General features: G+C 33.9%; 2 protein-coding genes across 4 annotated transcripts in view; both read left to right on the forward strand.

Moving 5' to 3' along the window:
• LOC143251133 (uncharacterized) overlaps positions 1 to 1,478 on the forward strand; it is a 7,629-nt gene extending 6,151 nt beyond the window's left edge. The window contains exon 2 of the mRNA XM_076502514.1: positions 35 to 1,478. Coding sequence (XP_076358629.1) covers positions 511 to 1,038 — 528 coding nt within the window. The 5' untranslated portion in view covers positions 35 to 510 and the 3' untranslated portion in view covers positions 1,039 to 1,478. The remainder of the gene's footprint in view (positions 1 to 34) is intronic.
• A 17,321-nt stretch (positions 1,479 to 18,799) lies between these two features.
• LOC143251134 (uncharacterized) lies at positions 18,800 to 23,364 on the forward strand. 3 transcript variants are annotated; one of them, XM_076502516.1, is made up of 3 exons: positions 18,827 to 18,955; positions 20,657 to 20,707; positions 22,288 to 23,364. In XM_076502516.1, exon 3 carries the CDS (start codon positions 22,646 to 22,648, stop codon positions 23,138 to 23,140), a length of 495 nt encoding a protein of 164 aa, XP_076358631.1. In that variant the 5' UTR covers positions 18,827 to 18,955; positions 20,657 to 20,707; positions 22,288 to 22,645; the 3' UTR covers positions 23,141 to 23,364. The 3 variants fall into 3 exon arrangements, with proteins under 3 accessions (XP_076358630.1, XP_076358631.1, XP_076358632.1); XM_076502515.1 differs by lacking the exon at positions 20,657 to 20,707 and having other exon boundaries at positions 18,800 to 18,955; XM_076502517.1 differs by lacking the exons at positions 18,827 to 18,955; positions 20,657 to 20,707 and adding an exon at positions 19,393 to 19,532.
• Positions 23,365 to 72,089: the final 48,725 nt, after the last annotated feature.

A 72,089-nucleotide genomic window follows, 5' to 3' on the forward strand; every position in this document is an offset into this window, starting at 1 on the left:
TAAAGTAACAATCGTTTAATCTGACTTTTTACAGGAACATTTCAAAAATGAAAACCTCCAAGAAAGCTGTTCTGATTGTCAAAACATACTTAAAGATATGAAAACATTTCACGATCAGCTGAGGAAGCACATCGTGGAAGATGAAACAGCGCGTGCGCAACTCATCGAAAATTTTTCAGTTTTGATTTCGTCACGAGAAGAATCTTTTAAGTCTCTCAAAAAGTTAGATATTAAGATTAATGTGAAAATCTCAAAAACTGCTGCTTCTCTTAGTAAGATTCGTAAAATACGTAGACATGTGTCTAATGTCGGAGGGAACACAGCCCCTGTTACTAATGACGTCTCCTTAGATTTAACTGAAGGTGACGATGACTCTATATTAAAAGTTGCTGGCGAACCCATTGCTCTAGGATCAAACACTGCAGGATCAGGCATCGATAAAACAAAATGTAAAGAAGTCAAAAGGATTCTGGAAAAGACAAACAACAAACAGACCAGCTTTTAAAAAACATGGAAACCTACGAACGATGTGACGAAAACCGTGAGAAACTGGTGAAAGAAGCAGAAGAGTTTATAGATATTGTTGAGAATGGTTTAAATGGTGATAACTCACTTGTAGGACCGTTAGGGAAAGCAGTGGAATTTTTACAAAACTTAGCCAGTCTTGAAGAAGTAACGTTTGAGAGTGCTGACGAAGTTTTAAGAAAGGCTTTTATGAGTTCACCAACGAAAGCAGCTTGTGACCAGGTTGACCTTAAGTCACCTTCAAGTCCGATCTCCCCAAATTTGGATGAAGGTAGAGAGGTTTCTAAGCTACGATCCTCAGGCCCTAATATTACAACTAGCTCTTTACCTCCTGTTTGTATCAAGCTTGAAACTGTGGCCACAGCTCTTGATGTGGCGAACAAGATCTTTGCATCTCAGGATATTGAAGAAGACAGTAAAAGTGAATTACAAGATCGCATAACTGAATTGATCAAAGAAATTACTCGTGAGAAAGAAGAGATTGAAAAAGCTTACGAACATATTAAAGCTTAAGGGTTACGTCAGAGTCCAGTTGTTGTCTCAGTAAAAAAATAATTACAGTAAAAGTGAAATAGAAAGATCTTCTAAAATAATTTGTCTTTAAAACATGATTTTTCTTTTGAGTTAAGACTTTATCAAACATATAAGGAAAAACATAACTTGATCTTAGGACGGGCTGCTATTGAAAACAATGTTTTCCAAAAAGGAATGATTTCTTCCCTTCACGACCACGTGATCATCGTCTTATATATAAAAAGCTCTATGAACTTGTTTATGTATTGTGATTTTAATTAAAGTTTGGTACATTAAAGTATATTTGAATTATGTATGGCATTATTATATTGTAAGGAAAACGTAGTTAGAAGGTAAAATTATGCTTACATTGTATTTTCGGTCAGAAAATCCACGTAGGCTAATTATTGTTTAAATAAAGTTCCGTTAACAATGGTTTATTGTTATTGTACTTGATTTGCTGTATCGTTTCCTGATTTAACTCTCTCATTTGCCATGTCTGACAACAGTGACTTGGATTGTACTAAAACTAATGCATTAAGCTGTAATTTAGAGAAAACGTACACATAGTGAAATGTAAAAAAAAGGACTAACACTGAGATTAACCTGTTGACTGCCAAGTATTTCAGCTGCTACGGCAGTGCCTATGCCGGGTTTTTCATTTTGTAACTTTTTTGTGACGCCATTTTGGATCGAAAGTGAAACAATTTTAAGTAGGTCAAATGCATGTAAGGTGCTGACATCTAGCGTTGAAGTTAGGTATTATTGAGAACGAATTAACTCGTCCGTGGCACTATGTTACCGATCGGCTTGGTCGAGTTATCTCGTCTACGGCATTGAACAGGTTAACTAACTCAGCCTTTAATTGGTCCTTAATCTATGGGTCTGTATAAAAAAAAATGTGTTAAATATGTCAATCTGTTGTACAAATCGAAGTAGTCTGAATAACGCACATTAAGAACCAAGCTTATGATGGAAAAATTCCAGAAATATGTGAACACATGACAACTGATATTTAACTAATTGGTAACACTTATTGAGATTGTTTTCAGTTTCATAATTTAGAGATCACAAGAAAAACAAGTCCAAGTCCTCACGGTTCTCAGGCCGAACTGATGACCTCACTAGTCTTTGTTACTTTTATGTTATATCTGAACTTTTTGTAGTTTATGGAACTTTTTTATACACACATTTTTTCGAATATGACCTAAATCGAACATTCTCAAATATAGTAATCCCTCTGGTGAGCTAAGAATTAGTGAAAAAAGTGTTTCGATTTGAAACTTGAAAGTTTGTTTAATAATAATTTATTTAATATTTGAAGGACTGTTTTGTTTTTAATTTTGCGCAAAGCTTCTCAAGGCATATCTGTGTTAGCCGTCCCTAATTTAGCAGTGTAAGACTAGAGAGAAGGCAGCTAGTCATCACCACCCACCGCCAACTGTTGGGCTACTCTTTTACCAACGAATAGGGGAACTGACTAGTATTTAAGAGATTTCTTTAAAATACAGTTTTCTAAACCTCAATGGGAAAATAATATTTTCAATATTTTGTGCTTAAGTATAATAATCGTGAGAGTTTCAAATACTTATTTTTTTTTCTTAAGACTTCACGCAGTTAAAAATAACAGGAGAATAAAATGAGCGTATATATTTTCTTGGTTAATTACATATCTAGGTTTAAACATATATAATTTAAAACTTGCGTGCTGTACACACAAAAGACGTGATTTTATGTTTGTTTTGTGTTTTAAATAACTTTTCCTTTGCAGAAGTTTCTTATTTAGAAATATCACAGAAATTAATAATTTAGAGTTCATAGCTACGTTCGGCTTAGTTGTTTCTAAGACAGAAAAAGGTTTGAGAAATTTTGCTGTGAATTACTTCAAAAGTTTTATTTTACCACAATAAATATTTTGTATCAATTTTATGTTGAATTGAGACATTGAAAATGTTATAGTGTAAAGCCTTAACATGAAAACTTAGAAGCGAGGAATTTATTGTCCTTACTGATATGAATATTTTAAACATTTAAGCCGGAGGGCGCCATCAACAGAAGAGCTATCAAAAACTAATAATTATAAATTTAGATTAGACAATGTTATGTTAAAACTTTTATCGTATTATTCACAATTACATACATAGTCGTGAATTATCATTTGTTTATATTTTATTATGGTTTATCGTTGGCACCACATTACCAACTTTAAGACAGTTATTTAGCCAACCTAACTGAAAGAATAACAAATAACATATGAGACACATATAAAGTTTAACGAAGATGAAATACATCGATCTAAATTATGCAAAAATATTCTAAAACGTCGATAATCATTAATGATTATACATTACGAAAAACAATAAACAGTTAAACTTATAAATAATAAAACTTTATTTGGAAACACAAAACATTCGTCGAGTTATTTAGAGTTCTTTGAAAGTTCTTCCAAGTTGTTTTTAAAATATCTATGTTAAAATAACATTTTTGTTCATTGTCACAAATCAAAACAAAAACAAAAGAAAGACATGTTTTATAATAAACTATGGATATTTATTTCGTAGCAAGATACGAATATTTTGTAATTCACATCTGTATAACCAGATTAAAGTTTATAGCTTAGTTCGTTTTTTAACATTAACTTACTACTTGTACTTCTGGATATTACTGTCTTCTTTGTCCCAACTCTGAACCATCCCAGTTAATCCTTGTTGTTGATGGTTTAAATCAACCTTTTTTTACTGTTACCAAGGTCTGATTATAGGTTTAACAAAATTATTCCACTGGATTTTCAGTAAGTGATTGTGTTGTTGTGTTTGTCAATAGCTTACTGTGAACATTTTCATAAACTTCCTATTTTCTGTGTCTGGATCTGAGGTTAAGACTTCTTTACAAACAGAAGAAAGCTGTCAGTTGACTCACTGCTCCCTGTATTCTGTGGTTTCACTCATTGTGTTAATAGGAAAATGAAAGTTGAACAATATCACATTTCATGTGACTCCTTTGTTGTGAGCCTCACGTTATTAATGGCTAGTGTTTTGGTTTCTACAGAAGGTGTGAGGAACATTACAAAGTTAGCTGATGACGAGTAGTCCACTGTCCGCACATTAATTAAATTGACAAAATATGAAGTATGTGTTATTATGAGATAACACATTATATGGAGAATTATATCATGATATTCTCCAGAAAATAAGAACAGATAACTTCCTTTAAGATCTCTGTTGCTCGTGATATAACGGCACAGGTATACGCGTGTTAACTAAAAAAAAAGAAAACGACAGAGAGCCTATTGTTGATAACTACAATTTTTTTATTAATTTTCATGATACACAGCTGCCCACTTTTATTCTGATCGGTTTATTGGTGATGTTATTTGTCAATAAATAACTTCAGTAAATTCGTTGTTACTGATTTGGTTTCATTAACGTGGCAGACAGTGCTGTTTTTGGTGTTGGGACTCACATGGATCTCCCAAGTGACAGTGGTGTTCCTGGTGTTGGTACTTACATAAATCTCCCAAGTGACAATGGTGTTCCTGGTGTTGGAACTCACATCAATTTCCCAAGTGACAGTGGTACTCCTGGTGTTGAGACTCACATGAATCTCCCAAGTGACAGTGGTATTCCTGGTGTTGAGACTCACATGAATCTCCCAAGTCACAGTGGTGTTCCTAGTGTTGGGACTCACATGAATCTCCCAAGTCACAGTGGTGTTCCTGGTGTTGGGACTTACATGGATCTACCAAGTGACAGTGGTGTTTCTAGTGTTAGGACTCACATGAATCTCCCAAGTGACAGTGGTGTTCCTGGTGTTGGAACTCACATCAATTTCCCAAGTGACAGTGGTATTCCTGGTGTTGAGACTCACATGAATCTCCCAAGTGATAGTGGTGTTCCTGGTGTTGGGACTCACAGGAATCTCCCAAGTGACAGTGGTGTTCCTGGTGTTGGAACTCACATCAATTTCCCAAGTGACAGTGGTATTCTTGGTGTTGAGACTCACATGAATCTCCCAAGTGACAGTGGTGTTCCTGGTGTTGGGACTCACAGGAATCTCCCAAGTGACAGTGATGTTCCTGGTGTCGGAACTCACAGGAATCTCCCAAGTGACAGTGGTGTTCCTGGTGTCGGAACATTATTTTCTAAGTCACTCTATTCACCAGCTTCATCGTGTCTGGTTCAAACTTCAATCTGTTATTATTTTCTAAGTCACTCTATTCACCAGCTTCATTGTGTCTGGTTCAAACTTCAATCTGTTATTATTTTCTAAGTCACTCTATTCACCAGCTTCACCGTGTCTGGTTCAAACTTCAATCTGTTATTATTTTCTAAGTCACTCTATTCACCAACTTCATCGTGTCTGGTTCAAACTTCAATCTGTTATTATTTTCTAAGTCACTCTATTCACCAGCTTCATCGTGTCTGGTTCAAACTTCAATCTGTTATTATTTTCTAAGCACCAGCTTCATTGTGTCTGGTTCAAACTTCAATCTGTTATTATTTTCTAAGTCACTCTATTCACCAGCTTCATCGTGTCTGGTTCAAACTTCAATCTGTTATTATTTTCTAAGTCACTCTATTCACCAACTTCATCGTGTCTGGTTCAAACTTCAATCTGTTATTATTTTCTAAGTCACTCTATTCACGAACTTCATCATGTCTTATTCAAACTTCAATCTGTTATTATTTTCTAAGTCACTCTATTCACCAACTTCATCATGTCTGGTTCAAACTTCAATCTGTTATTATTTTCTAAGTCACTCTATTCACCAGCTTCATCATGTCTGGTTCAAACTTCAATCTGTTATTATTTTCTAAGTCACTCTATTCACCAGCTTCATCATGTCTGGTTCAAACTTCAATCTGTTATTATTTTCTAAGTCACTCTATTCACGAACTTGCTCGTGTCTGTTCTGATTATTGTGAATTTTATTTTTTATTCCAAATTGTATTAACTACATCTTTATTGAAACTTCACCGGCTGATCCATTATAATGTTTATCAGTTGAAATTCTTATTAATTTCCTCATACTTGCCATTGTCTTACAAGTCCATTATTTATCTATAACTTAGCTGAAAGTGTTCTTGGTTTGTTTCTTATATGAAACATTTGTGTTATTTTTATCAACTCTAGTCACACTTACAACTGCTGGTGAAATCCTTAGGATATTATCGTTGTGGGACTTTCATTTCCTTCTTAGTTCTCAACTTCTGTTATCTCGAATACAAGAAGTTCAGAACATGTTTATAAAGAGGTTACTCAATCTTTCTTATCTTCATCTTGCCGCAAATCCTTTCACCATAAACATTTTTTTGTGAGATTCCGAATTAACTTTTAAATGCTTTAAGACACAGGGTACATCAGTTGTCACTTTTCAAATGAAGAATTTTATTGTTATTAACGTACGAAAGCCACAACTAAGAAATATACTGGACAAGATAAGAAGGGTTGTTGAAAACAGTTTTGTTTATATTAAAAACTCGTATGTATCGTTTGTTTTTGAGAAATTTCGATACTTCCATAACTACCTTACTTCCTTACTAGCTACAAATATGAAGAACCTATACTTGTCACACGTTGTTAAAGAAATCAACGCTTTTGTTATCTATGTCACTTCCCGTAGCTTATCCTTATTGGCTGTCTACCATTTTACTTTACTCACTGAATATAATACCAAACATGCTCGCTCTTTCAGCCGTGGGAGCGTTATAATGTAATCTTTAATCCAACTAGTCGTTGATAATAAACTAGTCCTTGACTTGACGGTGGGTGGGTAGCCTTTTCTCTATTCTTACACTACTAAACAGGGACTGCTAGCGCAGATACATCTCGTGCAGTTTTACGCAATATTTAAAACAAACAAACACTAAATATAAATATTCAAGGACCTCCGTAAGGTTGTCAAAAACAGTCAAAATTTCAACTTAAAAATTCTATTCCAGAATCTCATGAAATAACATATCCTCTGTTGGTTAAGGCTGATTTTTATTTCTAGGATAAACGGTTTTTGATAGATATTAATAAAGACTTGATTCTTGGCAAGTGTTCAATACCTAGAAACATGTTATTGTCGCATATATTCTTAAATTGATAAATCCAACTTCATTACTTATGTTATAACGACATATGTCTTTGTCCTCTCGTGTTGCAAAGGTTCTGCAGTATATGATCACCACTAGATTCATTGGACTTTTGATCATCATAAAGTTGTCTCTTAGTTTCTCTTTGCAAACGATGGAATATTTCAAGTTGTTTGGTTCAGTTGTAGGAGTTGCTAATACTAACCATGTGGTTCATTTTCCGTGAGATCCTGTCAAGTTTTAAATGTATTAAAACTATGTAATTCTTTGAAAATTGTATACCTTCGGATATAGGAAACGTCTCCTAAAATAGTAACAATAGTTGTGCATTTACAAAAGAAGTAAAAAAATGTTGGGTCAAAGAAATTATTTTTCAGTAAATATTAAGTCAAACATAATATTCCTCAGTAAAATGTTGGGTCGATGATACTGTTCCTCAGTTCTTGGACACCTCGGTGGTTAAGTCTCATTTCTTCCTCTTAAAATGTTATGCTTAGTTAGTTTATGAAAATGTTACAAAGGTAAATATTGGACGATATATGGTCATGATATTACAGCTTGGATACAGGGTCTTAGTCTATCTCTTATTCGCTCTTGGTGACTCACTTTGTGATCTAAATATATGATAATTAATCATGAAAAACATACTGTTTTACAGTTTCATATTATAGATTTCTCTGTTTGATTATAAACCACATATTTCTTGCTTATATTCTACATGTCAGAAGTTGACCAAGTTTCTAAGAGTGATGTACAGCACTTTATAGTACGTTTTGTTTTTACTTTACCATTTATTAATACTTTAAAGTTAGATCATGGTTACTTACCTTATAACACTGTCACTTACCTATGTCCTCGACACTCATCAATATTCTACGTCACATATCTACGTCATACATTGTACTTATTTTCGAATTTACAAAATAAATTTCTTAAAAATTCCTAACAGCTATTTTAGGGATATCTCTGCTAATATTCCATGATTTTGTATTGACGACCTAACAAAAGAGCAGCTACGAAACGCCACCCATCGGCATCTTGGGGTACTGTTTATCCACAAATAATAGTATTGGACAACACATTATGATGTTCCTGCCACGTTTGACTTCGAGTTTTAATCCCGCCACCTGCAGTTTGGATATGTGAAATTCACTTTAAAATTGACAGAAGTTGTTATCTTTCATCACCAGGAGGTCTCTTTTCGAACTCAAACATGAAGAGACAAACCGTGTGTAAACTTCTGACTCTACCTGACCGGTTCCATCCACATATTTATTTTCCCTTACATGAGTAGTTTTAGAAGAATGGAGGTGAGACATGATCAAAGTGTTTAAAGTTTGAAATTCAAACTTTTTACGTATATTTTTTCTTAACCAATAAGGTGCTGTGTAGAACAAAAATGGAATTTTATGTCATCGGGTGCATTCCAAATCAAATTATAAGGAAAAAGAATACAATTAAAGTAATTTTTACACAAAACTGAGATACGAATATATTTTAAACACTTCCCAACAGTTTTATAACGCTAAAATATGAGTTTTGATACCAGTGGTAGCCTAGCGCAGATAGCTCATTGTGTAGCATAGTGGTTAAATAGAAATAATCGGACAACATTCTCAAAGATTATTTTTCTGTCCACTTGATAATAAAATCTCAGTAAATTAATAATGAATATTCTTATTACTGGAACTTGATATTGGCTATGACCTATTTCTATATCCTGAGTCACGTTAGGGATTATTGTCTGCTGTCATAAACAAGATTTAGACTACTATAAACGTTCAAGCTATGATAAAGACTTTTTTATTTGTGTTTCAATTCTCGTAACATAACTTGATCCACTTCTTTACTGTATTAAAGCACTAATGTTGTTTAAACTAAGCCTACAGGTGTTTGATCAGGAAAGACAACTGAACTGTAAGTTATCTTGTGTTTCTGTTGCTTCTTGTAATAATTATTTTTCTATCTTCCCTTCCTCTCATCAACAACGATATATCCTTTTGTTATACAGTATAAACTATTATATTATATTCCTGCCATGCTTGTTGTGAAACAAATAATGTAATTATACTGTTCTACTATAAACCACAACCCGAACGTAGTTGTTCATGTTACCACAACATGAACATGTGTCATTAAACACTGTCATCTCTTCTGTTTCCTGCTCTCCAGTGACACAGCGGCATGTCTGCGGCCTTACGACTCAGAAACTTTTTTAATATCGGTGGTGGCCAGAGCACAGATAGTCCATTAAGTAAATATGTGCTTTAGTACAACCAACTAACTCTTCTGTTTCTATCATTAAATATACTCATATCTTCTGTTTCCACATCTGACTCAATCTCTAAAACAATGCAAGGTTCTAGTCCAGTAAGAAAACTAATTTGTTCTTGAAAGAAAAAAAAAACGAAGTCTGTCCATGAACACAGATCCATATATCTAGTGATAGTTATTTTACAGAAGCAAAATGTGTGTAATTGTTTTAGTAAATATTTACATAACTATATCTATCGTTCTGACCTTGTGGACGTTTGTCTACAAAGTTTAAGGTTGTTTGTATATGCTGTTGTCCCTTACATGTGCCACATTATACATTTATTTAATGATAAGGGACTGTTGTTATGGTAACCACTCATCTAGAAATAAGATATGATTTTCTATAGGATCACTGACGTGTGTGACTAAAATTTGTTTTTTGCCAATATGATCTATCTACAGTTAGTTTATATAGCTTGTATAAACAATGTTTTAGTTATAATCCTAAGAATTTGTGAGCAGAAACAAAGTATAACATATTATAATACATCAAATATATCCAATACTAGCGGGCTTTTTTATCCAATACTAATCTTTGTACCAGTATTTGTGTATTTTAAGCTAGACGGACCTATTAACTGTTAAAAAAAAATAAGTGTGTTTTATTAATAAAATATATTTGAAAAGTAAATATTTTAAATATTAAGACAGTAAAACCTGGTAAGCTACAAACTGTGTCTTAATTATATTTAAAACTAGAAAAATACATGCGTTTAAGTTGATCTAGTTGATACGAACTTATGTCGTTCGTGACATTTGTCACAATTTATGTTTACATAATGATAATGGATTGTTGTTATGGTAACCACTTACCTCGAGATAGAATGTGACGTTTTACCTGAATAATCTTGTCATTTAATATAAGTTAACTGTTAACTTTTTTTTTTATTCTGTACAGAGGATAGTTGTAAGAATTTATTTTGTAAACCTGCTACATAACGACACTGAACCCTGAACAGAGGATAGTTGTAAGAATTTATTTTATAAACCTGCTACATAACGACACTGGGCCCTGTACAGAGGATAGTTGTAAGAATTTATTTTATAAACCTACTACATAACGACACTGGGCCCTGTACAGAGGATAGTTGTAAGAATTTATTTTGTAAACCTGCTACATAACGACACTGGGCCCTGTACAGAGGATAGTTGTAAGAATTTATTTTATAAACCTGCTACATAACGACACTGGGCCCTGAACAGAGGATAGTTGTAAGAATTTATTTTATAAACCTGCTACATAACGACACTGGGCCCTGAACAGAGGATAGTTGTAAGAATTTATTTTATAAACCTGCTACATAACGACACTGGGCCCTGTACAGAGGATAGTTGTAAGAATTTATTTTATAAACCTGCTACATTACGACCCTGGGCCCTGTACAGAGGATAGTTGTAAGAATTTATTTTATAAACCTGCTACATAACGACACTGGGCCCTGTACAGAGGATAGTTGTAAGAATTTATTTTATAAACCTGCTACATAACGACACTGGGCCCTGTACAGAGGATAGTTGTAAGAATTTAATTTTATAAACCTGCTACATTACGACACTGGGCCCTGAACAGAGGATAGTTGTAAGAATTTATTTTATAAACCTGCTACATAACGACACTGGGCCCTGTACAGAGGATAGTTGTAAGAATTTAATTTTATAAACCTGCTACATTACGACACTGGGCCCTGAACAGAGGATAGTTGTAAGAATTTATTTTATAAACCTGCTACATAACGACACTGGGCTCTGTACAGAGGATAGTTGTAAGATTGTTTGTTTGTTTGTTTGTTTTGTAATTTCGCACAAAGCTACTCGAGGGCTATCTGTGCTAGCCGTCCCTAATTTAGCAGTGTAAGACTAGAGGGAAGGCAGCTAGTCATCACCACCCACCGCCAACTCTTGGGCTACTCTTTACCAACGAATAGTGGGATTGACCGTCACATTATACACCCCCACGGCTGGGAGGGCGAGCATGTTTAGCGCGACGCGGGCGCGAACCCGCGACCCTCGGATTACGAGTCGCACGCCTTACGCGCTAGGCCATGCCGGGCCAAAGAAGGGACTAGTTGTAAGAATTTAATTTTATAAACCTGCTACATTACGACACTGGGCCCTGAACAGAGGATAGTTGTAAGAATTTATTTTATAAACCTGCTACATTACGACACTGGGCCCTGAACAGAGGATAGTTGTAAGAATTTAATTGGCAAACTTGCTTCAGTTTGGCCTATCCACAAAATAATGTGGCGTCTCTCGTTAAGGATAGGAGAAAAGGTTTAGTTGATACGTATAGCAGCAAGACTTTATATCCTTTACTTTAAAACCATATGTTTTATGGTAAGGTTAAATTATTTACACACTAAACAAATAGAATTTATTTGATGACGTATTTGCTGTGACTGTCGCATCGCCTTGAATTATTATAAACGTGCACTTTAAAAGATAAAACTTTCCAGTAAGAAATAATAAATAGTCTTATTTTTAAACCAAAACCTGCCTTTAAATGTTATTTAGTTTATTTCTTATATAACAATGTGAGTAGATGTAAATATACTAATAAAACATTTTATTAATTATATTTTGTAAAGGGTAAAGTTACACAAAGTTTGTATCTCCCCAGGGTATCAATTTTTATTGTTGTTAGTACTTAGCTTTACTACAGGGGCACCAAATTTCTAATAAATGAATATAATTAACTAATACTATTTCATGTTAATATGATCTCTAGTATTCAAACGTCACTGAAGGAACTTTCAATAATACAGGACACAATAGCTCCAAGTTTTAAACGTCACTGATGGAACTTTCAATAATACAGGACGCAATAGCTCCAAGTTTCAAACGTCACTGATGGAACTTTCAACAACACAAGACACAACAGCTCCAAGTTTCAAACGTCACTGATGGAACTTTCAACAACACAAGCCACAACAGCTCCAAGTCTCAAACGTCACTGATGGAACTTTCAATAATACAGGACACAATAGCTCCAAGTTTTAAACGTCACTTATGGAACTTTCAATAATACAGGACGCAATAGCTCCAAGTTTCAAACGTCACTGATGGAACTTTCAACAACACAAGACACAACAGCTCCAAGTTTTAAACGTCACTGATGGAACTTTCAATAATACAGGACACAATAGCTCCAAGTTTTAAACGTCACTGATGGAACTTTCAATTATACAGGACACAATAGCTCCAAGTTTCAAACGTCACTGATGGAACTAAAGAGAGGTATTATTCGCTGACTCACTAGCTTTTTAGATAATGAAAGTGCTAGAATTAACGTGGAAGATATTAACTAGAAATATCTCACTTCTGAGCAAGTACCCCGGGGGGAGGGGGGTTAGCCATGTAAGCAACATGCCACTTTCGGAATGTCGTTTTTATTAATATTCTCTTGTCACCCCTCCGGAGGGACAGTGGAAAATTCACACATCATATGAGTCTCACTTGATCTAATCATATTGATAGCATTAAAACAAATTTAGAAATTTAGGAAAAGATTAAACCACATCAGATTGGTTTGGGTTTGCAGTATTTAAACATAGAAATATACAACAGCGTATCTCCGCTATGTCTACATTTGGTAATAAAACCAAAATCTTCGCGTGATAAGTCTGCAGGTTTACCTCTGAATCAATGAAAGGTAACAACAAAAGCACGTTTGGTAAGCTTGCGGATTTCCATATGAGTCAATGAGAGGTAACAATATAAGAAAGTTTGGTAAGCCTGCGGATTTCCCTATGAGTCAAAGAGAGGTAACAATGTAAAAAAGTTTGGTAAGTCTGCGGATTTCCCTATGAGTCAAAGAGAGGTAACAATGTAAGAAAGTTTGGTAAGCCTGAGGATTTCCCTATGAGTCAAAGAGAGATAACAATGTAAGAAAGTTTGGTAAGTCTGCGGATTTCCCTATGAGTCAATGAGGGGTAACAACGTAAGAACGTTTGATAAGCCTGCGGATTTCCCTATGAGTCAAAGAGAGGTAACAATGTAAGAACGTTTGATAAGCCTGCGGATTTCCCTATGAGTCAAAGAGAGGTAACAATGTAAGAACGTTTGATAAGCCTGCGGATTTCCCTATGAGTCAAAGAGAGGTAACAACGTAAGAACGTTTGATAAGCCTGCGGATTTCCCTATGAGTCAAAGAGAGGTAACAACGTAAGAACGTTTGATAAGCCTGCGGATTTCCCTATGAGTCAAAGAGAGGTAACAACGTAAGAACGTTTGATAAGCCTGCGAATTTTCCTATGAGTCAAAGAGAGGTAACAATGTAAGAAAGTTTGGTAAGCCTGCGGATTTCCCTATGAGTCAATGAGAGGTAACAACGTAAGAAAGTTTGGTAAGTCTGCGGATTTCCCTATGAGTCAAAGAGAGGTAACAATGTAAGAAAGTTTGGTAAGCCTGAGGATTTCCCTATGAGTCAAAGAGAGGTAACAATGTAAGAAAGTTTGGTAAGCCTGCGGATTTCCCTATGAGTCAAAGAGAGGTAACAATGTAAGAACGTTTGATAAGCCTGCGGATTTCCCTATGAGTCAATGAGAGGTAACAATGAGAGGTAACAATGTAAGAAAGTTTGGTAAGTCTGTGGATTTCCCTATGAGTGAAAGAGAGGTAACAACGTAAGAAAGTTTGGTAAGTCTGCGGATTTCCCTATGAGTCAATGAGAGGTAACAACGTAAGAAAGTTTGGTAAGCCTGCGGATTTCCCTATGAGTCAATGAGGGGTAACAACGTAAGAACGTTTGATAAGCCTGCGGATTTCCCTATGAGTCAAAGAGAGGTAACAATGTAAGAACGTTTGATAAGCCTGCGGATTTCCCTATGAGTCAAAGAGAGGTAACAACGTAAGAACGTTTGATAAGCCTGCGGATTTCCCTATGAGTCAAGAGAGGTAACAACGTAAGAACGTTTGATAAGCCTGCGGATTTCCTATGAGTCAAAGAGAGGTAACAATGTAAGAAAGTTTGGTAAGTCTGCGGGTTTCCCTATGAGTCATAGAGAGGTAACAACGTAAGAAAGTTTGTTATCAATTGCATAGATAGGTATTCTAAAAATAATTAAAACTCATATATCAGACCTATTTTTGAATACGCATGCGCATATCTGCTTAACGTCGCCAAATTCTTCAGGTCTAGACTACAAATAATACATTACAGAATTATACATTATCTACAAGTCATAAAGTACTCATAACGACATTTATAATATTTTTACCTAATAATACGAATCTTACTAAAATGTCGGATATATTTCTTCAGCGTTTATTAAAGTATTTGATAAAATATTAAGGCCCGACATGGCTGGGCGGGTTAAGGCGTTCGACTCGTAATCCGAGGGTCTCAGGTTCGACCCAAACATGCTCGCTATTTCAGCCGTAGAGGCTTTATAATGTGACGTCAATCCCACTATTTGTGGGTAAAAGAGTAGCCCAAGAGTTGGCGGTAGGTGGTTATGACTAGCTACCTTCCCTCTAGTCTTACACTGCTAAATTAGGGACGGTTAGCGCAGATAGCCCTCGAGTAGCTTTGCGCGAAATTCAAAAAACAAACAAACAAACAATAAAACATCAAAATAAAAATGATCCATAGATTTGAGTAAAATAAGAATGATCCATAAATCTGAGTTCCTCTCACCAGTTAACTCTTCTATCAAAGTTTTCATTCTCAGGTTCCCGAACGGATCAGCGCTGATTTTGCGGGCGCACAACGCTTACATTTGTGGTACGATTTCTCTCTATAGCTAAGGTGTAGGTTTTAATTAAGTAGACAACAACATCCATTCTAAGACCACCTACTGCTAGATAACACCTAAGCGCAGCCTATTATAATAAAGAAATATTAGCATGATATTTATCAAGACTATATTTGTGTTGTGGTGATCAAAGACATCAGTGACAAGCGCTTTCATGGAGTCGATTACTTCTGGATACTTTTGTTTTGTATTTCGCGACTCATAAATGTCTGCATAGATCCACTAAACATTAAGCCTTATTCACAACCTGTATCATAGTGTGGAGAATGTGTGTGTTTTTCTTATAGCAAAGCCAGAAAGGGCTATCTGCTCAGCCCTCCGAGGGGAATCGAGCCCCTGATTTTAGCGTTGTAAATCCGGAGACATACCGCTGTACTAGCGGGGGGCACAGTGGAGAGAAGCAGCTACATTCAGTATAGCCTCTTCTGGTCACTCCAAGTGACCCAAACCACAGTACAGAACGACCAAACAGTTCAATGTACGAAAAGATCCAACATGGCTAAACGCATTTCCTGTAGTCAGTTCTTCATGTAGAGACAGTTAAATGCAAACTTTCAATTTACTCTTTCCAGCGTCAACTATGACCCTTGCATGAACAGGTGGTCAGAGCGCTTTACTCGCAATCTGTGTGTCACACGTTCAAATTCCCGTCCCATCAAACATGCTTGCCGTTTCAGTCGTGAGGGTATTATAATGTGACGGTCAATCCAACTATTCGTTGTTAACAGAGTATTCCAAGACTTGGCGGTGAATGGTGATGACTAACTGCTTTCCATCTCGCTTTTCAGTGCTAATTTATGACCGATAGTAGCGGCTCGGCATTGCCAGGTGGATTAAGGCTTGCGATTCGTAATCTGAGGGTCGCGGGTTCGCATCCCCGTCGCACCAAACGTTCTCGCCTTTTCAGCCGTGAGGGCGTTATAATGTGACGGTCAATCCTACTATTCGTTGGTAAAAGAGTAGCCCAACAGTTGGCGGTAAGTAGTGATGAGTAGCTGCCTTCCCTCTAGTCTTACACTGCTAAATTAGGGACGACTAGCGCAGATAGCCCTCGATTAGCTTTGCGCGAAATTCTAAAACAAACAGACAATGACCAATAGTCTCCGTGTAGCTTTGCGCGAAATTCCAAGCAAATTAAAGCAACTTCAATTCTTATTTAACTTTGGTAATTATTTCTATAGTGTGAGTAATTACTTATAACAACTGTTTCAACCATTCTGTAAGTAAATGTTTTTAAATGATTTAATTATTTCTATGATAATCATTACAGTTAGTCTAAAATGTTGTTGTAGATAAATCAAAATTACAATCTTGTATATCGACAGGAACGAAAACTGATGGTTTATAAGATTTAATTTTTATTTCGACAACTGTACTTCTATACGGTTAGTACTCTAACACTTAATTTCTCTGGTACTGTAGTTGCTAGGGATTTGTAACTCACTATCTCAAAATCTACATTTACTACACTAACATAACTTGTTAGAATACTTACTATACGACTATAGCCCTATATCTGTTAGGCCTAACATAGCCTTGTGATTAAGGTGCTCTAGATGGAACTTGCAGGTTCAGTTACCGAACATTCTCACCTTTTCAGCCATCGGGGCGTTATAATGTGATGATCAAATTCACCATTTGTTTGATTAAGAGTAGCCCAGGAATTGGGTGGTGGTAACACCTGTCTTCACTCCAAAGTTAGGGACGACTTGAAAGTTCTTGAACAGCTTTGTATAAAATTTAAGAAAAGGAGCTAATGAGTTAAGTATGTGAGATTTGTGTTTGCTTTTCAACTCTGAACTACAATCTGATAATTCGTTTTTACTTTTCAGTTCTCAGCTGTTATAGCAGAATACGTGATTAAATATAAAACAAAGAACTCTACTACCTAGGTATCAGCTGTCAAACAGCTCATTACGTGTAAAAAATGTTGAAAGTTGTAAAACGAAAGTGATGATTAGCGAAAAAAACAACACATTGCAGTTTCGTTCATAGCTCCACCTACTGGACGGATATATTTTATACTAAGATGAAGTAAATGACGTTGTAAAAAACCAAAAATGATATCAATAGCTTGAACTAATGTTTAAATTATTTGTTCACATACAAATACCCAAAATTTATTTATGAAAATAACGATGTAACGGGAATATTACAGTAACCTAGCGACCAAAATGAAAACTACATACTTTTATTTCTGATGCAGAATGACATCTGAAATTGTAATATGTGAAAGTAAGAAATGAAGCGCGATATTAGTGCATCCAAAGTTTTCAGTTTATACACACTAATATCTGACGTACAACAAGCTCATATTTATTAAACGTAACTCGACGAATGAACAGTATATTTTATAAAGACAAAAATATGCTTATTTGATATGTTTTTAACGTAAAAGGCATGACGTGGCCAGATGGTCACGGGCTTAATTCCATCTTCCACCAAACACGCTCGCCCTTTTAGCAGTGGCGGCGTTATGATGTGATGGTCAGTTTTACTATTCGTTGGTAAAAGAGCAGCCCACGAGTTGGCAGTGAGTGGTGGTGACTAGCTGCCTTCCCTCTAGTCTTTCTCTGCTAAATTAGGGCGACTAGATCATATAGCCCTCGTATATTGTGAGGGAATGGCAGACACCTCGAATGTCCACAGCAGTGTTTATAACGCTGTGTTTCCACATTTCATTTTATATTTCAGATAAAGTTCAAGATAGCAGGTTAGTTTCCTTTAAATCTCTACAATTCAAAGTTTATTTTAAAATAAATGTTAACAGTACTTATAGTGTACTTTGAAAAATGAAGGATAGAATTTGTACAGTTGGTGCAGATAAAACATTCAAGATTTGATCATAGCAAACTTAAGAACTATTTATAAACTATTTATTTGAATAAATGCTTTGCATAGAATGGTTAATATCGTTATTTTCTAAAAATAATATTGCTGGACACACACACGCACACACGCACACACACACACACATATATATGAAAGATGTTTTTTATTTTTCACTGAAGGTGAAATTGAAAACGTAATCTCTGACGTAGAGGTTTTAACGTATTATTTGTTTGGCCTGCAGTTTCACCTATACAAAACTCGTCAGCACAACTTGGGTCAATAAACAGCTAAGCCTATTATAATGGTGAAGTATTTCTATAATCTGAGGATTTTTTTAGTACTTTTTTATTCACCATACCATAACCTGAATTGATTTAGATATATTAACTCTGTCGTGACATTATGCCTAATTCATTATTAGATATTATTTAGCGGGTCAATTATATAGTGATTTTATATATATATTATAGGTTTATATTTTCACCAATGGGATGATTGAAAATATACCCTGTGAGTTAGAGATATAAGTCATTTCTAAATTAATTTAAGTTACTGAATGATAGACTAAAAATAACTCAAAAACCCCAGGTTTGGTACAGCTGTTAGGATAAAACAACGCACTTGTTATAAGAAGCATAACAAACGTTACTACTATCTTAACAATAGGTATTACAAAGTGTCTTCGTGTGTGATTCGCTTGTTTCCGTACCTGACGTTTTCTGAAACCAATCATCGCTAGAGACGATATCTTTAATGTAAGAAACTTCCTCGTTGGTTAAGCACACTTAACACTGAACTACAGGTTGGTACAGCCAGTCACTCTTTCCAAGTACTGGTTACATAGGAAAGAAGAAAACTTGTCTCAACATGGCCGATCTTACGCCTCGAATGATAACATTTTCAGTGACGTCTTCCACTCGCGACGATCATCAGGTATTTAGTTTTATATCAGTGTTAATAAAAGTTAAGAAAAGGCCTAATTTGCAGGTTCACTACGTGTCAGTTTGATTTATAAATCATTTCATAAAAAGATATGATTAATTATATAAAATTACATTATTAAACAGTTATGAGCAATTTTAATTATTTCTACTAATATAAGGAATAATTTAATTACTTTCCGTTTGTTTGTTATTATTTTTGTTTAAAGAAATATTAATTTACATATTTTGTTGCTTGTTTTATTTATGTTCCATAAGCAACATTAGAAAATAAAAAACTTTTAATAAATTTATAGCGATTGGATGTCAAATACGGTAGTTTATAATCACAGCGTAAACCACATCATTTACAAATATTTTCGTTAATATTATTAGATACTAATATATTTAAATCTTTCGTTCCGCCTGACATTTTCAGATAAACCCTAAAGAAGTTTGCTGGTTGGTTATATTTTAGAGGATAGCCACATTGAACTATTTGCTGTGAACATAGGTGGAATCGAAATCCAGATTCGAGAGTTGTAAATCCTTAGACATACCATGTTTCCCACTCACGAGAAGCACTGTAGGTATGATTGTTAAGACCGGGTTTCATTTCTTGGTCATGTGACCGTCTCTCCCTGTCAGTTTCGGTCAAGTAGCTTATTTAAATTTTTCAAGATAGTATCCTGGTTTCGTTCACTGCCTATTCTAGATCGGTTGAGTGTGTTATCAGTTATGAGGATATAAAGCATTTATCTTAACTTGTTACTCTCACGTGTAGTTAGTATTACATGATTTTAGTTTTATTGTATTGTATGTGAAATATTTTTTATTTTACGCCGGTATTCTCTGTGGCAGTCTTCGAGTTAAAAGTACCACTAGATATAAATGTATTAACCCCCCTTGTACAGCGGTATGTCTCCAGATTTACAACGCTAAAATCAGGGTTCGATTCCCCTCGGTGGGCTGAGCAGATAGCCCTTTGTGGCTTTGCTATAAGAAAAACACACACATAAATGTATTATATTCGAACCTATATTTTTCATTGTTAACAATAATAGCAGTTCTTGGTAATTGTGTAGAACACACAAGCGAGTAATATATAGTCACTGCTTCAAAACGGTTCTTTCGAGTATCTTTCAATAGTTGTTATTTTCTTTGTAGTTTTTGAAACATAACAGTTACATTATCATTCTGATGGTTCCATGATGAAATAGTGATAACCATACGGACCTACATCCCTCACATCTGGGTTTCGATTCCTTACGGTGAACACGTCACATAGCTCATTGTGGCTTCGCTATAAATTTATAAAATAAACAAAGCACTCTGAAGTTCAACGACTGTTTATAGTTAGGTGGAAGAAATGACCAATATTCCGAAATAAAGTTTACTTACTAATATTTTAATTTATTTACCGAGTTTAATGAAATGAACAATCGCATGGTTATAACCTGTGTTTGTATTCCAGGTCTTTTTAGAAATTTCCATGGTTGTTTAGCTTAAAGAAGGTTTATACGTAATGTGACGGGCGTGGACTTAACGTCTGAAGCCTTTTAGAAAGATTAGGAAATAATATGAGTGTTATACACAAACAAAGATTATGTAACTTGAGTTATTAAGTGCTAGAGTGAATTACTAATTGATTGAATTTGTTATTTGGTTAATGAGTATTAGTGTTTGATTTGGTCAACTTGTCTGTTATTGGTAGACAGGTACTTAGCACACAGTCTGGGTTCCAAAACAAAAGGACATGAAATTAGTAAGTAACTAGAATTTTTGTTAGATGTAGTTTATGTGTGACATCAGGCCTATCAGTGAACGCTAGCTGTACAAATAGACTGGATTTCTCAGTCTTCATATTATCTGACCAACAATGGAAACCAATACAATAATATAAAATGATATTTATAGCACATGCTTTAAACATTTAGGTTGGTGACATCAACAACAATGTGGAAAAATGTAGAAAACTTCCTAACTATCTAATAGATTATTAGATTTATCTCTAGTTTTATTAAAAATTATATATACATGTACATGTTTGGTGTGATTATTCATCATCGCATGGTCATTATGATTATGTACATATATATATTTTAAGTCTTTATTTGTGCTCAAATATAATAATGTTTTAACATATTCGATTAACGTATTACTAACAAATCAACACTTGACTACAGTATATATTTTTGCAATGAGACGAAATGTTACGTGCGTACGTGCGTTATATATTTTCTCGGATTTTAAAAAGCATCTCCAAGGGCCCGGCATGGCCAAGCGCGTTAAGGCGTGCGACTCGTAATCTGAGGGTCGCGGGTTCGCATCCCCGTCGCGCCAAACATGCTCGCCCTTTCAGCCGTGGGGGCGTTATAATGTTACGATCAATCCCACTATTCGTTGCTAAAAGAGTAGCCCAAGAATTGGCAGTGGGTGGTGATGACTAGCTACATTCCCTCTAGTCTTACACTGCTAAATTAGGGACGGCTAGCACAGATAGCCCTCGAGTTGCTTTGTGCGAAATTCAAAAAAAACAAGCATCTCCAATTAATTTGTTTTGAATAAAGCATAAAGTATAACCTTTAAATATTCTTTATCTATTTCAACAATTTTCTAAACTGGTCTAAAAAGTTTCTTTCATTCAGTTTTATGTCCTGACTGCATCCATTAAAGCGTTGTGCATAGTACCATGTTCGTTTTGTAAAAATATGAAACTGGAACATTCTATATCCAGAAAATGTTTTGACAGCCAGAGTTTCTATGTGTATTTGCTATTGATACGTTTAACAAAAAAAACGTTAGAGGGATGCCTGCGCTAATCACCCGCAGGTTTGAAGTGCTAGCTATTTAGCCCTACACGCTGCTAATCCATGAATAACTTTCGTCAGGATGAACAGTGACAGTTACAATTATAACGCACCAACAGCATCAAAGTGCGTGACGTGATACTTTCTCTTTTTTATTGCTACATTCTCTATTTTTCTTTCACGACACGAAAAGAATCTGCCTAACCTCAGACTAACAATCCGGTAGATGGCGCTGTCCACAATGATATAACCGTACCAACTATTTTTAGACATTGTTTCAAGTTACATTCAAGTTAATTAAGTTGGTGTAAAACAAGGTGATAACAAAAAACCAACTTGAAGTAAAATTTATCTTAAGACGGCTGGTATGAGTATTAAAACTTTTATTAAAATAAAATTTTACTACCTATACCAATATAATAATTAGTTACGTTGGAACCAAATAGATAAATTTGAAATTAAATTGTAGTGACGTGAAATGCTTTGAATATAAAATATTAATAAAGTAACACGCGTTTAAATTGTCTCTTTACAGGAACATTTCAAAAACGAAATTCTTCAAGAAAGCTGTTCTGATTGTCAAAACATACTTAAAGACATAAAACAAATTCACGATGAACTGAGAAAATATCTCCTGGAAGATGAAACAGCTCGTGCGCATTTCATTGAAAATTTTCTAGTCTGGATTTCTACACGAGAAAGAACCATTAAGTCTCTCAAAAATTTACAAACTTACTTGAAAGAGAATACTTTTGGCGTAAGAACCGCAAAAATTGCTCATTCTGCTAACAAATTGGGTAAAATAGCTGGCAAGGTGGTTGATGCCGGTGATAGTTTAGCCCCCCATTACTGGGGGCTTCTCCTTAGGTTTAAGTGCAGGTGGCGTTGCTTTAATGGCTGCTGGCGAGTTAACTTCTCGAGGGGCAAATGTTGCAGAATCATTCATCAATAAAAAAAACTGTCAAAAAATAAAATCGACTCTGGAAAAAGATAAACAGCAAGGTGGCGCTCTTTTAGAAAATATGGAAAACCTGAAAAGTTGTGAGGAAAAACGCGAGGAACTTCTTAAAGAAATAAAAGAGTTTATAGACATTCTGGAGATTGCTATGAATATTGATAAGTCAACTGAAGAGAAAGCAGTTGAATTCACACAGAACTTAGCCCTTCTAGAAGAAGTGACCTTTGACAGTGCTGACAAAGTTTTAAAAAAAACGTTCATAAATTCACCAGTAGATAGCACGTGTGAAGAAAAGACACAATGTGATGAGGTTGATCTTAAGTCACCTACAAAACTGACCTCTCAAAGTTCTGGTGAGGACCCAGTTGTAGCTCCAGCAAAGAAAAAAATGAGTTTTATCAAAAAGAAATCAAAAGATTCTAAAAAATAATTAATTTTTCAAACAAGGATGTTTTTTTCTGAGTTACAATCTTAACAAATGTACAGGGAAAAAATTATAGTTTTATCAAAAGAAGGATTGTTACGGGAAATAATGAGATTGAAAAAAATATATATTTCTTTGCCTTTAGGATTCCAAGGATTCAGTGATATGAAAGGTGACCTCGTTTTTAAAAATTAAGAAAAAATTCCAAAATAAATCCAACGCTACCCACATTGAATGTCTTGCTGTTTTGTTTTGTTTTAGCCAGTGTTTGGAATAGAAAACCATATCTTAATTCCATATGGCGTTATATTACTGTGAGAAATAAATTATTGTCCCCCCAAAAAGATAGAATTACAACAATTAACGTACAATTACACTTAAATTGTATTTCGTGTAAGAAGATATTGTAGGCTAATTATTGTTTAAATGAACTACAATTTACAATGGCTTATTGCTGTCACACTTGAGTTGTTGTATCGTTTACCATATTTACCACTCTTATTTGCGATTTCTAAAAAATTGTACGTTAGATCATCGTACAACTATCCAACTGAAGTTGAAATATTGCCATAGGGTAAAATTGTACACATAGTGAAGTTTAAGGAAAGGAAATAACTTTAACATTAACTGATTTAGCCTTTAATTGGCCCTTGATCTGAGGGGCGAGCACGTTTGTTGTGACGAGGATTCTAACGTGCTGTACGTTTGTTTTGAATATCGCACAGAGCTACATGAGAGCTACCTGCACTAGTCGTCCCTAATATAGTAGTGTAAGACTAAAGAGATATTCACCACCATCCACCCCAAATCTTGGGCTACTCTTTTACCAAAGAATAGTGGGATTGACCGTCACGTCATAACGCCCCCACGGCTGAACAGACGAGCATGTTTGGTGTGACGGTGATTCGAACGTGCTGTATGTTTATTTATTTGTTTTGAATATCACACATAGCTACACGAGAGCTATCTGCGCTAGTCGTTCCTAATTTAGCAGTGTAAGTCTAAAGAGGAGGCAATTATTGATGACCACTTACCCCAAATCTTGGGCTGCTCTTTTACCATCAAATAATGGGATTCAGTTGTAGCATTATAACGTCCCCACGGATGAAAGGGCGAGCATGTTTGGTGTGACGAGAATTCGAACCCACAATCCTCAGATTACGTGTCAAGCGCCCTAACACCTAACCAAGATGGACCAAGGGCATCTTAACTATTATAAAGTTCAAACATATTTACATAAGTTGAAATATAAGTCTAAACATATATAATATAAAACCATGGGTGCCATATATACATGAGAGATAACGTTGTGGATTAAAAAAAACACACGAACTTTACTTTGAAAAAGTTTATTACTAAATAATACAATCGAAACTACCGTGTTTCTCCGATAATAAGACCTACCCATAAAATAAGACCTAGTGTGATTTTGGGGGATAGTTTTAATATAAGCCCTACCCTTAAAATAAGCCCTAGTTAAGAGTGGCAGGAAGAGGAAAGAAATAAAAAAAAATTAATTTATTAATTAGTTTAATAGTTAGTTAATTAGTTTGTTTAAGTATTAATCAGTTAGTTTAATAGTTTAATAATAGTTTATTTTAAATGGTTAGTTTAATAGTTTTACTTTGTAACTTCATTTTTTTAATATATCAAAATAAGACATCCCCCGAAAATAAGCCCTAGTGTCATATTTTGGAGTGAAAATTAATATAAGCCCTGTCTTATTTTCGGAGAAACACGGTAGTAATTTAGAACACAACTTCTGAATCAGTTTTTAGAATATATAGTAACCATTCAGTTTTTAGCTGCTTTAGGTCGACACCCAGTGTCACAGGGACTAACCCCGCTAAAAACTGTGTTTCGATACTCTGGTGAACAAAGCAAAGATAGCCTATTGTGTAGCTTTGTGAGAAATTCAAAATAAACAAACAAATCTCATAAAGATGATAATTCTCAGATGTTGGACAGAACTGAAACACTTATTCCATTGTAACTGACATTTTTGTCTTCATAATAACGTAAAAAGTGTTCTTGGACCGTTCTTTCTGAGAAATTATCGTATAAAACTGTTGTTTCATTTACATCAACTTAGTCGTACTTATAACTTCTAATGGAGTTCTTAGAACATTATTATTTTGTAACTTCTTTCCTTTCTTTGTGACCCTAATAAAGCCGTTAACAGAATTATACTATAAAACAATGTGTGTGTGTGTTTTTTTCTTATAGTAAGGTCACATTGGGCTATCTGCTGAGTCCACCGACGGGAATCGAATCCCTAATTTTAGCGATGTAAATCCGTAGACTTACCGCTTTACCAGCGAGGAACAACAATTTGTGTAAGAAACTAGCCACTTTCGGACATATGCTATTGTTTTCCATGTTAATACGCAGATGACGTGGCTATTTGGAAGAGCTTCCTAAATAACAGTGTTCTAACCATTAATCCTCAAGTTTACAGGCTTACAACTCTAAAATCTGTGGTGAAAACATTGTAGGTTTACTCTAAAACAACTAACTAAATTCAGCTGAAAACAAACAATAAGAATTGAACACGTAAGAATTGTATAAAAGTCCCACGTCGTCAGTTTTACCAATTATAGATGAAATAAGAACGTGTGGGACCTGGATCTATCATATATATAGTTATCCACATGAGAAAACTCATTCAGGCTCACATATTGTATCACTGTAACCTGATTTTGTCGTGATAGTAACATTAAAAGCAAAATATTAAACTATTCAAGACTGATATTTGGTTTCCCAGTTTTTAAACACGAACTTACACATTTCTTCTCTGCACATTATGGGTAATCTAAACCCGAATATCAGCATTATAAACCTGTATAATAACCTCTCGGCCACTGAGGGTCAATGTAAGATGTGTGTCGTCAATTGTCTGCATTCATATTCAGAGACGTATATCTGACCTGTCTTTAAATACTGATGTCCAGAGATGTGTGTCAGACTTGTCTGTGAATACTGATGTCCAGAGATGTGTGTCAGACCTGTCTGTAAATACTCATGTCCAGAGACGTATGTCTAACCTGTCTGTGAATACTGATGTCCAGAGATGTGTGTTAAACCTCTCTGTGAATACTCATGTCCATAATTACTTAACGTCGCCAAATTCTCCAGGTCCAGACAACAAATAATACATTACATAATTATATATTATCTATAAGTCATAAAGTACTTATATCGACATTTATAATATTTTTACCTAATAATACAAATCTAACTGTAATGTCGGATATATTTCTTCAGCGTTCACTAAAGTATTTGGTAAAACATCAAAGTAAGAATGATCTATGATCTATTCAGTGATCTTGATTTGTTTTATACGATACAAACAAATCTGAGTTCCTCTCACCAGTTAACTCTTTTACTACAGTTTTCATTCTCAGGTTTCCAAACGGGTCAGCGCTGATTTTGCGAGCGCACAACACCTCGGGTTCGATTCCCCTCGATAACTAAGGTGTTGCTTTTAATTAAGTAGACAACAACATCCGTTCTAAGACCACCTAATGCTAGATAATATCTAGGTGGCCAAAGACATCAGTGACAAGTGCTCTCATGGAGTCGATAACTTCTAGAAACTTCGTTTCGTATTTCATGATTCACTAATGGCTGCATGGATTCACAATACGTTAGCCTTGAGTCACAGACGTTACGCGCTGGCTGCGTATTTTGTAGTCAGTTCTACAAATAAGGATGGTTATATTTGAAATCTAATGGTCTTTGACATCAACTCAATCTAGCAGTAGTATTTATTTATACTGTATGGGTAACAAGACATCTGTTTCTTCCACGTCTTATCTAACTTGTAAAAAGATTTATTTAATTTTGGCATTCGTTAGTCTAATAATGTTGTAGATATAATAAACTTAATATTCGAGAATAAACATAAATACATGTTAGAGTTTGTTTTTTTAGGCTTAAGTACAAAACTGTGCAATGAGCTATCTGTACTCTGCCCACCACGGATATCGAAAACCGGTTTCTAACGTTGTAAGTCCGCAGACATTCCGCTGTGTCACTGGAGACACATGTTACAAAGATTCTAATATTTCATTCTGAAACCGTACGGTTACCGTAGTTACCACAGATAACAAACCTAATATATCAGGTATCGTATATACTGTAGATTGATAACCTAATATCTCAGAATCCATATCTACTACGCGGATATAACCTGCTAGATCACTGCTAGACGGGGCGTTAATATACTGTAGTCAATCTCATTATTTAGTTGATAAAGTGTAGTCCACAAGATGATGGACGGCGGATATTTTAGCGCGAAATTAAACAAAAAAAAAAAAAAAAAAGAATAAGCAAATACAACAGCCGTCTGAAATTTGTATTTACTATAAACTACTATGTCAGAGCAACCATGTGCTGTACACGTCCAAACCAAAACCAGAACTTAAACAAGGAAATGTAATAGAATAGTGACGAATGAGATTCGTTACCAAAGTTAGTGTTGTATCACGAGGTGATAAGAACGTGCTTAAGAGAAATACAAACAATGCGTTTAAAATATAGGCATTCATCTTAATATCTCACGTGCGATAAGCTCACGTTCTCAAACATAGACCTTGATGTGCTAAAGACGAATAAACAATACATTTTGTGAATAAAAAAATATACTTATTCTGATTGTCTTAACTTGTCATCAAACGAGGTCAAACCACTTGGATCCTGCGTAGTAACAGAACTTTTCCCTAAAAAAATAAAAAACCAACAAGAAACCAACAACAAACAAACAAATTCGAGATCAGAGATAAAATGAGCAGTTTAAATAAGTTAATATTTAAGTGGTTACTCAACAGTCTAGTTAAAATAAAGTTCCTAGCACTAGTCAGTTAACCAGTATAACTTTATTAGCACAAGCGAACAAAAATACCCAGTAATGTAGGCATTAACATTTTATGTTATAAAGGGTACGTGGGTCGCCTCTTTCTACTATTTTGAGCCATATCACAGCAACTGTTCGTCAGTACAATGGTATAACCGTAGTGCCGCATGGAAAAGGTGTCCCTGTTGTAGGTTGTACTAAGCATCTCGTTCATTCATATTCGTGTTCACACAACTTGTCAGTAACTTATTGGGTCCCTTATTAGCTGATTAAGGCAGTGCGACTGTATTTGCGTACAAATTCGAACATTTTGTCTTATTTATTGTGCATTTAAATTAAGTCTTTAGGAAATTCGCCAAAATAATTCTACCAAAGTCAACCAGCTCGTGTTAAACCAGAACCTAACAACAACCTGTGGCAACAGACAGACTAATAAATCAGCTGTCCTATGTTTTTTAATCGCGAGGAAACATACAACCTTAGATGTATCATCGGTGATTTTGGAAAGATTAACCTGGTACATCCAGTTTCCTTTCCAGGCGACTTTCCCTAATTTAGTAGTAACTGATACTGTACAACAATTTCTTTTGAAAGGTTGTTGCTGATTGTGACAGGTATCTGGTGGATACGCACAAACATAGTTTTGGTTTTGCTTCATCACGTAGAAACTCTGAGAAATAGACAGTTAACTGTTTACTGGCATTAACGTATTTAATTGCGTTTATGTTTCTAATACGCTATTAAGTTCAACATAATTAAAAGTGTTTTGCTCCTGATTTTCGTTTGTATTCAATGTCCGGTGCAGTGTCCAACAGTAGTCAGCAAGCATTGACGGATTACAGTTGCCCTGATATCGTTTTTCTATCGTAGCAATGGCCTTGTGAAAACTTTCCCCGTGTTCGTCACTGACAGCACCGAGACTTGCGGAGAAAAAGTCCAAGTGTGAGTGGAGGAAATGAATCTTGAGTGACATGTTGCACTTCATTGTTTTGTATGCTTTGAGAAGTTTGTCTACCAGCTAAATGTAATGTGCGGCTCTGTAATTGCCGATAAAATTGTCAACAACGTCTTTGAAGGCTTTCCAGGCAATCTTTACCGGCACAACTAACAGATCTTCGAACCGCTTGTCACTCATAACATGTCTGATCTGAGGGCCAACAAAAATGCCCTCTTTGATCTTGGCCTTAGTTATTCTTGGAAACATTTGACCTAAATAACGAAAACCTTCGCCTTCTTTTTCATCGCTTTCACGAAATTCTTCATAAGTCCCAATTTTATGTGAAGATGAGGCAAAAAAATCTTTGCCGGATCGACAAGCGGTTCATGCGCCACATTTTTCTGTCCTGGAACTAATTTTTTACGGATTGGCCAGCTCTGTCTAGAATAATGTGACTCTTTGGCACGACTGTCCCATTCACAGATGAAACAACAGTACTTTGTATAGCCGAGCTGCAGTCCCAGTAACAGAGCAACGACTTTCAGATCTCCACAGATATTCCAGTTGTACTTGCTGTACTGGATGTGCTTCAGCAACATTTCCATGTTCTCGTAGGTATCTTTCATGTGTGCCGAATAGCCAGCAGGTATTGAAGAGTGAACGTTGTCATTGTGCAACAGAACAGCTTTGAGGCTTAACATTAATGAATCAATAAAGAGACGCCACTCTTGCGGGTCATGGTCACAACCCAAAGCAGAGAACAATCCTTCGATGTAAACACAGAAACTGAGACTGTCAACTTGTGCAAAGAATTTGGTTATATCATCTTGGCGGCTTCGGAAAACAAAAATTTTTGTACTTGGTGACAGCAAACACCATTCCTGCAGTCTCAAACACAGCAATTCGGCTTTTGCTTTTGACAGACCCAAATCTCTGACCAGATCGTTTAATTCTGACTGTGTTATGAGATGTGGATCACCTGAGGAGCACGGTTCAAAATCTGGATCAATGTCACTGCCAGTTCTCTGCATTACAGTTTCTTCATCTGGTTCGTCTAAGGTCCATTCCTCTGGTGGTTTCGAATTGGAAGACTGTCGTCATGTGGCACGGGTCTGATTGCTGAAGGCAGATTAGGGTATTGAAACTACTTTTGTTTTTGGCAGAAAAACCATACACAGTAGTCAAACAGAAATAACAGTCTGTCACTGTCTTTCTGTTCTCGCCATATCATCGACAGCAAACGACATTGTCTTTCGAGTGCCTCTGAGCCAAGCTCTCAGACAGACAGCACAACAAATGTGAGGCGCCCATTCCTGGTCTTGATCACCAATTGCACAGCCGAAGTACAGATGATATGTTTTCTTCACAAGAGAAGTCATTGAGCGTCTCTGATGAACAAGAGTATATTCGCTACAAATATAGCAGACTGTATCGCGGCTGTTACGACATTGAGGAGACATATTGACCGACATCAATCGCCCTATAAAACGTCTGTAACATCTAACCTACTTATTACAGTACAGTACTTGAAACAATACGTACACACTATAAGGTCTATATTAATTCAATGAGCAGCATCTGTGTATGCAAGCCACTTTTATAGCCTACTTAGACAGTGTCAAGCTGACATGCCTCGGCTGCATACTTCCACAGAACAGCTTCCAACCTGGCCTGGTTTCATGCCTGGACATGCCCAGATTGCACAAAACATTGTTCATAGGTCTCTTACAGAAACGAAAATCTTTGGACACAAATATAAGAAAAAACATGACAAAACTGAAGATTTCGATGAAACGGTACATGATGGGCAAATTTGGATGTGATTTTCGTGATCAGCAGCCAAAAATCTATAAGGAAAACCCAACAGTGTTCAAGAAGCAAAAACTTTGTTGTGCAATGTAACAGGGAGATCGGCTAGTCATCACCGTCCAACGCCCCTCTTGGTTTACCCTTTTACTAATAAATCGTGGGATTGACGGCCAAACTCTAACGCTACGAAAGCTAAAACGGAATATTCATGCACGGTGAACTAAAAACCGCAGGTTGAGCGTCTAACCACCAGGCCAAGACATGTTTCTACTCCGCATAGATCGATAACATTTCAGACCAAAAAACTAACAACTCATGTATGTTTTATGTTATTACATGTTTATCCATCTATATCATACATAAAAAATAACATTTTTAATATAGAAAATTTCTTCTCTATACCATACATAATTAACTACAGAAAACAATTTTAAGATTATATTTTAATACATTACAGGTTGTAAACATGATCAGTTGAGCAATTTCTTTATCTAGAAACCAAGGAACTTATTTGTTGTGAGATACGAAGCTACATAATCCCTGAGACAGGTAACGGATCTGTTTACAGATAAACAGTCTCTTTATTTGTAAACCAAGGAACTTATTTGTTGTGAGATACGAAGCTACATAATGAGCTATAAGACCAGACACATAAATTGGAACTATTTCCAGTTCAACACATATCACAACTGTTTACAGTTCAACACACATCACAACTGTTTACAGTTTAACACACATCACAACTATTTACAGTTCAACACACATCACAACTGTTTACAGTATAACACATATCACAACTGTTTACAGTTCAACACACATCACAACTGTTTACAGTTCAACACATATCACAACTGTTTACAGTTCAACACACATCACAACTGTTTACAGTATAACACATATCACAACTGTTTACAGTATAACACATATCACAACTGTTTACAGTTCAACACACATCACAACTGTTTACAGTATAACACACATCACAACTGTTTACAGTCCAACACACATCACAACTGTTTACAGTTCAACACATATCAGAACTGTTTACAGTTCAACACACATCACAACTATTTACAGTATAACACATATCACAACTGTTTACAGTTCAACACACATCACAACTGTTTACAGTTCAACACACATCACAACTGTTTACAGTTCAACACATATCAGAACTGTTTACAGTTCAACACACATCACAACTGTTTGCAGTTCAACACACATCACAACTGTTTACAGTATAACACATATCACAACTGTTTACAGTTCAACACACATCACAACTGTTTACAGTTCAACACACATCACAACTGTTTACAGTATACCAAATATCACAACTGTTTACAGTTCAACACATATCACAACTGTTTACAGTTCAACACACATCACAACTGTTTACAGTATAACACATATCACAACTGTTTACAGTTCAACACACATCACAACTATTTACAGTATAACACATATCACAACTGTTTACAGTTCAACACACATCACAACTGTTTACAGTATAACACATATCAGAACTCTTTACAGTTCAACACATATCAGAACTGTTTACAGTTCAACACACATCACAACTGTTTACAGTTCAACACACATCACAACTGTTTATTCCATAAACATTATTTCCGTGATCTTCCTAAAATTTAGTTTTTGTTGTTTTTATTTATTCTTTGTAAATTCATTTCTTAACGATTTTGAAAGTTTACACCTCTTTCAATGGACTTAATACGTTTTAAAAGCCAGAATTAACTGACAAAACCTAAAAGAAACATAAAATTAAACAGAAGTCTGGACAACATTGTAGCTCCATATGGAGCAACATGACACTTTTATAAAGTTAATTAGTGTACAGATCTATATTAAAGATATACATAACAGTTTTCAACAGCTACATGAAGTAACATGACACTTGTATGAACTTATTATTAGTGTATAGATCTATATTAAAGATATACATGACAGTTTTCGACAGCTACATGAAGTAACATGACACTTGTATGAACTTATTATTAGTGTATAGATCTATATTAAAGATATACATGACAGTTTTCGACAGCTACATGAAGTAACATGACACTTGTATGAACTTATTATTAATGTATAGATCTATATTAAAGATATACATGACAGTTTTCAACAGCAACATGAAGTAACATGACACTTGTATTAACTTATTATTAGTGTATAGATCTATATTAAAGATATACATGACAGTTTTCGACAGCTACATGAAGTAACATGACACTTGTATTAACTTATTATTAGTGTATAGATCTATATTAAAGATATACATGACAGTTTTCGACAGCTACATGAAGTAACATGACACTTGTATGAACTTATTATTAGTGTATAGATCTATATTGAAGATATACATGATAGTTTTCAACAGCAACATGAAGTAACATGACACTTGTATTAACTTATTATTAGTGTATAGATCTATATTAAAGATATACATGATAGTTTTCAACAGCTACATAAAGTAACATGACACTTGTATTAACTTATTATTAGTGTATAGATCTATATTAAAGATATACATGACAGTTTTCGACAGCTACATGAAGTAACATGACACTTGTATGAACTTATTATTAGTGTATAGATCTATATTAAAGATATACATGACAGTTTTCGACAGCTACATGAAGTAACATGACACTTTTATGAACTTATTATTAGTGTATAGATCTATATTAAAGATAGACATGACAGTTTTCGACAGCTACATGAAGTAACATGACACTTGTATGAACTTATTATTAGTGTATAGATCTATATTAAAGATATACATGACAGTTTTCGACAGCTACATGAAGTAACATGACACTTGTATGAACTTATTATTAGTGTATAGATCTATATTAAAGATATACATGATAGTTTTCGACAGCTACATGAAGTAACATGACACTTGTATTAACTTATTATTAATGTATAGATCTATATTAAAGATACACATAACAGTTTTCGACAGCTACATGAAGTAACATGACACGTTGTATTAACTTATTATTAGTGTATAGATCTATATTAAAGATACACATGACAGTTTTCGACAGCTACATGAAGTAACATGACACTTGTATTAACTTATTATTAATGTATAGATCTATATTAAAGATATACATGACAGTTTTCGACAGCTACATGAAGTAACATGACACTTGTATTAACTTATTATTAGTGTATAGATCTATATTAAAGATATACATGACAGTTTTCGACAGCTACATGAAGTAACATGACACTTGTATTAACTTATTATTAGTGTATAGATCTATATTAAAGATATACATGACAGTTTTCGACAGCTACATGAAGTAACATGACACTTGTATTAACTTATTATTAGTGTATAGATCTATATTAAAGATATACATGACAGTTTTCGACAGCTACATGAAGTAACATGACACTTGTATGAACTTATTATTAGTGTATAAATCTATATTGAAGATATACATGATAGTTTTCAACAGCAACATGAAGTAACATGACACTTGTATTAACTTATTATTAGTGTATAGATCTATATTAAAGATATACATGATAGTTTTCAACAGCTACATAAAGTAACATGACACTTGTATTAACTTATTATTAGTGTATAGATCTATATTAAAGATATACATGACAGTTTTCGACAGCTACATGAAGTAACATGACACTTGTATGAACTTATTATTAGTGTATAGATCTATATTAAAGATATACATGACAGTTTTCGACAGCTACATGAAGTAACATGACACTTTTATGAACTTATTATTAGTGTATAGATCTATATTAAAGATAGACATGACAGTTTTCGACAGCTACATGAAGTAACATGACACTTGTATGAACTTATTATTAGTGTATAGATCTATATTAAAGATATACATGACAGTTTTCGACAGCTACATGAAGTAACATGACACTTGTATGAACTTATTAATAGTGTATAGATCTATATTAAAGATATACATGACAGTTTTCGACAGCTACATGAAGTAACATGACACTTGTATGAACTTATTATTAGTGTATAGATCTATATTAAAGATATACATGATAGTTTTCGACAGCTACATGAAGTAACATGACACTTGTATTAACTTATTATTAATGTATAGATCTATATTAAAGATACACATAACAGTTTTCGACAGCTACATGAAGTAACATGACACGTTGTATTAACTTATTATTAGTGTATAGATCTATATTAAAGATACACATGACAGTTTTCGACAGCTACATGAAGTAACATGACACTTGTATTAACTTATTATTAATGTATAGATCTATATTAAAGATATACATGACAGTTTTCAACAGCAACATGAAGTAACATGACACTTGTATTAACTTATTATTAGTGTATAGATCTATATTAAAGATATACATGACAGTTTTCGACAGCTACATGAAGTAACATGACACTTGTATTAACTTATTATTAGTGTATAGATCTATATTAAAGATATACATGACAGTTTTCGACAGCTACATGAAGTAACATGACACTTGTATTAACTTATTATTAGTGTATAGATCTATATTAAAGATATACATGACAGTTTTCGACAGCTACATGAAGTAACATGACACTTGTATGAACTTATTATTAGTCTATAGATCTATATTAAAGATATACATGATAGTTTTCAACAGCAACATGAAGTAACATGACACTTGTATTAACTTATTATTAGTGTATAGATCTATATTAAAGATATACATGATAGTTTTCAACAGCTACATAAAGTAACATGACACTTGTATTAACTTATTATTAGTGTACAGATCTATATTAAAGATATACATAACAGTTTTCGACAGCTACATGAAGTAACATGACACTTGTATTAACTTATTATTAGTGTATAGATTTATATTAAAGATATACATGACAGTTTTCGACAGCTACATGAAGTAACATGACACTTGTATTAACTTATTATTAGTGTATAGATCTATATTAAAGATATACATGACAGTTTTCGACAGCTACATGAAGTAACATGACACTTGTATGAACTTATTATTAGTGTATAAATCTATATTAAAGATATACATGACAGTTTTCGACAGCTACATGAAGTAACATGACACTTGTATTAACTTATTATTAATGTATAGATCTATATTAAAGATACACATAACAGTTTTCGACAGCTACATGAAGTAACATGACACGTTGTATTAACTTATTATTAGTGTATAGATCTATATTAAAGATATACATGACAGTTTTCGACAGCTACATGAAGTAACATGACACTTGTATTAACTTATTATTAATGTATAGATCTATATTAAAGATATACATGACAGTTTTCAACAGCAACATGAAGTAACATGACACTTGTATTAACTTATTATTAGTGTATAGATCTATATTAAAGATATACATGACAGTTTTCAACAGCAACATGAAGTAACATGACACTTGTATTAACTTATTATTAGTGTATAGATCTATATTAAAGATATACATGACAGTTTTCGACAGCTACATGAAGTAACATGACACTTGTATTAACTTATTATTAGTGTATAGATCTATATTAAAGATATACATGACAGTTTTCGACAGCTACATGAAGTAACATGACACTTGTATGAACTTATTATTAGTGTATAGATCTATATTAAAGATATACATGACAGTTTTCGACAGCTACATGAAGTAACATGACACTTGTATGAACTTATTATTAGTGTATAGATCTATATTAAAGATATACATGATAGTTTTCAACAGCAACATGAAGTAACATGACACTTGTATTAACTTATTATTAGTGTATAGATCTATATTAAAGATATACATGATAGTTTTCAACAGCTACATGAAGTAACATGACACTTGTATTAACTTATTATTAGTGTACAGATCTATATTAAAGATATACATAACAGTTTTCGACAGCTACATGAAGCAACAAGACACTTGTATTAACTTATTATTAGTGTACAGATCTATATTAAAGATATTCATGACAGTTTTCGACAGCAACATGAAGTAACATGACACTTGTATTAACTTATTATTAGTGTATAGATCTATATTAAAGATATACATGATAGTTTTCAACAGCAACATGAAGTAACATGACACTTGTATTAACTTATTATTAGTGTATAGATCTATATTAAAGATATACATGATAGTTTTCAACAGCAACATGAAGTAACATGACACTTGTATTAACTTATTATTAGTGTATAGATCTATATTAAAGATATACATGACAGTTTTCGACAGCTACATGAAGTAACATGACACTTGTATGAACTTATTATTAGTGTATAGATCTATATTAAAGATATACATGACAGTTTTCGACAGCTACATGAAGTAACATGACACTTTGTATTAACTTATTATTAGTGTATAGATCTATATTAAAGATATACATGACAGTTTTCGACAGCTACATGAAGTAACAGGACACTTTGTATTAACTTATTATTAGTGTATAGATCTATATTAAAGATATACATGACAGTTTTCAACAGCTACATGAAGTAACATGACACTTGTATTAACTTATTATTAGTGTATAGATCTATATTAAAGATATACATGACAGTTTTCGACAGCTACATGAAGTAACATGACATTTGTATGAACTTATTATTAGTGTATAGATCTATATTAAAGATATACATGACAGTTTTCAACAGCTACATGAAGTAACATGACACTTGTATGAACTTATTATTAGTGTATAGATTTATATTAAAGATATACATGACAGTTTTCGACAGCTACATGAAGTAACATGACACTTGTATTAACTTATTATTAGTGTATAGATCTATATTAAAGATATACATGATAGTTTTCGACAGCTACATGAACAACAAGACACTTGTATTAACTTATTATTAATGTATAGATCTATATTAAAGATATACATGATAGTTTTCAACAGCAACATGAAGTAACATGACACTTGTATTAACTTATTATTAGTGTATAGATCTATATTAAAGATATACATGACAGTTTTCGACAGCTACATGAAGTAACATGACACTTGTATGAACTTATTATTAATGTATAGATCTATATTAAAGATATACATGACAGTTTTCAACAGCAACATGAAGTAACATGACACTTGTATTAACTTATTATTAGTGTATAGATCTATATTAAAGATATACATGACAGTTTTCGACAGCTACATGAAGTAACATGACACTTGTATTAACTTATTATTAGTGTATAGATCTATATTAAAGATATACATGACAGTTTTCGACAGCTACATGAAGTAACATGACACTTGTATTAACTTATTATTAGTGTATAGATCTATATTAAAGATATACATGACAGTTTTCGACAGCTACATGAAGTAACATGACACTTGTATGAACTTATTATTAGTCTATAGATCTATATTAAAGATATACATGATAGTTTTCAACAGCAACATGAAGTAACATGACACTTGTATTAACTTATTATTAGTGTATAGATCTATATTAAAGATATACATGATAGTTTTCAACAGCTACATAAAGTAACATGACACTTGTATTAACTTATTATTAGTGTACAGATCTATATTAAAGATATACATAACAGTTTTCGACAGCTACATGAAGTAACATGACACTTGTATTAACTTATTATTAGTGTATAGATTTATATTAAAGATATACATGACAGTTTTCGACAGCTACATGAAGTAACATGACACTTGTATTAACTTATTATTAGTGTATAGATCTATATTAAAGATATACATGACAGTTTTCGACAGCTACATGAAGTAACATGACACTTGTATGAACTTATTATTAGTGTATAAATCTATATTAAAGATATACATGACAGTTTTCGACAGCTACATGAAGTAACATGACACTTGTATTAACTTATTATTAATGTATAGATCTATATTAAAGATACACATAACAGTTTTCGACAGCTACATGAAGTAACATGACACGTTGTATTAACTTATTATTAGTGTATAGATCTATATTAAAGATATACATGACAGTTTTCGACAGCTACATGAAGTAACATGACACTTGTATTAACTTATTATTAATGTATAGATCTATATTAAAGATATACATGACAGTTTTCAACAGCAACATGAAGTAACATGACACTTGTATTAACTTATTATTAGTGTATAGATCTATATTAAAGATATACATGACAGTTTTCAACAGCAACATGAAGTAACATGACACTTGTATTAACTTATTATTAGTGTATAGATCTATATTAAAGATATACATGACAGTTTTCGACAGCTACATGAAGTAACATGACACTTGTATTAACTTATTATTAGTGTATAGATCTATATTAAAGATATACATGACAGTTTTCGACAGCTACATGAAGTAACATGACACTTGTATGAACTTATTATTAGTGTATAGATCTATATTAAAGATATACATGACAGTTTTCGACAGCTACATGAAGTAACATGACACTTGTATGAACTTATTATTAGTGTATAGATCTATATTAAAGATATACATGATAGTTTTCAACAGCAACATGAAGTAACATGACACTTGTATTAACTTATTATTAGTGTATAGATCTATATTAAAGATATACATGATAGTTTTCAACAGCTACATGAAGTAACATGACACTTGTATTAACTTATTATTAGTGTACAGATCTATATTAAAGATATACATAACAGTTTTCGACAGCTACATGAAGCAACAAGACACTTGTATTAACTTATTATTAGTGTACAGATCTATATTAAAGATATTCATGACAGTTTTCGACAGCAACATGAGTAACATGACACTTGTATTAACTTATTATTAGTGTATAGATCTATATTAAAGATATACATGATAGTTTTCAACAGCAACATGAAGTAACATGACACTTGTATTAACTTATTATTAGTGTATAGATCTATATTAAAGATATACATGATAGTTTTCAACAGCAACATGAAGTAACATGACACTTGTATTAACTTATTATTAGTGTATAGATCTATATTAAAGATATACATGACAGTTTTCGACAGCTACATGAAGTAACATGACACTTGTATGAACTTATTATTAGTGTATAGATCTATATTAAAGATATACATGACAGTTTTCGACAGCTACATGAAGTAACATGACACTTTGTATTAACTTATTATTAGTGTATAGATCTATATTAAAGATATACATGACAGTTTTCGACAGCTACATGAAGTAACAGGACACTTTGTATTAACTTATTATTAGTGTATAGATCTATATTAAAGATATACATGACAGTTTTCAACAGCTACATGAAGTAACATGACACTTGTATTAACTTATTATTAGTGTATAGATCTATATTAAAGATATACATGACAGTTTTCGACAGCTACATGAAGTAACATGACATTTGTATGAACTTATTATTAGTGTATAGATCTATATTAAAGATATACATGACAGTTTTCAACAGCTACATGAAGTAACATGACACTTGTATGAACTTATTATTAGTGTATAGATTTATATTAAAGATATACATGACAGTTTTCGACAGCTACATGAAGTAACATGACACTTGTATTAACTTATTATTAGTGTATAGATCTATATTAAAGATATACATGATAGTTTTCGACAGCTACATGAACAACAAGACACTTGTATTAACTTATTATTAATGTATAGATCTATATTAAAGATATACATGATAGTTTTCAACAGCAACATGAAGTAACATGACACTTGTATTAACTTATTATTAGTGTATAGATCTATATTAAAGATATACATGACAGTTTTCGACAGCTACATGAAGTAACATGACACTTGTATGAACTTATTATTAGTGTATAGATCTATATTAAAGATATACATGACAGTTTTCGACAGCTACATGAAGTAACATGACACTTTGTATTAACTTATTATTAGTGTATAGATCTATATTAAAGATATACATGACAGTTTTCGACAGCTACATGAAGTAACATGACACTTGTATGAACTTATTATTAGTGTATAGATCTATATTAAAGATATACATGATAGTTTTCGACAGCTACATGAAGTAACATGACACTTTGTATTAACTTATTATTAGTGTATAGATCTATATTAAAGATATACATGACAGTTTTCGACAGCTACATGAAGTAACAGGACACTTTGTATTAACTTATTATTAGTGTATAGATCTATATTAAAGATATACATGACAGTTTTCAACAGCTACATGAAGTAACATGACACTTGTATGAACTTATTATTAGTCTATAGATCTATATTAAAGATATACATGATAGTTTTCAACAGCAACATGAAGTAACATGACACTTGTATTAACTTATTATTAGTGTATAGATCTATATTAAAGATATACATGATAGTTTTCAACAGCAACATGAAGTAACATGACACTTGTATTAACTTATTATTAGTGTATAGATCTATATTAAAGATATACATGACAGTTTTCGACAGCTACATGAAGTAACATGACACTTGTATGAACTTATTATTAGTGTATAGATCTATATTAAAGATATACATGACAGTTTTCGACAGCTACATGAAGTAACATGACACTTTGTATTAACTTATTATTAGTGTATAGATCTATATTAAAGATATACATGACAGTTTTCGACAGCTACATGAAGTAACAGGACACTTTGTATTAACTTATTATTAGTGTATAGATCTATATTAAAGATATACATGACAGTTTTCAACAGCTACATGAAGTAACATGACACTTGTATTAACTTATTATTAGTGTATAGATCTATATTAAAGATATACATGACAGTTTTCGACAGCTACATGAAGTAACATGACATTTGTATGAACTTATTATTAGTGTATAGATCTATATTAAAGATATACATGACAGTTTTCAACAGCTACATGAAGTAACATGACACTTGTATGAACTTATTATTAGTGTATAGATTTATATTAAAGATATACATGACAGTTTTCGACAGCTACATGAAGTAACATGACACTTGTATTAACTTATTATTAGTGTATAGATCTATATTAAAGATATACATGATAGTTTTCGACAGCTACATGAACAACAAGACACTTGTATTAACTTATTATTAATGTATAGATCTATATTAAAGATATACATGATAGTTTTCAACAGCAACATGAAGTAACATGACACTTGTATTAACTTATTATTAGTGTATAGATCTATATTAAAGATATACATGACAGTTTTCGACAGCTACATGAAGTAACATGACACTTGTATGAACTTATTATTAGTGTATAGATCTATATTAAAGATATACATGACAGTTTTCGACAGCTACATGAAGTAACATGACACTTTGTATTAACTTATTATTAGTGTATAGATCTATATTAAAGATATACATGACAGTTTTCGACAGCTACATGAAGTAACATGACACTTGTATGAACTTATTATTAGTGTATAGATCTATATTAAAGATATACATGATAGTTTTCGACAGCTACATGAAGTAACATGACACTTTGTATTAACTTATTATTAGTGTATAGATCTATATTAAAGATATACATGACAGTTTTCGACAGCTACATGAAGTAACAGGACACTTTGTATTAACTTATTATTAGTGTATAGATCTATATTAAAGATATACATGACAGTTTTCAACAGCTACATGAAGTAACATGACACTTGTATTAACTTATTATTAGTGTATAGATCTATATTAAAGATATACATGACAGTTTTCGACAGCTACATGAAGTAACATGACATTTGTATGAACTTATTATTAGTGTATAGATCTATATTAAAGATATACATGACAGTTTTCAACAGCTACATGAAGTAACATGACACTTGTATGAAGTTATTATTAGTGTATAGATTTATATTAAAGATATACATGACAGTTTTCGACAGCTACATGAAGTAACATGACACTTGTATTAACTTATTATTAGTGTATAGATCTATATTAAAGATATACATGATAGTTTTCGACAGCTACATGAACAACAAGACACTTGTATTAACTTATTATTAATGTATAGATCTATATTAAAGATATACATAACAGTTTTCGACAGCTACGTGAAGTAACATGACACTTTTATTAACTTATTATTAGTAAATATAACTATATTACAGAGAGCCAGGACAGTTTTCGATACATGAAGCAATGTGACACATATGATATGTAGGATATCGTTTTGTATACCTTTACAAATACTTATTGAAACTAAGTAAACCCAGTAATGTGTTTTTGATTCGTTAAAATTTATATCATAATATCAATATGGGTATCTATAAATGGAAATCTGTCGTGATAGTTTTATATCATAGACTCTACTTGTCTTTAGAGTTTAATAAATTAGCAGCTGTTCCTCTTTTACTTTTGACAGAAATTCTTTCATGAGCACTTAATACACAACTCTAGTTGTCTTATAAGTCACGAGTGAAAGCTGTAAGCAGTGTTGGTGTACGATCTGTACAAATAGGTTTATTATAGAAGTTAACTTCGACTAATCTTTCTTGATGTCTGGAAAACAGGCTTCACAAACACCGATTTTTGTTCATTTTTCTTCTTCTACATCAGCTGTAACTACTAAACCACTGTGAGTCTGCTTTCGGCCTGCTCGCTGAACACCTCACTGAACCTCGAGACGTGCCTTTTTATGTCAAAAAACCGCAACACGCATATCAATCAACAGATGGCGCGACTTGTGATGCTAAGCCTATTATATAAGATCTGTTTTGAAACGTAAATTGTACGTTTGTTTTAAACATTTACCGTTAATAACTTCCTGATCGTGCAGAAGGTTCTATTTCATCATCCTCGTGACAGTTTAAACATGCACGATAAGGTTATTCATTGAATCTGTCAGCAAAATTTCTGTTTGTGTCTGAATAAAAATTACATCGTAGGCTTTCCAAACACTCCTCACTTAAGGTTTAATGCTAACCATCACCTGTTATAAGAAGAAACGACTGTTACTTAAACTGCAATGTTGACCTTTCCGTATAAAAAAATACAGTCACTTAACATGTGACTTTGACCTTCATGTTTTAAAAGAACAAATACGAGTCACTTGAGAGTTTACGTTTATCTAGATTTGTAACAACAACTTACATTTTACACTAGCTCTGTAATTACTGATAGTGTCTTATCATTACAGGTCTTCGAAGTTTCATGAGTACAGAGAGAGATCACGCCATTTTCGAAGATAAGAATGAAATATTAAAGAAATAAACAAGAATGTAGTACAAAAGACGAAATGTTCTAAGACAGTGAACAAAAACTACAATGAACGACGGCAGTAATAACGAACATTTGTTTGTTTTTTAAAGTTCGTGCAAAGCTACTCGAGGGCTATCTGCGCTAGCCGTCCCTAATTTAGCAGTGTAAGACTAGAGGGTAGGTAGCTAGTCATCACCACCAACCACCAACTCTTGGGCTACTCTTTTACCAACAAATAGTGGGACTGATCGTAACATTATAACGAACCCACGACTGAAAGGGGGCATGTTTGGTGCGACCGGGATTTGAACCCGTGACCCTCGGATTACGAGTCGAACGCCTTAACACGCTTGGCTATGCCGGGCCTTGTACAGTTATAAACGTTTAATTTTGGAATGTTTCCTTATGCACATATTATATCTTGATCAAGATATATTAAAGAAGATAAATTACTAGGCACAATAATTTACAAAATTTAAACCTTTTATAAAATATAATTAAAATACACAATAAAAGAATTAGGTAAATTAAAATCACGTAAACAGTAGATAATAGGATAATATGACAATTGTAACAATATTAAAAAGGCATTCAGAACAGATACACGTGTGATATTGTTTAAAGTTGGGAGTTCGTTTATAATGGATAAACCTTCTTTAGTTACAAACTCAATACTAGGTGATCCAGATGAGATGGCTTTGGAATTCGTAATCACGCTGCCGTGGTTGTTGTTGGAATTATATATGTGTGACTTGTGGAGTTTGGTGGAGCTGAGTTTTCCGTATATATAAGTTAACGAATTCCAATATCAAATGTTTAAAAAAGCAACCAATTGCATACATACGACGATGGATGTCAAACGAACTGTGTAATAGAACATTCCATTGTGTACATACAATAACGAACGTTTCATAGTGAATACAATGAAGGTATTTCTTATATAGCGAACCGTCTCTTTATATTTAAGTATAACTAACTGATTACAAGGTACAAAAATTCTTTAATAGGAGTAACGTTGCTTTTATTAACATATTTCTTACTTATATAGTAATTAAAAATAAATATATCTATCATTTCAGTACCTAAGTGGTTCAATGGTAACGTCTGGTGACTGAAACCGGAGTTTCATACACGTGGCGGACACAGCACATATAGCCCGTTGTGAATCGTTGTGCTCTATAATATCTGCTCTTTTAACGCTGCATAAAAGTTTGACTTGTCATGGGCTGTTATATTCGTCACCTATGTATGAGTGAACATCATGTTTGGCTTACAGAAACCTTGTAATAGAAATATATTTATTTGTCACATTGTATTAACGAAACATGAAATGTTACATGTTACAAGTTTTTGATCCGTACATATTAGAGAGGCGATTTTTTTTTTTTATGGCAAAACAACTTCATGGAAATGAACTCCTAATCGTAGCAAATCCATAAACATGCCACTCTCCCATTGGACGACTAAACTAGAGGGTCCAGAAAGTTTCAGAGTTCTGTTAATTAGTAGCACATAAATTTTCAAAATTTTCCATTCTCTTTACAAGAGTATTCTGTAAGTTTCTTAGAAGTTTGTTCTGTAATAATATGTATCTTAATGAAAAAAAAAATAATTTTGTAGCTTCCATAAGAATCTCGTTAATTCCAATATATAAACCTAACATGGCCAGGTGGGAAGTTCGCTCGATTCGTAGTCTGAGGGTCACGTGATGGTATCTCCGTCACACCAACATGCTCGCCCTTTCAGCCTTTCAGCCCTTTATAATGTAACATCAATCCCTCGATTTGTTGGTATAAAGAGTAGTCCAAGCGATGGGGGTAGGCAGTGATGACTAGCTGCCTTCACTCTAGTCTCTACTTCCATAAATAGTAAATTAGGGACGGCTACCGTAGATAGCCCTCGTGTATCTCTGAGTGAAATTAAAAACAAACAAACTTTCAATTTAAGTTTCCTCCATCCTTGTTTTCCTACTAGAGCTGCAAATAGATTGTTATGTAAATATTAAACATTTATGGACGTTTTTATCCTCTTGTTCTTCAGTGATCATTTCTGCAACTACCCCATCATCAGCTAACTTTCTAATGTTCCTCACACCTTCTGTTAAATTTAGTAAGACTCACAACAAAGGAGTCACATGAAATGTGATATTGTTCAACTTTCATTTTCCTATTAACACAATGAGTGAAACCACAGAATACAGGGAGCAGTGAGTCAACTGACAACTTTCTTCTGTTTGTAAAGATGTCTTAACCTCAGATCCAGACACAGAAAATAGGAAGTTTATGAAAATGTTCACAGTAAGTTATTGACAAACACAACAACACAATCACTTACTGAAAATCCAGTGGAATAATTTTGTTAAACCTATAATCAGACCTTGGTAACAGTAAAAAAAGGTTGATTAAAACCATCAACAACAAGGACTAACTGGGATGGTTCAGAGTTGGGACAAAGAAGACAGTAATATCCAGAAGTACAAGTAGTAAGTTAATGTTAAAAAACGAACTAAGCTATAAACTTTAATCTGGTTATACAGATGTGAATGACAAAATATTCGTATCTTGCAACGAAATAAATATCCATAGTTTATTATAAAACCTTTTTTTCTTTTGTTTTTGTTTTGATTTCTGACAATGAACAAAAATGTTATTTTAACATAGATATTTTAAAAACAACTTGGAAGAACTTTCAAAGAACTCTAAATAACTCGACGAATGTTTTGTGTTTCCAAATAAAGTTTTATTATTTACAAGTTTAACTGTTTATTGTTTTACGTAATGTATAATCATTAATGATTATCGACGTTTTAGAATATGTTTGCATAATTTAGATCGATGTATTTCATCTTCGTTAAACTTTATATGTGTCTCATATGTTATTTGTTATTCTTTCAGTCAGGCTGGCTAAATAACTGTGTTAAAGTTGGTAATGTGATGCCAACGATAAACCATAATAAAATATAAACAAATGATAATTCAACCAGAATATTTATCCTTGACAATGTATGTAAGTGTGAATAATACAATAAAAGTTTAAATATAACATTGTCTAATCTAAATTTATAATTATTAGTTATTGATAGCTCTTCTGTTGATGGCGCCCCCTGGCTTAAATGTTTAAAATATTCATGTGAAGAAGAACAATAAATTCCTCGCTTCTAACTTTTCATTTTAGAACTTTACACCATAACATTCTATAATATTGTTGTTCAGTATTGGTAGCATGTCTACAGTATTACTAGTCAGGTATTGTTGGCATCGGCATGTTAAATAATGTTGTTAATAGGATATTACAGACATCGACATTCTATAATATTGTTGTTCAGTATTGGTAGCATCTACATGTCTACAGTATTACTAGTCAGGTATTGTTGTTATCGGCATGTTAAATAATGTTGTTAATAGGATATTACAGACATCGACATTCTATAACATTGTTGATGAGATACTGATAGTACCTACATATCTGCAGTATTATTAGTTACGTACTGTCGTTATTGGGATGTTAAATAATATTGTAAATACAATATTATTGACATCAACATTCTATAATATTGTTGTTCAGACATTGACAGCACCTACATGTCTACACTATTACCAGTCTGGTATTGTTGTTATCGGTATCTCAAATAATATTATTAACATTACTAATACCAACACGTTGACAGTATTCTTTGCTAGATATGACTAACCCAAGTTAATGTATCACATATTATGAAACCTTGTGCATGTCATGAGTATTGTATAAAGATATATCTTCTTCTTATACAAATGTATTTTAATATTTGTTACTATCTACAAAATATTGTTTTATAACTTATTGTTATTCCTTGATGCCTTATAGTTGATATTGTTTTATGGGTAGCTTATATTGATTGATCCTATTTATCTAATGTGACTGAACCACGTAAGCGATATCCGTGTTTTCTGTAAACCAATCACCGTTAGCGACGACATCTTTAATGTAAGAAACTTCCTGTTTAGTTCTGTTTAGTTCGAATAGTCGAATATTTAAGGTTAGTTCCTGTTTCTGAGTGAACACAGAGAACAGTTATGTGGAATTTCTAAGCTATGATTCCTTAGTGTGCTCATCTCACGTTCATCAAAAGCAAAATGAAAACTGATCATGTAATAGTCGTCTGCTTGATCTGTAAAAAACACGAAATGCGAAACTACAAGTAGTTAGGGTCCGTTCTTGTCTCGAAGTTCTGGTTACTCAGAGAACGAAAGCTGAACATGGCTGGTCTTGTTTCTCGGCTCATAATATTTTCGGTGTCACCCTTCACTTGCAACGCTCATCGGGTATGTAATTTTCTATCAGTGTTTAAACAAGTCATTATAGGCTCAATATATAATTTAATGGAACATCAGTTTGATTTATAACCTTTTTTGCAATTGGTAATTATCAAATTATATTTGTCATAATACTGTAGTTTCAGTGTTTGTCATAATACTGTAATATCAATGTTTGTCATAATACAGTAGTGTAAGGCTTATTATAATTTTAAAAATTACAGTATTTCTTCTGCTCACTCGTGTTTTTGTTTGGATTTTGTTTCCGAGAAGAATGGTTTATAAATCTTTCTGTATATTAATGACATTATCTTAGTCAAGCACATCATGGCAAAACAACTAGGAAATAACACAGTAGCGATTTCAGTGCTGTTACATGTACAAGTGGTTAGTTAAATTAGCAACTATTATGTTAACAGTTACTGTGAACAAAGTGTTTTAATTGTTTAGATGTCGACCATGTAAAAGTTACATTCTTACCATATATAGAATTATTGTAACTTTAAGTAACATTATTATTGTTGAGCTTTCTCAATGATTATCCTGTTACATTTTAGCTTCTACATAAGATTTGTGTGATGTAACTAGACAACTCTCAAAAAGCGTCTATATCTTTGTTCTAAAACACACAACTGTTTATTGTTAGGTGGTGAATTCGACAGTGATCTAGGTGCAACATTTATTATCAGATAAACGTTCACAGCTGTTCAGGCTAAGGTTTAATAACATATATACTTGGCTTGTTGTAGCCTTTGTTTAATCGAAAGGAAGTTTGGTGTAAAAATAATTGACATGAACACAATACCTGAAACCATTTTCAAAGTTTAGTAGACGTCATATATAAAGGGGTAAAGCTGTACAGATGGAGTTAATAAAAGGATAGAATGGATTATCGAGACATCAAGTTCGTTATTCGGATAAAGAGAATCAGTGCTTGAGCACATAATCTAATGCACACAAACTGGTCTGATAAATTCAACAACAATGTGAAATAACACATAACCTAAATATTTAATACGTTTCTAAATATATCTCCAGTTTTACTAATTATTAAAAGATTTCTTCTCTCTGTTTGATTTCACGTGGTTGTGCATAATATAAATTGTTTCTTTTGTTTTATAATTTCTCGTGAAGCTACTCGAGGGCTATCTCCGCTAACCGTTCCTAATTTAGCAGTGTGAGACTAGAGGGAAGGTATCCAGTCATTACCACCCACCGCCAACTCTGGGGCTATTCTTTTACCAACGAATAGTGGGATTTACCGTTACTTTATAACGTCCCTACGGCTGAAAGGGCGAGTATGTTTCGCGAAACGGGGATTCGAATCCGCGACCCTCAAATTACGAGTCGCACGCCTTAACTCATCTGGCCATGCCGGGCCCATATAAATTGATTAATGTGTTTATTTACATGCTTGTACTTATATTTTTGAAATCATGTTTAAGTATAATTTTGAGACGTTGATGTAGGTTGTAATCGACCTACTTGAGCTGTAAATTAGAGGTAATAGAACCAACTTGGTAAGTTTAGTTCAACTTTAATAATGTGAATATAAACAGTGTTTAACTAACACGTGTTTAATTGGTGTATTTACAGAAGCATTTCAATTATGACGGCCTTCAAAAGAACTGTCCAGACTGTCAAAATATACTTACAGACATGACAAAATTTCATGATGAATTAAGGAAGATTCTTAGGGGAAGATGAAACTGCTCGCTTGCATTTTATTTATAATTTTCCACTTTGGATTTCAACACGAGAAGACTCCATTACATCTCTGAAGAAGGTAGAGACTGAGTTGAATAAGACGAAACGGGATGTGAATATCTCAAACATCGTCGGTTCGTCTGCTGGTATAGTAGGTGGCGTTGTTGCTGTTGTCGGACTGGCTTTAGCTCCTTTAACCGCTGGTGTCTCGTTAGGTTTATCTATAGGTGGCGCTTCCTTAGGAACTGCTGGCGGCTTAACTGCCGGCGGGGCAAATGTTGCAGAATTAATCGTTAGTAAAAACAAATGTAAAGAAATTATAGAAACTCTGGAAAAAGACAAAACAGAAACTGACGAACTTTTTAAATACGTAAAGTCTCTAAAACGATGTGACGAAAAACGTGAGAGACTTGTGAAAGAAGCAGAAGAGTTTATAGATATTGTTGAGAATGGTTTATATGGTGTTAAATCACTTGTAGGACCGTTAGGGAAAGCAGTTGAATTTTTACAGAACTTAGCCAATCTTGAAGAAGTGACGTTTGAAAGCGTTAAGAAAGTGTTTAATAAAACTTTTGTAAATTCACCAGTAAATAATACAAGTGAAAGAAATACTTTTTCCAACCACTCTAAAGATCTTAGGGTAGTTTCAAATCTGATCGTTCAAGTTATTGGTCAAGGAGGTAGGTTTTCCAAGCTAGGACTATCAGGTTTTAATGTTACGGCTCGTACTTTACCTCGAGCAGTTCCTATGGTACTAGGAGCTGTGGTTGTTGCTCTTGATGTGGTTAACCTGGTTTTTACATCTGTTAATGTTCATAATGGGAACAGGAGTGAACTTCAAGATTGCATGAGTAACGTGGTACAAGAACTTATTCTTGAGAAAGAAGAAATTTTAAAAGTCCACGAACATATTTCGGCTTGATGTTTGTGTCCAGTTTCAGCCTCAATAGAAGATTATAGCTGTAGGAAGGTGAAGTAGATATAACGTGAAGAGTAATTAATTTGTCAGACATAAAAAGAGTGAGTTACGAGTTCATCATATATACAGAATGAATAAATATAAGTTGACATAATAACGGTTGTTGCTGAAACGCCATCTTTAAATAAATGAATGGTCATTTGCCTTCGGACTTTCAAGATTCCCAGCATATCGTAACTGACCTGGAATCTACGTTTACGTTGAATTCTTTAAATATGATTTTTACTCACTTTTGTAATTATGAGCAAATTGTAATTTCCGTCTCATGTTACTAAAGTGTGAGGAAGGAGTCTTTATCTGAGAAATTTAAGAATTATAACAGTTGATTTACAGCGATATTTAAATTTTATTAGAAGTCAGAACATTAGTGTAGGCTTATTGTTATTACAACTGATTGTACATATCGTCTACCATATTCAGCTTTCTTATTTATCACGTCTGGAAATTTTACGTTAGATTTTCCTAGAACTGAATTTGGCAATTAGTGTAGTTAAAGTAAACACTTTTATAATTAAACGTAATTCTATGTGTATCTTTCTGTACGTGGTTAAAGCAAACAATCTTGAAAATAAAAGTAATTTTATATGTATCTGTCTCTATGTTGTTAAAACAATCTTAAAGGTTAAAGTGTACTAGTACAAACCAAATAATGATACTGAGATGAAATTAGCAGAAATTTCACAAATAATATAATTTAAAGCGTTATCACTACGACTAAGTGACTCAGTCTCTCCTTGATCCTCGTGTTAAAAGTCGGTTTCAGAGTAAAGTGTGTTAAACCTGTGTTATCAGATCACTTACTTTGTTTTACAGATTAATGTAATCTGAATAATATATATTAATAACATACTTTTGTGATGAAATTACAGAAAGAATGTGAAAAACCTAACAACTGATATTTAATTATAACGAAAAGAAAACGTGAAAGAACTCCAGAGATGGACAAATATAATTCAAAACCCAGACAAGCCATTCATTAAACAAATACTATATTGTCCCTAATGTTAGGCTAACATCCCTTAACATGCAGAAAACGAGATATAAAAATGTTGCTCTCTTCTTGTCTGTCAGTTGTAACTACTAAACCACTGTGTCTACTATATGCTTCTACACAAAAACACCTTCACTTCTGTCGAGCATGCGCTATTTTCACGTGGAGCCCAATCTGAGTCACATTACGCATATCACTTAATAGATGGCGCGACCTGTGAAACTAATGTCATTATATTCGACGTGTTTTGAAACATGTAATTTTTATGGTATATTAAACATTTGCCTTTAAGAAATTTCATTTCAGATATAAAATATCACTTTGTGACTTTATGACAGTTTAACTTACATCAACACAAACACAAAGCACAAGAAAAGTTGTTCTATTGAATCTGTCAGCGCATATTGCTGTTAGAGTCTGATTTAATATTACGTCAGAGGTGTCACTGTATTGTCCACATTTTTATAAATACCTCTTACTTAATTAAGAAGTAATGTACACCATCACGTATTAGAAAAACAAGAGACAGTTACTGAAGATACGATATTTAACTTCGTGTGTTAGAAGAATAACATACAAATAGTTCAAAGGTAATCTTGACTTCCATGTGTTAGAACATACATGAATCATTTGAGATCTTGTGTTTACCTCCGTCTACACACATATGTATTCTTGATAGATTCTTATCATTTCTGGTCTTAATAAGTCCAAGAGTATGGAACTGCATTACTTATGCTTGTAACTCGAGTACAGAGGTGAAAGCATTTTTGTTGATTTGATAAAAATGTTAGAGTTAAATAGAAATAAACATGAACAAACAAACAAAGAGTTTGTTAGAAAATACCAAGTAAGAAACCAAGAAAAACTGTGAAATAAAACCTAAGAAATAACTTGGAACGAATTAACAAAATATAGACAACTTTTAATTGGAAAAAAAAATTATACTCTCGTGATATTATATCATAGTACCATTACTGTTGTGACAGACTACATTAAATGTCTGATATTGTATTTAATTAAACATCTACCAGAGAGCGGGATGACAACCATATCTAGGGATGGATTCTCGTAAAATTGTCGGCCTGTAGCTAAAAGATATAGACGAAAAGCCCTTAGTTAAACAATTACAAAATTAACATTGGGATAACTTTCCTTGACGTTTGTAGAACCTCTGAGTTTCTTGGACCATCCTGTAAACCAAAACACTTCAAGTGTCTCTAGGATTTGTTTTATTGTACCTGTGGTTCCAAGTAATCTATGATGTGGTTAGTTACTAACCACGTTATATTATAAATAAGCCATTATTGTGAACGTTATAAATAAATAGATAACTTACCGTATATTTTTAATGAGCTGTACAATTTGACGTATCTACTTCAAGTAAAAATATATATAGATTTTAACATGATTTCCTAAAGAGTAGAACAGAATAAATTAATCAAATGAGGCCTACGGACTTGAAAATACAGATCCACTTGAAGCCAAGACTTCGACTTTTAAAAAGTTCAAAAACAAGTACAAAAATTGTAGGTTCGAAACATTTTACTACGAATTACTTAAAATGTCATGATAAATATTGTATCAGTTTTATGTTGAATTGAGACATTGAAAATGTTGTAGTGTAAAGCCTTAACATGAAAACTCAGAAGCGAGGAATTTATTTTCTTCTTCACATGAATATTTGAACATTTAAGCCAGGGGGCGCCATCAACAGAAGAGCTATCAATAACTAATAATTATAAATTTAGATTAGACAATGTTATATTAAAACTTTTATTGTATTATTCACACTTACATACATAGTCAAGGATACATATTCTGGTTGAATTATCATTTGTTTATATTTTATTATGGTTTATCGTTGACAGCACATTACCAACTTTAACACAGTTATTTAGCCAGCCTGACTGAAAGAATAACAAATAACATATGAGACACATATAAAGTTTAACGAAGATGAAATACATCGATCTAAATTATGCAAAAATATTCTAAAACGTCGATAATCATTAATGATTATACATTACGTAAAACAATAAACAGTTAAACTTGTAAATAATAAAACTTTATTTGGAAACACAAAACATTCGTCGAGTTATTTGAAGTTCTTTGAAAGTTCTTCCAAGTTGTTTTTAAAATATCTATGTTAAAATAACATATTTGTTCATTGTCACAAATCAAAACGAAAACAAAAGAAAGGTTTTATATTGTTATTTTGAATTAAGCATAAAATTACACAAGGGGTATCTGTGCTCTGCCCACCACGGGTATAGAAATCAGGTTTTGAAAGTTATAAGTCCCCAGACATGCCGCTGAGCCAATGGGGTACAGGTCTTTATAATAAACTATGGATATTTATTTCGTTGCAAGATACGAATATTTTGTCATTCACATCTGTATAACCAGATTAAAGTTTATAGCTTAGTTCGTTTTTTAACATTAACTTACTACTTGTACTTCTGGATATTACTGTCTTCTTTGTCCCAACTCTGAACCATCCCAGTTAATCCTTGTTGTTGATGGTTTTAATCATCTATTCTTTCTGTTATCAAGGTATAATTACAACTTTAATAAAATTCTTCATTTTAAATCTTCAGTAGATGATTGTGTTTTACAATAACTCTGGTGCGACAGACCTTCATAAACTTCCTATTTTCTGTGTCTGGATCTGAGGTTAAGACATCTTTACAAACAGAAGAAAGTTGTCAGTTGACTCACTGCTCCCTGTATTCTGTGGTTTCACTCATTGTGTTAATAGGAAAAAGAAACTTGATCAAAAACACATTTCATGTGACTCCTTTGTTGTGAGTCTCACGAAATTTAACAAAAGTCGTGAGGAACATTAGAAAGTTAGCTGATGATGGGGTAGTTGTAGAAATGATCACTGAAGAACAAGAGGATAGAAACGTCCATAAATGTTTAATATTTACTTGACAATCTATTTGTAGCTCTAGTAGGAAAACAAGGAGGGAGGAAACTTAAATTAAAAGTTTGTTTGTTTTGAATTTCCCTCAGAGATACACGAGGGCTATCTACGGTAGCCGTCCCTAATTTACTACTTAGGGAAGTAGAGACTAGAGTGAAGACAGCTAGTCATCACTGCCTACCCCCATCGCTTGGGCCACTCTTTTTACCAACGAATAGAGGGATTGATGTTACGTTATAACGCCCCGACGGCTGAAAGGGCGACCATGTTGGTGTGACGGAAATACCACCACGCGATCCTCAGACTACGAAACAAGCGCTCCAACCATGTGGCTATCCCTGGTCTTTATATTCTAATTGACGAAATTCACAGGAGAGAATTTAGCGTTGTTAAGTTACAACACTATTTATTTAACCCCCTAAACCCCATTAGTAACACAACGATATGTGTGCGGACACCACTAGGAAACGGGTTTCGATACCCGTGATGAGTAAAAATATCGCTAACCAATTGTACAGTTTTGTTTTTAATTATAAACAAACAAAATCTTAAAAATACAATCTTCTGGTTTGATTACTTGTAAGTCTGAAAGTCTCCCAATCAGCCATAAAAACACCACTAACCTAAAAGTCTGAAGATTTAATACAATGAAAATCAGGTTTCCAATGAAGCTCTGAAAATATCACTCAGTTGCATGTTTAAGATTTTACAACACTAATCATCATGCCTCCAAACCAGCATTGTAAGCAATCCTCAGCTGTAAGTCTCACGTTACACCAGTCTACACATCAGGTCCCCAAACTAGCAGTAAAAACATCACTCTGCTCCAAGTTTGAAGGTTGACTACTCTAAACATCAGATTCTCAAACCTGCAGTAAAACCACCACTCTGCTCCAAGTTTGAAGGTTAACCACTTCAAACATCAGGTCCCCAAACCTGCAGTAAAAACACTATTCTGCTCCAAGTTTGAAGGTTGACCACTTTAAACATCAGGTCCCCAAACCTGCAGTGAAAACACCACTCTGCTCCAAGTTTGAAGGTTGACCACTCCAAACATCAGGTCCCCAAACCTGCAGTAAAAACACTACTCTGCTCCAAGTTTGAAGGTTGACCACTCTAAACATCAGATCCTCAAACCTGCAGTAAAAATACCACTCTGCTCCAAGTTTGAAGGTTGTCCACTCTAAACATCACAAATTGATTTAATCGCAAGAAGAATTCTTTTAGTCTCTCATTAAAATTGATTTTAAGAAAATGTGAATTCCTCAAAAAGTTCTAGTTCTATTCCCTCTTGTTTCCATGTCCCAAAAGACACACTTAGATCAAAGATATATTCCTCCTTGTTTCTATGTCCTAAAAGACACATTTAGATTAATGATCTATTCCCCCTTGTTTCCATGTCTCAAAAGATACACTTAGATCAATGATCTATTCTCCCTTGTTTCCATGACGTGATATCAGTCTCCATGATCTGTACTTAAAGCTAATGTTTCTCTTTTAATAACTATATAAGAAAACCTGGAATAAGCCAAGTAATATTGCCACATGTCTATTTAACTCTGAAAATTGTCCTAATATCTTCAAACCACACTTTAATCAATTTTGGATTAGACTGGGTGATTTTCTGGCACTTTATGGTAGGGATTCGAAAAGAAATTGACGTTACCTGACGTATACAATTGTTTTCGAATACGTTTTAGAGGTATAAGACGAGAGGAAGGCAGGTAGTCATCACCACTCACTGAACAATGGGATTGACCGTCACATATAACACCACCACAGCTCAAAAGGAGAGCATGTTTTGTGTGACGGTGATTCAAACCCGCGACTCTCAGGTTACGAGTTGAACCGTTTGTTTTTTGAATTGCTACAGGAGGGCTATCTGCGCTACCCGTACCTAATTAAGCAGTGTAAGACTAGTCATTACCACCTACCACCAACTCTTGGGCTACTCTTTTACCAAGGAATAGTGTGACTCACCGTCACATTATAACGCCCCAGGGCAATAAAAGCGCATACATGTTTGATATTAGGGGGATTTCGAATCTTCCAATTCCGAATCGAGCGTCCTGAAAACTTGGCTGCACATACACGAGACATTAATATAACTTATTTAAATTTGAAAGTTGAATTTGTTGTTTTGTTACAATTATTAATAATTATTATTCAGGATGTCTTTAAGTAAGTCACAACTAGTTATATCGTTTAGGGCCTACGAAAAAGAAACTTTACACAATTAAAACGTCTTACGTACTTAGAAGCACGTTCATTTGTGTCTTTTAACGACTGTTTTATTAATATTTTCAACATATAATTGTCTTCGTTTCGTTTTACCTTTCTTTCTTTGTTTTTTCACTGCATGTTTTTCCTTTTAATTCTGATTTCTTCCTATGTATCTGTAAACCAACCGTCATATTATAAAATCCCCACAGATGAAAGGACGAGATAAGATTCAAACCCGCGCCCTCTGATTAAGAGTCAAACGCCCTTACCATCGAGTACATTGGCGAACAGTTAAGATACGTTAAAACGTTTCATCGTGTCTATAAGGTTATACTGGTTACTTTTAAGATCTATACAAGATGGGTCGAGGTATTATAACGTGAGGATAGTTAACTTTTTAATGTAAGTATTATATCTATGTATCTAAAGAAATGGTATGGCTAATCTTCAGAGTAAACTATAAGACGTTTGTGAACTTTCGGTGGGATGGTGATCTGGTCTACTGTCTGTTGTTTGTTTCTGTTCCAAAATCTTTTCATATTTCTTGAAGAATTGGTTAGTTTTTTCTCTCTGTTAGGTGTAAGGTTAGACTTGGATTCCAGATAACGACCATTTTATGTAACCCATTGTGTAGCTTTGTGGTTAACTTCAGATAACGACCATTTTATGTAACCCATTGTGTAGCTTTGTGGTTAACTTCAGATAACGACCATTTTATGTAACCCATTGTGTAGCTTTGTGGTTAACTTCAGATAACGACCATTTTATGTAACCCATTGTGTAGCTTTGTGGTTAACTTCAGATAACGACCATTTTATGTAACCCGTTGTGTAGCTTTGTGGTTAACTTCAGATAACGACCATTTTATGTAACCCGTTGTGTAGCTTTGTGGTTAACTTCAGATAACGACCATTTTATGTAACCCGTTGTGTAGCTTTGTGGTTAACTTCAGATAACGACCATTTTATGTAACCCATTGTGTAGCTTTGTGGTTAACTTCAGATAACGACCATTTTATGTAACCCGTTGTGTAGCTTTGTGGTTAACTTCAGATAACGACCATTTTATGTAACCCATTGTGTAGCTTTGTGGTTAACTTCAGATAACGACCATTTTATGTAACCCGTTGTGTAGCTTTGTGGTTAACTTCAGATAACGACCATTTTATGTAACCCGTTGTGTAGCTTTGTGGTTAACTTCAGATAACGACCATTTTATGTAACCCATTGTGTAGCTTTGTGGTTAACTTCAGATAACGACCATTTTATGTAACCCGTTGTGTAGCTTTGTGGTTAACTTCAGATAACGACCATTTTATGTAACCCATTGTGTAGCTTTGTGGTTAACTTCAGATAACGACCATTTTATGTAACCCATTGTGTAGCTTTGTGGTTAACTTCAGATAACGACCATTTTATGTAACCCATTGTGTAGCTTTGTGGTTAACTTCAGATAACGACCATTTTATGTAACCCATTGTGTAGCTTTGTGGTTAACTTCAGATAACGACCATTTTATGTAACCCATTGTGTAGCTTTGTGGTTAACTTCAGATAACGACCATTTTATGTAACCCATTGTGTAGCTTTGTGGTTAACTTCAGATAACGACCATTTTATGTAACCCGTTGTGTAGCTTTGTGGTTAACTTCAGATAACGACCATTTTATGTAACCCGTTGTGTAGCTTTGTGGTTAACTTCAGATAACGACCATTTTATGTAACCCATTGTGTAGCTTTGTGGTTAACTTCAGATAACGACCATTTTATGTAACCCATTGTGTAGCTTTGTGGTTAACTTCAGATAACGACCATTTTATGTAACCCATTGTGTAGCTTTGTGGTTAACTTCAGATAACGACCATTTTATGTAACCCATTGTGTAGCTTTGTGGTTAACTTCAGATAACGACCATTTTATGTAACCCATTGTGTAGCTTTGTGGTTAACTTCAGATAACGACCATTTTATGTAACCCATTGTGTAGCTTTGTGGTTAACTTCAGATAACGACCATTTTATGTAACCCATTGTGTAGCTTTGTGGTTAACTTCAGATAACGACCATTTTATGTAACCCATTGTGTAGCTTTGTGGTTAACTTCAGATAACGACCATTTTATGTAACCCATTGTGTAGCTTTGTGGTTAACTTCAGATAACGACCATTTTATGTAACCCATTGTGTAGCTTTGTGGTTAACTTCAGATAACGACCATTTTATGTAACCCATTGTGTAGCTTTGTGGTTAACTTCAGATAACGACCATTTTATGTAACCCATTGTGTAGCTTTGTGGTTAACTTCAGATAACGACCATTTTATGTAACCCATTGTGTAGCTTTGTGGTTAACTTCAGATAACGACCATTTTATGTAACCCATGTGTGTAGCTTTGTGGTTAACTTCAGATAACGACCATTTTATGTAACCCATTGTGTAGCTTTGTGGTTAACTTCAGATAACGACCATTTTATGTAACCCATTGTGTAGCTTTGTGGTTAACTTCAGATAACGACCATTTTATGTAACCCATTGTGTAGCTTTGTGGTTAACTTCAGATAACGACCATTTTATGTAACCCATTGTGTAGCTTTGTGGTTAACTTCAGATAACGACCATTTTATGTAACCCATTGTGTAGCTTTGTGGTTAACTTCAGATAACGACCATTTTATGTAACCCATTGTGTAGCTTTGTGGTTAACTTCAGATAACGACCATTTTATGTAACCCATTGTGTAGCTTTGTGGTTAACTTCAGATAACGACCATTTTATGTAACCCATTGTGTAGCTTTGTGGTTAACTTCAGATAACGACCATTTTATGTAACCCATTGTGTAGCTTTGTGGTTAACTTCAGATAACGACCATTTTATGTAACCCATTGTGTAGCTTTGTGGTTAACTTCAGATAACGACCATTTTATGTAACCCATTGTGTAGCTTTGTGGTTAACTTCAGATAACGACCATTTTATGTAACCCATTGTGTAGCTTTGTGGTTAACTTCAGATAACGACCATTTTATGTAACCCATTGTGTAGCTTTGTGGTTAACTTCAGATAACGACCATTTTATGTAACCCATTGTGTAGCTTTGTGGTTAACTTCAGATAACGACCATTTTATGTAACCCATTGTGTAGCTTTGTGGTTAACTTCAGATAACGACCATTTTATGTAACCCATTGTGTAGCTTTGTGGTTAACTTCAGATAACGACCATTTTATGTAACCCATTGTGTAGCTTTGTGGTTAACTTCAGATAACGACCATTTTATGTAACCCATTGTGTAGCTTTGTGGTTAACTTCAGATAACGACCATTTTATGTAACCCATTGTGTAGCTTTGTGGTTAACTTCAGATAACGACCATTTTATGTAACCCATTGTGTAGCTTTGTGGTTAACTTCAGATAACGACCATTTTATGTAACCCATTGTGTAGCTTTGTGGTTAACTTCAGATAACGACCATTTTATGTAACCCATTGTGTAGCTTTGTGGTTAACTTCAGATAACGACCATTTTATGTAACCCATTGTGTAGCTTTGTGGTTAACTTCAGATAACGACCATTTTATGTAACCCATTGTGTAGCTTTGTGGTTAACTTCAGATAACGACCATTTTATGTAACCCGTTGTGTAGCTTTGTGGTTAACTTCAGATAACGACCATTTTATGTAACCCATTGTGTAGCTTTGTGGTTAACTTCAGATAACGACCATTTTATGTAACCCATTGTGTAGCTTTGTGGTTAACTTCAGATAACGACCATTTTATGTAACCCATTGTGTAGCTTTGTGGTTAACTTCAGATAACGACCATTTTATGTAACCCATTGTGTAGCTTTGTGGTTAACTTCAGATAACGACCATTTTATGTAACCCATTGTGTAGCTTTGTGGTTAACTTCAGATAACGACCATTTTATGTAACCCGTTGTGTAGCTTTGTGGTTAACTTCAGATAACGACCATTTTATGTAACCCATTGTGTAGCTTTGTGGTTAACTTCAGATAACGACCATTTTATGTAACCCATTGTGTAGCTTTGTGGTTAACTTCAGATAACGACCATTTTATGTAACCCATTGTGTAGCTTTGTGGTTAACTTCAGATAACGACCATTTTATGTAACCCATTGTGTAGCTTTGTGGTTAACTTCAGATAACGACCATTTTATGTAACCCATTGTGTAGCTTTGTGGTTAACTTCAGATAACGACCATTTTATGTAACCCATTGTGTAGCTTTGTGGTTAACTTCAGATAACGACCATTTTATGTAACCCATTGTGTAGCTTTGTGGTTAACTTCAGATAACGACCATTTTATGTAACCCTTTGTGGTTAACTTGTGTAGCTTTGTGGTTAACTTCAGATAACGACCATTTTATGTAACCCATTGTGTAGCTTTGTGGTTAACTTCAGATAACGACCATTTTATGTAACCCATTGTGTAGCTTTGTGGTTAACTTCAGATAACGACCATTTTATGTAACCCATTGTGTAGCTTTGTGGTTAACTTCAGATAACGACCATTTTATGTAACCCATTGTGTAGCTTTGTGGTTAACTTCAGATAACGACCATTTTATGTAACCCATTGTGTAGCTTTGTGGTTAACTTCAGATAACGACCATTTTATGTAACCCATTGTGTAGCTTTGTGGTTAACTTCAGATAACGACCATTTTATGTAACCCATTGTGTAGCTTTGTGGTTAACTTCAGATAACGACCATTTTATGTAACCCATTGTGTAGCTTTGTGGTTAACTTCAGATAACGACCATTTTATGTAACCCATTGTGTAGCTTTGTGGTTAACTTCAGATAACGACCATTTTATGTAACCCATTGTGTAGCTTTGTGGTTAACTTAACAGATAACGACCATTTTATGTAACCCATTGTGTAGCTTTGTGGTTAACTTCAGATAACGACCATTTTATGTAACCCATTGTGTAGCTTTGTGGTTAACTTCAGATAACGACCATTTTATGTAACCCATTGTGTAGCTTTGTGGTTAACTTCAGATAACGACCATTTTATGTAACCCATTGTGTAGCTTTGTGGTTAACTTCAGATAACGACCATTTTATGTAACCCATTGTGTAGCTTTGTGGTTAACTTCAGATAACGACCATTTTATGTAACCCATTGTGTAGCTTTGTGGTTAACTTCAGATAACGACCATTTTATGTAACCCATTGTGTAGCTTTGTGGTTAACTTCAGATAACGACCATTTTATGTAACCCATTGTGTAGCTTTGTGGTTAACTTCAGATAACGACCATTTTATGTAACCCATTGTGTAGCTTTGTGGTTAACTTCAGATAACGACCATTTTATGTAACCCATTGTGTAGCTTTGTGGTTAACTTCAGATAACGACCATTTTATGTAACCCATTGTGTAGCTTTGTGGTTAACTTCAGATAACGACCATTTTATGTAACCCATTGTGTAGCTTTGTGGTTAACTTCAGATAACGACCATTTTATGTAACCCATTGTGTAGCTTTGTGGTTAACTTCAGATAACGACCATTTTATGTAACCCATTGTGTAGCTTTGTGGTTAACTTCAGATAACGACCATTTTATGTAACCCATTGTGTAGCTTTGTGGTTAACTTCAGATAACGACCATTTTATGTAACCCATTGTGTAGCTTTGTGGTTAACTTCAGATAACGACCATTTTATGTAACCCATTGTGTAGCTTTGTGGTTAACTTCAGATAACGACCATTTTATGTAACCCATTGTGTAGCTTTGTGGTTAACTTCAGATAACGACCATTTTATGTAACCCATTGTGTAGCTTTGTGGTTAACTTCAGATAACGACCATTTTATGTAACCCATTGTGTAGCTTTGTGGTTAACTTCAGATAACGACCATTTTATGTAACCCATTGTGTAGCTTTGTGGTTAACTTCAGATAACGACCATTTTATGTAACCCATTGTGTAGCTTTGTGGTTAACTTCAGATAACGACCATTTTATGTAACCCATTGTGTAGCTTTGTGGTTAACTTCAGATAACGACCATTTTATGTAACCCATTGTGTAGCTTTGTGGTTAACTTCAGATAACGACCATTTTATGTAACCCATTGTGTAGCTTTGTGGTTAACTTCAGATAACGACCATTTTATGTAACCCATTGTGTAGCTTTGTGGTTAACTTCAGATAACGACCATTTTATGTAACCCATTGTGTAGCTTTGTGGTTAACTTCAGATAACGACCATTTTATGTAACCCATTGTGTAGCTTTGTGGTTAACTTCAGATAACGACCATTTTATGTAACCCATTGTGTAGCTTTGTGGTTAACTTCAGATAACGACCATTTTATGTAACCCATTGTGTAGCTTTGTGGTTAACTTCAGATAACGACCATTTTATGTAAACATTGTGTTGTGGTTAACTTAAGATAACGACCATTTTATGTAACCCATTGTGTAGCTTTGTGGTTAACTTCAGATAACGACCATTTTATGTAACCCATTGTGTAGCTTTGTGGTTAACTTCAGATAACGACCATTTTATGTAACCCGTTGTGTAGCTTTGTGGTTAACTTCAGATAACGACCATTTTATGTAACCCATTGTGTAGCTTTGTGGTTAACTTCAGATAACGACCATTTTATGTAACCCATTGTGTAGCTTTGTGGTTAACTTCAGATAACGACCATTTTATGTAACCCATTGTGTAGCTTTGTGGTTAACTTCAGATAACGACCATTTTATGTAACCCATTGTGTAGCTTTGTGGTTAACTTCAGATAACGACCATTTTATGTAACCCATTGTGTAGCTTTGTGGTTAACTTCAGATAACGACCATTTTATGTAACCCGTTGTGTAGCTTTGTGGTTAACTTCAGATAACGACCATTTTATGTAACCCGTTGTGTAGCTTTGTGGTTAACTTCAGATAACGACCATTTTATGTAACCCGTTGTGTAGCTTTGTGGTTAACTTCAGATAACGACCATTTTATGTAACCCGTTGTGTAGCTTTGTGGTTAACTTCAGATAACGACCATTTTATGTAACCCATTGTGTAGCTTTGTGGTTAACTTAAGATAACGACCATTTTATGTAACACATTGTGTAGCTTTGTGGTTAACTTCAGATAACGACCATTTTATGTAACCCGTTGTGTAGCTTTGTGGTTAACTTCAGATAACGACCATTTTATGTAACCCATTGTGTAGCTTTGTGGTTAACTTCAGATAACGACCATTTTATGTAACCCATTGTGTAGCTTTGTGGTTAACTTCAGATAACGACCATTTTATGTAACCCGTTGTGTAGCTTTGTGGTTAACTTCAGATAACGACCATTTTATGTAACCCATTGTGTAGCTTTGTGGTTAACTTAAGATAACGACCATTTTATGTAACACATTGTGTAGCTTTGTGGTTAACTTAAGATAACGACCATTTTATGTAACTCATTGTGTAGCTTTGTGGTTAACTTCAGATAACGACCATTTTATGTAACCTGTTGTGTAGCTTTGTGGTTAACTTCAGATAACGACCATTTTATGTAACCCATTGTGTAGCTTTGTGGTTAACTTCAGATAACGACCATTTTATGTAACCCATTGTGTAGCTTTGTGGTTAACTCCAGATAACGACCATTTTATGTAACCCATTGTGTAGCTTTGTGGTTAACTTCAGATAACGACCATTTTATGTAACCCATTGTGTAGCTTTGTGGTTAACTTCAGATAACGACCATTTTATGTAACCCATTGTGTAGCTTTGTGGTTAACTTCAGATAACGACCATTTTATGTAACCCGTTGTGTAGCTTTGTGGTTAACTTCAGATAACGACCATTTTATGGAACCCATTGTGTAGCTTTGTGGTTAACTTCAGATAACGACCATTTTATGTAACCCATTGTGTAGCTTTGTGGTTAACTTCAGATAACGACCATTTTATGTAACCCATTGTGTAGCTTTGTGGTTAACTTCAGATAACGACCATTTTATGTAACCCATTGTGTAGCTTTGTGGTTAACTTCAGATAACGACCATTTTATGTAACCCGTTGTGTAGCTTTGTGGTTAACTTCAGATAACGACCATTTTATGTAACCCATTGTGTAGCTTTGTGGTTAACTTCAAACAAAATAAAACAAATAATTAGCAGTACACTTTCTTCATTAAATATTTGTGATGAATTATGACGGTCTCTCTCTCTGGTATTTGTGATAAGATTATGACGGTCTCTCTCTCTGGTATTTGTGATAAGATTATGACGGTCTCTCTCTGGTATTTGTGATAAGATTATGACGGTCTCTCTCTCTGGTATTTGTGATAAGATTATGACGGTCTCTCTCTCTGGTATTTGTGATGAGATTATTCTCTGGTATTTGTGATAAGATTATGACGGTCTCTCTCTGGTATTTGTGATAAGATTATGACGGTCTCTCTCTCTGGTATTTGTGATAAGATTATGACGGTCTCTCTCTCTGGTATTTGTGATAAGATTATGACGGTCTCTCTCTCTGGTATTTGTGATAAGATTATGACGGTCTCTCTCTCTTTCTGGTATTTGTGATAAGATTATGACGGTCTCTCTCTCTGGTATTTGTGATAAGATTATGACGGTCTCTCTCTGGTATTTGTGATGAGATTATGACGGTCTCTCTCTGGTATTTGTGATAAGATTATGACGGTCTCTCTCTCTCTGGTATTTGTGATAAGATTATGACGGTCTCTCTCTGGTATTTGTGATAAGATTATGACGGTCTCTCTCTCTGGTATTTGTGATAAGATTATGACGGTCTCTCTCTCTGGTATTTGTGATAAGATTATGACGGTCTCTCTCTCTGGTATTTGTGATAAGATTATGACGGTCTCTCTCTCTGGTATTTGTGATAAGATTATGACGGTCTCTCTCTGGTATTTGTGATAAGATTATGACGGTCTCTCTATCTGGTATTTGTGATAAGATTATGACGGTCTCTCTCTCTGGTATTTGTGATGAGATTATGACGGTCTCTCTCTCTGGTATTTGTGATAAGATTATGACGGTCTCTCTCTCTGGTATTTGTGATAAGATTATGACGGTCTCTCTCTCTCTGGTATTTGTGATAAGATTATGACGGTCTCTCTCTCTGGTATTTGTGATAAGATTATGACGGTCTCTCTCTCTGGTATTTGTGATAAGATTATGACGGTCTCTCTCTCTGGTATTTGTGATGAGATTATGACGGTCTCTCTCTCTGGTATTTGTGATGAGATTATGACGGTCTCTCTCTCTCTGGTATTTGTGATAAGATTATGACGGTCTCTCTCTCTCTGGTATTTGTGATAAGATTATGACGGTCTCTCTCTCTGGTATTTGTGATAAGATTATGACGGTCTCTCTCTCTCTGGTATTTGTGATAAGATTATGACGGTCTCTCTCTCTGGTATTTGTGATGAGATTATGACGGTCTCTCTCTCTGGTATTTGTGATAAGATTATGACGGTCTCTCTCTCTCTGGTATTTGTGATAAGATTATGACGGTCTCTCTCTCTGGTATTTGTGATAAGATTATGACGGTCTCTCTCTCTCTGGTATTTGTGATAAGATTATGACGGTCTCTCTCTCTGGTATTTGTGATAAGATTATGACGGTCTCTCTCTCTGGTATTTGTGATAAGATTATGACGGTCTCTCTCTCTGGTATTTGTGATAAGATTATGACGGTCTCTCTCTCTGGTATTTGTGATGAGATTATGACGGTCTCTCTCTCTGGTATTTGTGATGAGATTATGACGGTCTCTCTCTCTCTGGTATTTGTGATAAGATTATGACGGTCTCTCTCTCTGGTATTTGTGATAAGATTATGACGGTCTCTCTCTCTGGTATTTGTGATGAGATTATGACGGTCTCTCTCTCTGGTATTTGTGATGAGATTATGACGGTCTCTCTCTCTCTGGTATTTGTGATAAGATTATGACGGTCTCTCTCTCTCTCTGGTATTTGTGATAAGATTATGACGGTCTCTCTCTCTGGTATTTGTGATAAGATTATGACGGTCTCTCTCTCTCTGGTATTTGTGATAAGATTATGACGGTCTCTCTCTCTGGTATTTGTGATAAGATTATGACGGTCTCTCTCTCTGGTATTTGTGATAAGATTATGACGGTCTCTCTCTCTGGTATTTGTGATAAGATTATGACGGTCTCTCTCTCTGGTATTTGTGATAAGATTATGACGGTCTCTCTCTCTGGTATTTGTGATAAGATTATGACGGTCTCTCTCTCTCTGGTATTTGTGATAAGATTATGACGGTCTCTCTCTCTGGTATTTGTGATAAGATTATGACGGTCTCTCTCTCTGGTATTTGTGATAAGATTATGACGGATTATGACGGTCTCTCTCTCTGGTATTTGTGATAAGATTATGACGGTCTCTCTCTCTGGTATTTGTGATAAGATTATGACGGTCTCTCTCTCTGGTATTTGTGATAAGATTATGACGGTCTCTCTCTCTGGTATTTGTGATAAGATTATGACTCTCTCTCTGGTATTTGTGATAAGATTATGACGGTCTCTCTCTCTCTGGTATTTGTGATAAGATTATGACGGTCTCTCTCTCTGGTATTTGTGATAAGATTATGACGGTCTCTCTCTCTGGTATTTGTGATAAGATTATGACGGTCTCTCTCTCTGGTATTTGTGATAAGATTATGACGGTCTCTCTCTCTGGTATTTGTGATGAGATTATGACGGTCTCTCTCTCTGGTATTTGTGATAAGATTATGACGGTCTCTCTCTCTGGTATTTGTGATGAGATTATGACTCTCTGGTATTTGTGATAAGATTATGACGGTCTCTCTCTCTGGTATTTGTGATAAGATTATGACGGTCTCTCTCTCTGGTATTTGTGATAAGATTATGACGGTCTCTCTCTCTGGTATTTGTGATAAGATTATGACGGTCTCTCTCTCTGGTATTTGTGATAAGATTATGACGTCTCTCTCTCTCTGGTATTTGTGATAAGATTATGACGGTCTCTCTCTCTGGTATTTGTGATAAGATTATGACGGTCTCTCTCTCTGGTATTTGTGATAAGATTATGACGGTCTCTCTCTCTGGTATTTGTGATAAGATTATGACGGTCTCTCTCTCTCTCTCTGGTATTTGTGATAAGATTATGACGGTCTCTCTCTCTGGTATTTGTGATAAGATTATGACGGTCTCTCTCTCTCTGGTATTTGTGATAAGATTATGACGGTCTCTCTCTCTCTGGTATTTGTGATAAGATTATGACGGTCTCTCTCTCTGGTATTTGTGATAAGATTATGACGGTCTCTCTCTCTGGTATTTGTGATAAGATTATCACGGTCTCTCTCTCTGGTATTTGTGATAAGATTATCACGGTCTCTCTCTCTGGTATTTGGGTATATTTGTATACCCAGGAGGTTCAGGTACACTATACCTCTTCCTCCTTTCATTACTTTGTTTGAATGGACTGATTAATACATTTAGAGTAAATACAAAATGGTTGAAGTAACAGCAGAACTTTAAATCTGGTCCTTTTCAGGACAATGTTTATATTGTTCTTTCATTTATATATATATATATTTTTAATAAGTCCAGAACGTAGGTGGTCTTTTTTATTTTAGCACTATTTTATTATTATTATTTTAAATTTGATTTTATCTTAAAGATCTGACGTACAAGTTTAACGGGGAGAGGTGTTTAGGTCTCTCTTCATTATACATGCAATACCTGTCTAGGTCACATAACAACTCATTTTTTCGCCAATTTTTATCAAAATATTTTATTGTACTATGTAGAAGTCTATCTGGTATTGATTGTGTATTTGAGTATTTGTGCATGAACTTTGAAGAAGTGGTTTTAGGTACTCTATATGCTGTTGTAATTAATGTATTCTGTAATGTTTGGAGTTTGGTTTGTATTTGTTTTACACTTATATTGATTCATGCAGGAGCTGCATAGTCTATTATTTGTCTAATGTATGTCTTGTATATTTTAATGATGTTTTCTGGTGTTGTTCCGTTGTTTTTACCAGTTAGACTCCTAGCATAGTTTATTCTTCGCCAAATGTTAGTTTTTATGTTATTTACATGTTTTATCCAGGTGAGTTTCGAATCATATGTTAACCCTAACCATTTTGCAGATGTAGCAGTTTGGAGAAGCTTTCCGTTCATGTAGATCTGAGGTTGTACATTTTGATGTTTCGTTGATTTTAAAAATATCACTATTTGTGTCTTCGCTGTGTTTATTTTAATTCTATATTTCTCACAATATTCACATAATCTATTTAGTTGTGGTTGTAAGTTAGTGGCTACTATTTTTGGTGTAGGGGCACTTTTCGAAATTGCTACATCATCAGCGAACTGTGACGTGTATCCATGATTTAGGTCTTCAAGTGGCATATTATTTACATACATGATGAAGAGAATAGGGCTAACCATCCCTTCTTGAGAGACGCCAGCTTCTGGAGTGAAGAACTCCGAAAAAGTTCCCTCTCCGTTTATTCTACATTTTCTATTTTCCAAAAAGTTATATAACCAGTGAATAATTCCTCGCGGTAGTCCCATTTCATACATACGGAACCGAAGACCATTGTGCCATACAGTGTCGAATGCTTTATCGATATCGAGGAAGCAGGCAACAGTGCATTCTTTTTTATTAAAACTGTTTATTATTGTTTCAGTTGATCTAATTAAGTGATCTGTTGTTTGTCTATATTTTCTAAATTCGTTTTGTTATTCTGGTAATTCTGAATTAATCTCCAAAAATGTGGAGAGTCTATTGCTTATTATTCTTTCAATAATTTTACCTACACAGCTGGTCAGGCTGATCGGTCGATAACTGTTTGGTTTATTGGCTGGTTTTACTTCTTTGTGGAACATTAATATAATAGTTTGCTCCCAAGAAACTGGAATGTATCTAGAGTATAGAGATAAATTACATATGGCTAATAGGTGGTCAAATAATTTTGGAGTGCCTTTTTTGAGAAGAATTGTTTGTATTCCATCATTTCCCGGTGTTTTGTTTTTTGTATTTTTGATTGCTTGTTCAAGTTCATTTAGTTTGATTTTTTTTGGTGAGTAGTTGGGTATTGTAGTCATATGTATTATTAGTGTTGCTGTTTATAATGTTGACTGGAAAGTGTGGTTCATATAATTCTATGTTATTTGTTACGTGGCTGTTTATTTTATTGTACTCATAGTTGTTCATGTCATTGTGTGTTTTAAATGTGTTTTGTAACTGATGTTTAAAGGCTTCTACTTTTTCTTTGTTGGTTTGTGCTCAGGTGTTGTTATGTTCCAATGTTGGGTATTTTTTTGTCATGGGTTCATTTGTGAATCTTTATAGATGTAGTCAGAACTTTCTAGGGCCGATTTGTTCGTTTAGTTGGGAACACAAGTTGTCGAATTTTTCTTGTTTTAGTTGTTTAATTTCTGCTCTAATTTTATTTCTAATGCTGTTAATTTGTGTTTTTATTTCTTGTTCTCTTGTGGTTTTATATTGTTGTTTTGGTGTCTGTAGCTGCTTTTAGAAGGCACTCCATGATTATTTGACTGTAAGAATCTATTTCTGATTCGTTGTATGCTGTATGTTTAACTTTATCTGGTAGTATATTGTTTAACTCTTTTTGAAATTCTTGCCAATTTGCTTTTTTATAATCAAATTTGTCTTACCTACTGATTTTTATCTTTATGGGGGGGGGGAATCAAAGACACACCATATAGGGAGATGGTCGCTGTCAACATATTTTCCCACATTAAAATTTATTAGCTTTTGTCTAACATTAAAAGAGGTGAGACAGAGATCTAGGATATCATTAGAATTTGTTTCATAGGTAGTATGGGTAGGTGTATTATCATTAATAAGAGATATACTATTGTTATCTATGAATTGTAATAGGTGTCTGCCATTGGAGTTTGTAGAATTACATCCAAAGTTCTTATGTTTGGAATTCAGATCACTTATTACTATTGTATTTTGGTTGTGGGAAAAGATGTTGTATATTAGATATATGTCTATACACTTTGTTGGAGAACAGTATAATCCTGCTATTGTTATTTTCGAGTGGTTTTCTAAGAGAATATCAACCACTATATTTTCATTGTGCTGTTCATTTAGATTTCAGTAGCTGAAAGATGGTTTTTATATAATAACATAATTCCTCTGTTGATGTCATGATTATTTCTTCTATCTCTTCTTATTGATGTAAAGTTACATATTTTAAATCTATTCTTGCGATAAATTAATATTTCACTTATAATAAAAATATCAGGGTTAATATCTGTTATTAAATCTCGTGTTTCTTGGAAGCAAGTGCACCTTTGATGTTGATGCTTAGAACCGAGAATTTTATGATTTTAGCATGTATCCTCTGATTCTTGTGGTATGTGTTTTTAGTCATGTTTATGAAAAGGTTTATGCTATTTTCGATTGGTTCGGTTTTGTAAATTCTGTAATGAACTGTGTAAGAATGTTTTTAATTAAGTGTACTATTAGACTTATTTCATCGTTTGTGTTTTCTTTTACTGTAAGATTGTTGTTTTCTTGGTTGCTTGTTGTATCTGTGATTTTGTGAAGTTCTTGTAGAGTGGTTACTGTTTTCGTTGGATTTTGTTGTACTTTTGTTAGTGGGTTTGGGTGTGTAGTGTTTTCTTTCAACTTTGGTGCATATGTAAGTGGTCCTGTAGTTGTGTGTGTTTCTTGTGTTATTGTGTTTGCTGTGTTATCTTGCGATCGTGTTATTGTTTTTATTTCACATATGAGTTGTTTTATCTGTTTATATTTGACGCATCCTATATAATTTGCTGTATGTGTTTCTGCACAGTTACACCATTTTGGTGTAGCTTGTTCTTTTTTACCAGCAGATATGTGGTGTTCACCGCCACATCCGCAACACCTCGGTGTTGCTAAACATGCCGCTGAAACGTGTCCGTATCGTTGACAATTAAAACACTGTGTAATTACTAATGTTGGTGTTTTTAGTTGTTCCACTTGGAATTTTTGGTGCCACAAAATGATGCCATTGTTTATCAGC

The sequence above is a fragment of the Tachypleus tridentatus genome, chromosome 5 (genome assembly GCF_004210375.1).
Source record: "Tachypleus tridentatus isolate NWPU-2018 chromosome 5, ASM421037v1, whole genome shotgun sequence".
NCBI lineage: Eukaryota > Metazoa > Arthropoda > Merostomata > Xiphosura > Limulidae > Tachypleus > Tachypleus tridentatus.

What these genes read in the sequence shown, in the direction of transcription:
- LOC143251134 (XM_076502515.1), top strand. Translation starts at nt 22,646, where the DNA reads ATGGCTGCTGGCGAGTTAACTTCTCGAGGGGCAAATGTTGCAGAATCA.